Source organism: Nicotiana attenuata, unplaced genomic scaffold (genome assembly GCF_001879085.1).
Source record: "Nicotiana attenuata strain UT unplaced genomic scaffold, NIATTr2, whole genome shotgun sequence".
Lineage (NCBI taxonomy): Eukaryota > Viridiplantae > Streptophyta > Magnoliopsida > Solanales > Solanaceae > Nicotiana > Nicotiana attenuata.
In genome coordinates, this window is record NW_017672036.1 from 84,164 (window position 1) to 156,252 (window position 72,089).

Consider the following 72,089-nt stretch of genomic DNA (forward strand, 5'->3'; position numbering starts at 1 on the left):
ACTCTGGTGTATACAGATACTAGTTTCCTTAGTGGTTGTGACTCTTGATGTTCCGGGTTTTGGGAAAAACTATGTATTTTTGTGGAGTTGGTTAGTGTATGGTTAGTGTACATGCCGAGCGACATCGTTATCAGTTATGTTATTATTTTTTGCAGTTAGTAGTGAGTTTTTACTTCTATTCTTGTTACCTCCGTACCTTTTTAGGGATACCTAGTCGTAGAGACTAGGTGCCGTCACGACATCTTACGAGGGGAAATTGGGTCGTGACATAGATCTTTTTCTAGGAGCAGGGATCACAATGAACCCATGTGTGAGCCTACAATTTTTGAGATTGTTCCTCAAGAGTTTTCCTTTGTATCAGATCATGAAGCTATGAGAAATCAAGTTTCTTCTATAGCTTCTCTTAACCCTACTGAACACTACCAAGTCTGATCACTCTCGGTCTTCTCTCTTTAGTTCGACGTGAATGTCATTGGAAATCAGATTTTCCAGTTTTAATCCTTGGTGCCAACCAAAGAATCACTTCTTACCATGTTGGCTTCTCTTTCGTTTATACTTACCCTTTCACTTTAGGGTTTAAACCTCCCATGACCCAGTGATCATTGAGTTCTATTGCTATTTTAATGTTGTGTGGAGGGCAGTGGCATGCCTTCGTTATTTGTCAGATTTGGTTTACGCTCCTTTTACCTTCTGTCACTTACTTCATCTTTATTCTCCTAAACTGTTTTGTGAATGTGTCTTTTCTCTCGTGGCTAGAAGTAAAAGAGTTTTGGTCAGCCCCGAGGATGACCGTGACCATGGCTGGTACGCTCGATTTGTTGCTGCCCCCACCAGTGGATTAGTGGGTAAAGAAAATGTGCCTTTTCCAGAAAAATGGAACTTTACACGTAAGCTTTTTCCCTTTTTCTTTCTTTAACATCTTGTCCGTTGTATAAGAACAAATGCGATATCCAGAGCTGTAACAACTATAGGGGTATCAAACTACTAAGTCATACTATGAAAGTCTGGGAAAGAGTGGTAGAAATGAGAGTGCGATGGACGGTGTCTATTTCAGATAACCAGTTCGGGTTCATGCCGGGGCGATCTACCACAGAAGCTATCCACCTTATTAGGAGGATGGTGGAACAATGCAGGGATAAGAAGAAGGATCTCCACATGGTGTTTATCGATCTAGAGAAAGCGTACGACAGGGTTCCTAGGGAGGTCTTATGGAGCTGCTTAGAGGCTACAGGGGTCCCGGTTGCCTACATTAGGGTGATTAAAGAGATGTATGATGGAGCTAAGACGAGGGTGAGGACAGTAGGAGGCGACTCCGAGCATTTTCCGATTGTTACGGGGTTGCACCAAGGGTCTGCGTTCAGCCCTTTCCTATTTGCCCTGGTGATGGATGCCATAACGCATCATATTCAAGGGGAGGTGCCATGGTGCATGCTATTTGCTGATGACATAGTCCTAATTGACAAGACACGACGCGGCATCAACGAGAGGCTAGAGGTTTGGAGACATGCCATTGAGTCAAAAGGTTTCAGGTTGAGCAGGACGAAGACGGAATACCTCGAGTGCAAATTTGGGGCCGAGCCGACGGAAGCCGGAGTGGAAGTGAGGCTTGACTCTCAAGTCATCCCTAAGAGGGGTAGTTTGAAGTACCTTGGGTCAGTTATTCAGGGGACCGTGGAGATCGACGAGGATGTCACACACCGTATAGGGGTGGGGTGGATGAAGTGGAGGTTAGCGACGGGAGTCCTGTGTGACAAGAAAGTGCCAACGTTACTGAAAGGTAAGTTTTATAGAGCAGTGGTTAGGCCTGCCATGTTGTATGGGACCGAGTGTTGGCCGGTTAAGAACTCACACATCCAGAAGATGAAAGTTGCAGAGATGAGTATGTTGAGGTGGATGTGTGGGCATACAAGGATGGATAAGATTAGGAATGAAGATATTCGAGAGAAGGTGGGTGTGGCCCCCATGGAGGACAAGATGCGGGAAGCAAGACTCAGATGGTTTGGGCACATTCAGAGGAGGAGCACTGATGCACCGGTGAGAAGGTGTGAGCGACTGGCTGTGGTGGGCACGAGGAGAGGTAGAGGGAGACCTAAGAAGTATTGGGGAGAGGTGATTAGGCAGGACATGGCGCGACTTAGGATTACTGAGGACATGGCCCTTAACAGGGAATTGTGGAGGTCGAGCATTAAGGTTGTAGGTTAGGGGGAAGTTGTGAATATTTCTACAGCGCACTAGAGTGAGACTAGCCAGTTAGGAGTTAGTCGTAGGATGCTTCTGATCAGCTACTGATGCTGGGCTTTATCTGTTGGTTATTAGTATACTTTCCATCCTTTTCATATTTCCTATATTTCTTATACTGCTGTTATTTTGTTATTTTATGTTATTTTATGTATTCTATGTTATTTTATGTTATTTTATTATGAGTCTATTGATAGTACTAATATATCGTCTCTTGTTGCATTCTTGAGCCGAGGGTCTCCTGGAAACAGCCTCTCTGCCCCTCGAGGTAGGGGTAAGGTCTGCGTACATATTACCCTCACCAGACCCCACTTGTGGGATTATACTGGGTTGTTGTTGTTGTTGTTGTTGCTTTCTTTAACATCTTGAATTTATTTACATAATCGTGTATTTTTTTGTTCAGCAACCATGGAAGTTTTCGAAGAAATCCCTGACTTCCATGCTTGGGTAGAAAAAATGTTGACTGCTGCTCCTATGGACAAAAGATCGTCGAAATTTCTTTCACAAAAATTTGGTTGGAAAGTGAAGACTCACGATACTTTTTTATTCTCGTGGTTTCTTCCTTCTTTACTTGTTTATATATAACTTTTTTCATCACTACCCCTTTCATTATTAGGGTTTTCCATTCCCGGCATCAGCCCCGCATCTGTTCCCACAGCCAGGCTTTCTGTATGTTCCACACAAGAGCGGATTTTGAGTGCTTCTTCTTCCAAGAGAAAAACTACAGAAGCTCGTGGGTTTGATGATGAGGAGGATACTGAAAAAGGTTCCTTGGTGAGAAGACCGCATGTCAGAAGACGCGTGGTTTCATATCATGAAACGTCTATCACTTAAGATCCCTTTAGACTTGTGGATGAGCCAGAGAGTGTCCCTTTGGAAATTTCTGATGAAGACGTTGGTAACTTAGATGTTCCCCCCTCAAGGCCTGTTGAAAGGTTATTCACCCATGGATCTGATGATGAAGGACTCGGATCGGTTTCTATGCCACTTGCTTCCCTTCTGGTGTTGTCAGTTGCACCCACTATTAACCCCCATGTTTCTTTGCCTAGAGTTGCCCCAACGGTTGCCCCCGCTGCTGTTCCGCGTGTCGAAGCTAAGCCTTCTAGCAGCAGGCGGGGTACGAAAAGAGTTGTGAAGCCTCCGATGGTGAGAATTTGCTGAAGAAATCTGGACAAACTTATGTGTGGCTAAAGCCGTTACTAGGACCCATGGAAAAGAAGAAGTTGGAGGGTCATAGTTCTTTGACTCTGATGAATGACATCATTCACTCTTCCCTTAAGGTATATTTTTACCTATCTTCCTTTCCTTTCTTTTTTCTCGTTTGTAACTCTTCTCTTTTTTGTCTTTTTGTAGATTAATTTGACAGGTACATAGCTCATGAAGAGGATTTCATGGACCGACCAGCAGGTAATTGAGTTACGCACTGAGGCTGACAACTAGAAAGAACAATTTGAAGGCCTTCAATTGGAGAAAGACATTCTTGCAGTGGAGAAAGAAGCTTTGGAGCGACAACTGGGGATAGTCTCCACTGAGTAAGCACTTTCAAAAGCTTCTTCCAGTCAAGTTGAGAAGGATAAGGACAGACTGGAATCTTCCTTTGCTGAACAACACTCCAAGGCTACTGAAGAGATAAGGAGTTTGAAAGAACTCCTTAATCAAAAAGAGGTTTACGCAGGTGATATGGTGCAGACTCTTACCCAAGCTCAAGAAGATCTTTGTGCCTCTACAAGTAAGATTCAGCTCCTTGAAAGTTCTCTTGCTCCTTTGAAGACAGCTTATGAAGCCCCGGAGGCAGAAAAAGAAGAATTGAAAGCTGAAATTGAGCAGTGGGGGAAGGATTATAAAGCCTCGAAGATAAGTCGTCACTTGATATTAGCTGGGATTTTTTTAACACTCACCTCGAGACTTTAGCTGAAGCTAGTCAGGAAGGTTTTGACCTCAATGCTGAGATTGCAAAGGCCAGAGAAACAATTGAACAGACTCAGCAGCGTCAAAGCTTCTCTACACCTGAGGATGAAGGTTCTAAGGGTGATGGAGATGGACTTGCTCCTGGTAAAGCTGATGTTCAACCCTCTTCTCCTCAAGTTGATCCTTCTTCTCCCGTAGATGATTCTGCTAAGTTCAGCCTTTTCCCAACTTTTGTTGAAAGTGTTTGTTTGTTAATTTTTGGTTGGAATTCCCTTGTGTTTTTTGGACGAGTTTTGGAAGGTTTTACCGCCCTACTTTTTCAGGGGTGATGATATAAATATTTTTATTGCTTTTGCCGCATATTATGTTTTCTGCTCTTTAATTTCTGAACTTATTTTTGCACTTAAAATGCTTTAATAGACTGTGACCTGAATATGCACGGGTTTTCATAAAAGAGGGCCCTTTTATTTAACGACACTGATGAAGATAATGTCTCATCTTCATATTGGTGCAAAGATATGAAACATGAAGTAGATATGAAATGAGAAGTAATTTGAGGAAGTTCTATTTTTTGAAGTTTGTACATTATTTTCATAACTATTTGTGCAACATTTTCATAACTGCTTTCATTATAGAAGGTTTATAAATTCAGGTATATCTTCCCGCGACTAAATTTATTGCCTTAACCTAGAAGCTTGTGGGAATATCTTTGCAAGTTTGAACGCCTTTGAAAAATCTTCAACGATTTCTTCAAGGTTTTAATTCAGGCTGAACTATGCCTCTGGTATACATCTTCCTTCCCTGTTAACCTTCTATATGCATAGTCCCCCGAGTGTTGGAGCATTGAAGTATAAAATCTCGAACACTGGATCAACTCCTTTCTTTTGGTCCTTTCCCTGAAAAGGAAAATACAAACGGGACTCAGAGATAATTTTTTAGATGATGACTGCATAACCCTTTTTCCATCAAAAAAATTATAACCTAGACCGGGAATAATTCAGTATTTCGCGTGTCTTTCTGGTCTAATATCATTATTTGGTACAGGCCAGCTTTTTGCCTATCATCTAAAATGTTAGTAAAATTCAATTGAACAAAATAAAACCGAACTTGCATGATACCTGAACGTAGGTATTATCCTCGTTTAGAAGCAATACTTCTTCAGATGGACTACATTCCAATTTGACGGTAACACCTTGCCATCCATGATTTCCAACTCGTACGCACCTTTTCCAACAATGCCTCTAACCCTATATGGGCCTTCCCAATTTGGACTCAACTTTCCTGCGTTTGCCGCGTTTGTTGACAGGAACACTTTTTTGAGGATGAAGTCCCCAATCTTGAAGTACCTCAAGTTGGCTTTCCTGTTATAATATTGTTCAATCATATGCTTTTGAGCCGCCATTCAAATTAGTGTTGCTTCTCTACTTTCTTCTGTCAAATCCAAATTTATCCATAACTCTTCCTCATTTGTTGCTTTAGTGGTATGCGTATACCTCGTGCTAGGTTTGCCTATCTCCACCGAAATCAAAGCTTCTATTCCGTACACAAGTTAAAATGGAGTCTCGCCCGTACTAGTTTTTGTCGTTGTTCGGTAAGCCCATAGCAACCCTGGTAGTACTTCTGGCCATTTGCCTTATGATTCTTTTAGTTGCTTTTTTAAGTTATTGATGATAACCTTATTTGTCAATTCAGCTTGTGCATTGGCCACTGGGTGATAAGTGCGGAAGTAATTCGTTTAATCTGCCAACTTTAGAAAAATTCGGTGACTTTCGCGCCTATGAATTATGGGCCATTGTCATAGACGATCTCCTTTGGAACTCCAAATCGACATATAATATTCCTCCAAATGAAATGCGTAACTTCCTTTTCTCACACCTGTTTAAAGGCACATGCTTCTACCCATTTTGAGAAATAAAATCTATTAAAGTTAACAGAAACCATACCTTTCCTTTAGCTTGAGGCAAAGGCCCTACGATGTTCATCCCCCATTTCATGAAGGGCCATGGTGATATAACTGAATGCAACAGTTCTGTTGGTCGATGCATGTTATTGGCATATCGTTGACATTTATCACACCTGGTTACAAAGATTTCTGCCTCTTCTTCCATTTTTGGCTAATAATATCATGCCCTTATTAATGTCTTCACCAACGATCTTCCCACGACGTGATTGCCAAAATTCCCCTCATGTACTTCTCTCATTACATATTCCGTTTGTGATGGTCCGAGGCAGCGTGCTATAGGTCGACCAAACATTTTGCGATATAAATTTTCGCGAATTAAGCAGCACTGGGCAGGTTTCAACCGTAACAATGATTTATTCTTATCCTCGGGCAAGATACCATATTGCAAAAAGTTCATAAATTCATTTCTCCAATCCCAAGTTAAATTATTGAAATTTACCTCTCTTGGTTTGATCGAGTGTTGAATGAAACAAATGTACCACAACAGCATTTTCTGCATTTGTTGCATCTGCAACAGACGCGAGATTTGCCAACGCGTATGCTTCTGCATTTACCTCCCTGGTATTTGCACCACTTTCTATGTCTAAAACTGTCAAAGCAATTCTCGTACCTTTTCGAGGTATGCATTCGTGTATCTCTCGATACGTAAGTCCCCTGCATTGATTAACTACCAGCTGCGAGTCACTTTTGATCATAATTTGCTCGATACCAAGTTCTCATGCCAGTTCCAAGCCTGCAATCACAACTTTATACTCTGCCTCATTATTAGTGATTGGATAACATTTTATCGCTTGTCTTATGACTTTGCCCGAAGGTGGAATTAAAACAATACCCAAACCTGCTCCTTTAACATTTGAGGAACCGTCAGTAAATAGGGTCCAAGTCCCCGTATTAGCTCCGGTAAACACTTGTAGTTCTTTTTCTGCTTCAGGAACTAGATTCGCACTAAAATCCGCTACAAAATTTGCTAACACGTGATTTTATTGCAGTTCTAGGCTGATATATAATATCATATTCACAGAGTTCTATTGCCCATTTAGCTAATCTACCTGATAATTCCTGTTTATGCAGTATGTTTCTTAGTGGAAAAGCAGTTATAACAGAAATAGGATGACATTGAAAGTAAGACAGTAACTTTCTTGAAGCCATAATTAAGCTAAAGCAAGTTTTTCTAGGTGAGATACCGTGTCTCAGCATCTAATAAAGACTTACTAACATAATAAATTGGAGATTGTTTACCTTTATCTTCACGTACCAATACCGCGCTTACCGCTGCTTCTGACACAACAAGGTAAATGAGCAATCTCTCTCCATCTTTTGGTTTTGCTAACAGAGGTGGATCTGATAGATATGTCTTTAAGTCCTTCAGAGCTTGTTGGCATTCGTCAGGCCATTCAAACTGATTTTTCTTTTTCAACACTGAAAAGAATCTAAAACTTTTTTTCGATGATTTTGATATAAATTTTCCCAGAGTTGCTATCCTACCTGTTAATCTTTGCACTTCTTTCTTACTCGTGAGTATATCTGGCATTTACTCAACTACTTTGATCTGTGGGGGATTTACTTCAATACCTCTGTTACAAACAAGAAAACATAAAAACATACCTGAAGTCGCTCCAAAAGCGCACTTTTCAGGGTTCAACTTTATGTTGTACTTGCGGAGAACCTCAAAGGTCTCAAAAAAGTGTTGAAAATGATCCCCCGCCTGTGTTGACTTGATCAACATATCGTCTATGTAGACTTCCATAGTTTTTCCAGGTGTTCTTGAAACATTTTAATCACCAGTCTCTGATATGTGGCTCCAGCATTTTTCAAGCTGAATGGCATGACTTTATAACAGTAAGTCCCCCTGTCTGTGATAAACAAAGTTTTTTCCTCATGTAGAGGGTCCATTTTTATCTGATTATAACCTGAATATGCATCTAATAAGTTTAAAAGTTCATGACCTGCAGTAGAATCAATTAATTGATCTATATGTGGCAAAGGAAATGAATCTATAGGAAAAGCCTTATTTAAATCAGTATAATCTACAGAAACTCACCATTTTCCATTTTTTTTGGAACAACAACAGTATTAGCTAACCAATCAGGGTACTTTACCTCTCATATTGAACCAATTTTCAAAAGCTTTTGTACCTCATCCTGGATTACTTGATTTTTTAAGGACCTTAGCTTCCTTTTCTTTTGCTTGACAGGTGGGTTTAATGGATCCTCATTTAGTTTATAAGTCATCACCTCTAGTGATATACCTATCATATCTGAATGCGACCAAGCAAAGCAATCTACGTTAGCACGTAAATATTCAATTAACTTACCTTTCATCTCTGGGCTTAAATTTGCTCCGATGTAAACATTTCTGTCTGGCCAGTGGACAAATAGTATTACAACTTCGAGCTCCTCCCTAGTTGTTCTCATTTTCCTCTGGCTCTTGAATCAAATCATGCCTTGAGTCAACTTCAGTCTGCCCTTGTGTGTTTTCAATTGAGGTACGGACAACAGTGTCCTCAACTAAATTCTGTAATTGCTATTTTGCATCTGCATCATTGGCTACTGTGTTTGCAATCACCACCGAGTTAATACTTTGTGAAGCTTGTTGATCCTCGCGGATATATCGGATTCCCCACTGTGAAGGGAATTTGATAACTTGATGCAACGTGGATAGGACAACATCCATATCATGAATCCATGGTCTTCCCAAGATTATATTATAGGCCATTTCCGCTTCTATCACCTGGAACTTCATATCTTTGATGACCCCTTCTACAAATGCGGCAAGTACAACTTTCCCTTTCGTAACAATGCTTGAATTATCAAACCCAGACAAAGACTGTGCCTTTGGTATGATCTTATTATTGGCTTGCATTTCATTTACTACCCTCAGTAAAATAATGTTCACTGATCTACCTGGATCGATAGAAACTTGTTTTACATTAGTATCATGTACAAGTAGAGATATTACCAGTGCATCGTTGTGAGGAATCATTAAGCTGTCCGCATCTTCATCGTCAAATGTTATACTGTCGCTATCCAAGACTTGGCAGACTCGCTTTCCGTGAGTGACAGTAACCTTTGATGTCTTTTCGCGGCTGCGTATGTTACTCCATTAACCTCATCTCCTCCGGATATGACGTTGACTGTTCTCTTTGGTGATGGAGGTTTTGGGATTCTTGTTTGTTCTTCATGTATGATTGTCTCCCTTTCTCACTGAACAGATCGGTAAGATAGCCTTACATTAATAAGTGTTCGACCTCTCCTTGCAAAAGCCTGCAATCTGCTGTTTTATGACCATGATCATTATGAAGCTCGCACCAAAATTCTGGATTTCTTTTGTTTGGATCTGATCTCATTTATTTTGGCCATCGCACCTTATCTCCCATACTTCTTAAAACAACCACCAGTTGGGAGGTGCTAATGTTAAAGCTATAATCCCCTATTCTTGCTTGTATACTGGAGTCATTGCTTTGGGCATCCCGCTCCTTTTTGAACCTGGCAGAAGGACTCGCATCTTTTTGTCTTGATCTTGAATCAAATCGTGCATTGTATGGCTCACCCGCCAGGTACCATGTATGGCTCGTACCTATTTTTACCAGACCTTCTTTCAGATTCTGAGTGTCTCGGACCTGGTTTTTCTTCAGCCCTTGGATGCGTAACCGTATCTTCTTCTATCCGCAGCTTCATACTGTATCTATTTTACACATCATTGCAAGTTATTGCAGGAAATTCTAGAAAAATTTCTTTCAACCTCCTCGTGGCTTCTGAACTTTTCTCGTTCAAGTTGCTCGCGAATGACATACCCACCCATTTATCAGGTGCTCGTGGTAACATCATCTTCTCTCGTTGGAATCTATCGATGAATTTCCCGATAAATTCTGTACTCCCTTGTTTATCCTTGAAGATGTCTTCCATACTTTTTTCAACTTTTTGAGCCCCCGAAAGTGCTTTTATAAATGAATCTGCAAGCTCAGCAAAAGAATAAATGGAATTTTCAGGTAAGAAAGAATACCATGTTAACCTTCCTTTTGTGAGTGTTTCGCCAAACTTTTTAAACAAAACTGATTCGATCTCCTGCTTGGTTAAATCATTGCCTTCACGGCGGTAGTGAATGCGGTTATGTGATCACGAGGGTCAAACGTTCCAGCGTATTTGGGAATATGAAACTTTTTAAACTTTTTGGGAATTAGCAAAGGTGTTGCACTTGGCTTACAATATTGTTGTGTATACTTGTCAATATCCACGCCTTTTGTCGACGCCCCCTTTTTCTAAAGCGAAATCGGGTTTACGACATTTGGGAAGACAACTCTATTCCCGTTTGGGAATTGGATTTTGGAATTGAAGAGTCGCCACCTAATGATTAAGTGCATTAGGACACTAAGGGTTTTGAATTGGAAAACCAGAGTTCGGGTAAGGGCTAGAAATTATCTCGAGGGGAAGGTGTTAGGCACCCCTCAAGATCCACTAGTGTGGTTCCCGGCCATGCTATGTTGTGACTTTAATGTAAACAAGTATACAAATAAATTTACACATAAGGGTTGCAAACAAGCATGTTGGAATCTATAATTTGTTTGAGGGAGGGTCTAAGTGCAAGAATTAGCCAAGACATTGAATAAACAAAGAAGAAAAAGTTAGAAGGAAAAGGAATAATGCAGCGAAAAAATTAAAGGGGAGTTTTGGGTAATTGAAAAGACAGAATTTATTGATACTAAACAAAGTAACATAAGGAAAGGGGTCCTAGGTTTATAAATCACATGGATCGTCGACACAACACCGGTAACCAATCGTACGCATAGTGTTATCGTGTGATCATCATCTCCATGTCTACCCTTCCCACCCCGTTAAGGTATTAATCGCGGAATGGTATCGCTACCTACAGCGTGCTATTACCCGTCCCACCAATCAGTCCTGGAGGCTTTTAGGACTACTAATCCTAAAGGGAGGAAGCTTGGCTTTTCAGAGGTTTAAAAGGATACAATTCTAAGGCGACAATCAAAAACACATAATACACTTAATGGGGAGATAAAGCAATTAAAGGCTCAAGTAGGCCTCCTCATTTAGAGAAACGAATTGCTTAGCACGTCTTACACATACTGTTTAGGTCCTTGATTAAAATTAGCATAGGAAGAATTGATCTACCACATATTTTCCAGATAGGCATTCCGAATTAGTCCTGCTTAGATGTAGTTGCAGAAAAACTGACGATTGATTAATTATCTAACTATCTATCAGCGTTAAACAGGGTCTATACGCATGATATCTATTAGTTCAAAGACGGGGGAAGAACGAACTGATTGCAAAAATATTTAAGTTACAGTATCGTAAGTTCTGCGAGCACTTTAAACAAGTTACTACTGATTTTAAAGATGAGTGGGCAATTTCAGATTTTAATCGATTACTCTTATAGGCATGCTTTCTAGGTGTTATGAATATTGTTATGCAGAGATCTTCTAAGCAGGTCATTGATATGATTGGTTAATTTTAGGCCCTATAAGTGGAATTGCCTAATGACAGATGCACGTGCAAAAAATGCAGGAAAAATCCTATAGGCATATTATCTACGTGATGTGCAGAATTTTAGCAGTGCTTTATTGACATGGTATATATTGCGAAGTGCAGAAAACCTATGAGCATGGTATCTATGTGAAGAATGCAGCATTTTATAGTATTAATCCTATAGACATGTTTTCTATGTGAAAATGCAGAATTGAGAGAATATACACCCTATAGGCATGGTATCTACGTGAAAATGCAGAATTGAGAAAGTATACACCCTATAGGCATGGTATCTACATGAAAATGCAGAATTGAGAAAATATACACCCTATAGGCATGGTGTCTACGTGAAAATGCAGAATTGAAAAAGTATACACCCTATAGGCATGGTGTCTACGTGAAAATGCACAATTGAGAAAATATACACCCTATAGGCATGGTATCTACCCCTTTGGCATGCTAACTATCCCATCCATTTTCACTATACCCCAGTAGTTATTACAAGGTTCATTACAAAGCTTATGACAGACCAAGTGAATCAAAAGAATAAATGAAAATACATCAGTGATTACATCTACATCTAATCAGCGTAATCCAGACTCAAAGTCTAATAATATGAGATAAATCAACTTCCAGGATCGGATTTTTCAAAGCCTTTCTCTTATTTAGGATGTGTCAAAGTTCCGAGGAACTTCAAGAGTTCCAGGCAGTGCTTACACCCCAAATATTATTGCAGAACAGATTATAGTGCAGTAGAAGGACCAGCCCTCAAGTGTCCAATTTCAAAGGGAACTCAAGGTCCCAAGGCAAGGCTCACAGGAGAGGGGCAGGACTTAAGGGCTTAGGAGTAAGTGTAAGTGCAATGAAAAGGAATTAGGGGGGGAAGCCAGGGCAGGCTGGTGGTCATGCCTAGCACCTGGGCTGCTGGCACACCCCTGACCAGCTTGTCAGCTTAAAAATTAGAGAGTTAGGACCCTTTGAGGGTCAGGTTCAGCCATGGACAGCAATTTAGAGGCTGCCAGGCTATACCTTAACTCTATACACATAAGGGAATGGGGGTATGGGAGATTGAAAGAGGCTGGGATCCAAAGGACCCAATCTTAATCCATGACAACAACTTTGTATGTTGCCATGTCTTAAACTACAGCCCAAGCACATAAAGGGGAATGGGGATAGGGATTCATTGCAGTAACAGATAGACAAACATAAGTAATCATTTTAAAACTGAACTCTATAAAGCAGTAAATTAGGCATGGGCATAAAAGCTTATAAGTAAACACATTGGATTTTGATGCTCGAATAAAAAGTAGGACATACCAGTTCAAAAGAGCAAGTAGGAAGAAACAATAGATTTAGGAAAGCCAAATTGCAATCAAGAAGCAAGAGTATAAGTTTTAGAAGAGAGTTGTGATGTTTAAAATCGTGTGTGTGTTAATGAAAGAGCAGGGTATTTATAATTGCAAACAGGTGTAGCAAATAAGGCAAGAATCATAGTTTAGTAATAAAAGGAACTATGTACCAATTAAAATCAATTAGTCTATAGACTTCCTTTAATTAAGGAGTCCAAATTCAAACGGTAATGGGCAGAAGTTATTTAAGGAAGGAAATCAAGTAAATACCTCGTGCAAGGTAGACAAATAAGGGTAAATACATGGTGGTACTTGATTTATAAAACAAGGAAAGGGAACCAGTAAAATAACCAGTAAAGAATCCCATTGAAAGCCTTGCTCGAGTCAGAAAAGAGGTAAAAGGAAAGTTTTAATTTAGGGAAAAATCAGTAACAATCAAATAAGCAACATTAAAGGAATTCAGAATCAATTAACAGTTGGCAAGACCTTTGAAAGAGAAGCTCTCGTATAAAACACATAGACATGTCAAGCAAGAGGGTTTCAAAATCACAAACGCGGAAAAGGTTCGAATTCAATTCATAAACTCGAAGTGAGTCTGAGAGTTCAAGGTTTCAAAGTAGAACCCTTGTCCAAACATAAAACCAAATTTAGCCAAAGAAAACCCTCAAATCCTAGGGTTTTTAAACTCGAATTTGATATAGAGATGAAGAGGCAAACTATCGAGGTGAGCTCAGAGACCTTTTCAGAGTCTCATGAGAAGCATACAAGCACAATAGCAAGTAGAACATATGAACTAGTACAGGAAACAAGTTTCAAGAAAGCATGAAAATTAAATGAGTTCAGGTAGTGTAAACTTAAAAAACAGTAGATGAAACACATCTAGAAAGAATCCAGGCGAAGTCCGGTAAAGGCAAACAAAGGATCAAAACTCAGTAGGAAAATACAGTAGAGGAACACATAAGATAGACATGAGAGAGCATGGTGAAAAACCAGTATGAGATAGAACGAAGCATAATAAAATAAATTTCATAACAAGGCAAATATAAGAACACACGAAAGGCATGTGAGTCAGAAAAGAGCCAGTAAGAACATAGCAGGGATCGATTCACACCAAGAAAAGAGAAGAAGAAGAGTCAGAAACATTTTAAGGACTTTCCAGAAACCCTAATCGAAAAGAAGTGCTTTTTTGAAAGAAAATTGAAAAAAAGGTTTAAGAAACTTAAGCAACAGTGCAAACATGTAACAGATCTAAAATAATCGGAGAGAACCTCGATATTCAGGGTTCCAGATGAACCCTAGAGATGAGAAAGGCTTCGAAAATACCCGATCTAAGTCGGATAATGTCATAAACAGGCTCAAAAGACCAAGAGCCACCGGAGCAAGGCCGGAGATGGCCGGAATCTTCGAATCAGTGAAGGCCTGGGTGAAGACCCTCGAGGTCTGGCCTTGATCCTTCGAACAACAGGCATGCAGGAGCCATAGGAGGTGGGTATAGGCTGTCCATGGCCTGAGAAGCCATGGACGCCGGTGAAAACATGGTGGAACAAGGTAGGGGAGGCTAGGGTTCCGGGGAGCCTTGAGAGAATTTGGGAGTTCAAGGGCGGCTGAAGGAGGAAAATGAATTAGGGTTAGGGGTCGTCTGTGAATTAAAAAGGAAATAATCAATCTGAGCCATTGATCTTCTAGATCAACGGCTGAGATTTAAAAGGGGGATCCGGTCGGTTTTTTACGGATTGGGTCGGTTTAAAATTTGTGCTGGTTGCGATTGGGATCAATTGTGGTTAAAATTGAAATTGCAAAGGGGTTATAATTGAAATGGACGAGGCTAAATGTTAAACAGCCATTTCTTCCCTTTTTATTTTAAAAATAGTTAAAATAATTTCCAAAATCAGTTAAAAGCACTAAATTGATTAATAATCATGTAAATATTAATTAAAAGTACTGGGAGCAATTTTGTAATTGCGAAATAATGTTAATCGGAAAATAGGCTATAATCGCAATTATAGCAATTTAGCCTTTAAAATACCAAATAAATTTTATGAAAATGTGCAAACAATCACATTAATTATATCTTGGTGTAAATATGAAATAAAAATAAACTATTCATCAAAAAATGATAGTCCGGAAATAATTATTGAATTTTGTACTATTAAAATAGACAACAAATTAATTTTAAAAACCTTTAAAATAAGGGAAAGATACCAAAACTCTTGGGCATGCTTATATATGCATGTACATACTATTTGAGAACATCTTGAATATATAAAATACATAGGGAAATATTGGGTATCAACACCTGTCATATCGAGATGGGACCAGGAAAAACAATCCAAATGTTAGCTTTAAGAAATTGAATAATTTTTTTCCTGAGCTCGGGGGTTAACCCCGTGCCCAAGTATACCTTTCGATCGGGCAGATGCTCGATCAATATGATTTATTCCAGCTCTTTAACCGTTGATTTTGTGGCGTCAGAATCATCGGGGATTATGAAGGATCGAGGTATCATATAGTCATCATCCTCGTAAGTTCCCTGCTCCACCGATTGGGTCGAGGCTGGTGAATGTGGTTGCTATTTGGCCTCCTATTTTCCCTTCGAATCCGATCCCTTTGCTGATGAAAGTGCCGATATCGGTATCACTTCATCGATTGAGAACATCTCTTTGGTAGCGGGTTGTTCCCCGTACACTATTTTGACTCCCTCCGATGTCGGGAACTTCAGAACTTGGTGAAGGGTCGAGGGTACTGCCCTCATGTTATGGATCCAAGGCCTTCCGAGTAGTGCGTTGTACCTCATGTCACCCTCGATCACATGGAACTTTGTTTCTTGGATGGTCCCGGCCACGTTTACTAGCAAAATAATTTCACCTTTGGTGGTTTCGCTTGCCATGTTGAAGCCGTTAAGTACTCGGGCTACGGGCACAATTTTGTCTTGTAGGCCAAGCTGTTCTACGACCCTTGACCGAATGATGTTGGCCGAGATACCTGGATCAATCAAAACACGTTTAACTTGAATTTACTCATAAGGACATATATTACCAGTGCATCGTTGTAGGGTTGTTCGATCCCTTCTGTATCCTCGTCATTTAAAGACAAGGTCTCTTCCAGTAAGTAGTCCCGAGTTCGCTTCTCCCTTGTGATCGTCACTTTGGTACGTTTAAATACCGGTCCTTGAGGAAAATCGACCCATCCAATGATCATGTGAATCATATGTTGTGGCTCTTCTTGCTCTTTTCGTCTGTTTGAATCTCTATTTTTGAAGTGATTCTTGGCATGATGGCTTAAGAATTCTCGAAGGTGCCCCTCGTTGAACAATCGGGCTACTTCCTCCCTTAGATGTCTACAATTTTCTATTTTATGACCATGGGTGCCATGATACTTGCATATTTGGTTGGTGTTTCTCTGGGCCGCATCGGTCTGCAGAGGTCGAGGCCATCTAGTATCCTTGATACGTCCGATGGCTGATGCATCTACACTGAAGTTATATTCCGATAATCGTGGAGCTTCTTTGGGCCCGGCATCCTTGTCAAAACCACCCTTTCTCACGAGTCCTCGTGAACTTTGACCTCGATCATTTCTCCTCTCATTTCGTGCAAAGTTTCATCCAGACCCGCTGCCTCTACGGTCTCATTCTATCCACGGGCCTGTTAGGATAAACAGACCCATAAGGAGTCCCTAGTTGATCATCCTCGACCCTGATCTTCGACTGATATCGATTATGTACATCGGCCCAAGTGACAACTAGATACTCGATCAAATTTTGCTTCAATTGCTGTGAAGCTATAGAACTCCGAACGTTGAGACCTTTAGTAAAAGCTTGAGCAGCCCAATCGTCGGTGACCAGTGGCAGATTCATTCTCTCCATTTGGAACCGAGATACAAATTCCCTGAGCATCTCGTTATCTTTCCGCCTTACCTTGAAAAGGTCTGACTTTCTTGTTGCAACCTTAATGGCGCCGGCGTGCACCTTTATAAAAGAATCTGCAAGCATAGCAAATGAATCAATAGAATTGGGCGGTAAACTATGATACCATATCATGGCACCCTTCGATAGAGTCTCCCCAAATTTCTTCAGCAATACAGATTCAATTTCGTCATCTTCCAAGTCATTTCCTTTGATGGCGCACGTATACGAGGTGACATGTTTATTTGGATCAGTCGTCCTGTTATACTTAGGAATCTTGGGCATGCGGAACTTCTTGGGGATTGGCTTCGGAGCCGCACTTGGGGGGAAGGGTTTTTGCACAAACTTTTTAGAATATAGTCCTTTCAATATCGGAGATGTACCCAGGATTTGGTCGACCCTGGAGTTATTGGTTTCCACCTTCTTATCATTTTCCTCGATCTTTTTTTCTCCTGTATCGATCCATTTCGTCAACTTTTCGAGCATTTTTAGGATAGCGAGATTTGTCTCCGATTCCTTCTCATTCGATTTTCTTGAAGTCGATTCGACCCTGTGCACAATTTCTTGGGACGACTCGAGTTCGACCCTGCTCGGCATGTGGTTTTGATTTTGGAGCTGAGCTATTGCTGCCTGCTGGGCCTGCAACATTTCGAAGATTACCCGCAGGCTAATCCCTCCATCTTCACCGCCATGCACATTCTGAGTAGCTGATCGGGGTACCCCCACGAACGCTGATTTCGGGATCGACGGCCACATTTCCATTGATGGCTACATGTGAACTAACATCGATTGGGTCTGCAACCGGAACTCCATCGAGGCCAGCAGGGGGTGCAACGTTTCCTAGCGCAATATTCTCATTCTCGGCATGGTGGCTGTGATCATTGTCAATGTGTTGAGGTGCTGACTGAGAGTTTAACATCTTTCAATCTTGTAATCAAAGACAATTCAAAGAACAAGTGTAAAATGGTGTGTGTTAGGAAAATTTGTACCAGGCAATCACTATTATCCTTAGCCCCACGGTGGGCGCCAAACTGTTTACCCTTAAAATTGGACAATAATTAAACTTATAAGTGGTTTTAAGAATATGCGATTTCACTTGGCACAAACTGAGAAATATAAAAAGTAATGTTAGAAATTAACTGTAAAATAAAGCAAACCAATATAATGAGCGGTTATGACCTTTGAGCTAGATCGCCCTCGAACTAACAGAGTATGCTAACAAAGAGTATGAACTGAACAATAGGGCTTAAGAGAGAAAATATAATGTATTGCTTTGTTATGCGTGAATATCACCATTACAAAATGATTAGAACCCCCTTTATATAGTAGAGGAATTCTACTTATGGTACAATTCTAAATACAGAAGAAAATCCCATGATTGGCTAGATGTCCGGCCTTGACTTGATACGTGCCGAGATTCCCGCCACGATCCTTGCCCGATCACGGATATCTCGGCTTTCTGTTATTCGGTTTAGCAGGCTTTCCTCGATCTCGCTCGGTCTCTATCTCGCTTCGATCTCGATCACGGCTGGTGTTGATCTCGATCGATCATCGAATCATGAGCTTAGCAATCCATCTTTGTACCATGGTTCGATACAATACGAGGCCGATCCTTGGTCTGCCACCCCGGTTCCGGTTAGCCATACAAAAATTAGGAAAACCCGATTCTGACCGTATGCATACCACTATGTAGAAATGACACTAGATACCATTTTAAAGAGTTGGTATTTAGGAATTAGTCTAAAGTATTCTGAGTTTTAATTTTGCAATTAAATTTTTAGGGACACAAATGTCGTGAACCTGAAATTAAATTTTTAGTTTAAAATTTCAGGATAAAAAAGTACTGGCTAATCCCTAAACAATAGCCCTAAAAATGGTTGTTTGTGCATTTCCCCCTCTCTCTATAGACAGATTCTCCAGCATTTCCATCATGGCTATTTATGTAAAGATCCCAAACTGATGGTTATTCAGCCCAACATTCAACAAATCAGAGAGCTCATGTTGAGTAAAAATGGCGTGGGATAGCCACTTTTTAACATGATATTAAATTTTTGTCCAGTATTTTTAATGTTGGGCAAAAATAGCCACTACTCTATTAAAATTAATACAAAAAGATCTTTTTACCCTTTCTTCGTAAGTGCTGTGTAAATATTAAGGACATGGTGTCCTTAACATTTACACTGTACACATGAAGTTGAGGACGCCATGTCTTTAATATTTACACTACATATATGAAGTTAAGGACATGATGTCCTAAAGTTTAACAACGGAAGGTGCAAATACAGGACAGTTTGTCCTAAATATTTATACAACATTCATGAAGTTAAGGATACTATGTCCTTAATATTTACACATCACTTATATAGTTAAGGGCACTATGTCCTTAACATTTACACTGCATACATGCAGTTAAGGATACCATGTTCCTAACATTTACACTGCACATATGAAGTTAAGGACATGAGGTCCCTAAAGTTTAACAACATAAGGTGCAAATACAAGTTAAGGACATTATGTCCTTAACATTTATACTGCACACATAAAGTTAAGGATGTTATGTCCTTAATATTTACAGTGCACATATAAGTTAAGGACATGATGTCCTAAAGTTAATAATGGAAGGTGCAAATATAGGATATTTTGTCCTTAATATTTGCACGGCATTCATAAAGTTAAGGACACCATGTCCTTAATATTTACACATCACCCATGTCTAGTACAAGGGTATTTTCGTCCGGATGGATAAAAATTTATTAAGCACGGGCTAAAGAGTAAATAGAGTTTAAACAGTGGCTAAAGAGTAAAACACGTCTAATTAGTGGCTAAATGTCCCCTTCCCTCTCACGTTGACTCTTTTTCTTTTTCCTTTTTTGTTTTGTTTCGTCTCTCATAAACAACCTCGATTAGTTGATGTGAATTTATAACTGATAACTTGTCGAATTCGTACCGGTTAAAAGTTAGCTAAAACCCAATTTCCAATTCTGGGTGTTCCTCAGTTCATCACATGGCTGCCAATTTCTGGACTTCATCTCAATAGTATGTCTAAAATTTGCCATATTTCCTCTTCAATCATTCTTATTTCTTTGTTTTTTTTAATTAATAAATAGTTTTTTCGTCGTTTGCAGCAAAGAACTTCTGGATCCTGAAGAAGTAGACGTTGTACATCAGCTGGATAAAGATAGAGGAATCACTCTCGATGATTTCAAGCTCATCAAGTTGCATATGTCCAATTGTAATTCCCACAATCTTTTGTGTGGGTGTGTGCGCGCGCGCGCGTGGCGTGTGTGTGTTGTGTGTGTGTGTGTGTGTGTGTGTGTGTGTGTGTGTGTGTGTGGAGTTATTTAAATTAGATTTTACTGATGCAAATTGACATAAAGTATACAGCTTTTCTGATTAATTACTAATGTAAATTGACATAAAGTATACAGCTTTTCTAATTAATTTGAATTTGCAAGGGTTCCAATATGCAGAATTGCAGATACTGTATTATTATATCTGCTGAAGGAGACTGTCTGGTGGCCGTGGGATTGGAAATTTTAGGCAACAGAAATGTAAAAGTTCTGATTCATCTTAACTATTGTGATATCACAATGAAACATTTGTAACAAAAATCCAATAGAACAAAAATATTTGTCCCAAGTATGTAATACTGGTCTTTTAGCACTCAGTTCCTATATCAATCTTGTACTAAAAATATGCATCTTTCTACATGACATGGCAAATTTGTTGATGTACACACTGGTACTTGCAGTTAAATTCAATTGTCTGGCATATCTACACATTACAGAAATAATTGAAAGTTTGAAACCTTCTGTATACCACTTGAGTGCCACTTATCCTTTCCTCATCATATTTGCAACAACAACAACAACAACAACCCAGTGAAATCCCACTAATGGACCTCATCATATTTGCATGACTTCAAATTTCTCAGAATTCTGCTTTACTTGTTTCTCTTTTATGTATATATGTCTGGTATCTTTTGCTGACTTGCAGTTTCTTGTTATCAATCATAAACTTGCACTTGACAACTTAAATAACTTTTTCCTTCTTGTTAATTTCTCTGCTCCCTTGCAGATGTTGCAAGATTGGCTCAAAATGTGAAAGTGCGACAAAGGTCTGTTTTCTATGCTCATCTGCTTATAAAACTTTCTATTATAAGTAATAAACATTTCTTATGTTCTCTCTCATCATCATAGTTGTCTCTTTACGAGCATACTTTTCTCTGTTAGCTGAAAAATTGCAGTGCTATTTGGTTTGAGCAAAACATGTTTATTTGATGTTGTTACCATAGACATGATCAATATTTGTTTAGACATCTAATTTTCCTGAAGGAAGACATATACTGCTCTATTTTTATGTGTAAATTTATCTATCCCATTGGTTGGATGTGAATAAGGTGGAGAATTTCACCTGAGTGTTCTTTCTCAAAAAAAAGAAAAAAGAAAAAAGCACCTGAGTGTTTGTTATGTGTATCTGCTTAACTTTCACATAAGGGTACTGAGAGATATTTTATCCTAAATGTTTCATCAAGGAGAAATTTTAGCGACAGCTCAAAATAAGCATGAAACTGAATAATGCAAAACACCCTTGTTGCTGCTTCCAGCAATCTAGATATCTAATATGTGGTTAATTTACAGGGTTGTTGCTACCGCAGTTACGTACATGAGACGCGTATATGTCAGGTATATCGTGCTATCCCTGATATTAGGAGGACATTACGCTATTCATTGTAAATCATTTACCTAATCAGGAAAGTACACTATTCATTGTACCTTCAGGGTGTCCCTGTGAAGGTAAGCTACATATATGTTTTAACTCAACAAGCCACCAACATGCCACAAATCCATATTGCTTTAAACCAATGAAATTTTGATCAGCTAATGGTTCTTAAAGATACCGCGCATTCTTTGGCTTGCTTAAATGGATCATAAAAGAGGAAAAGCGAATTAGTCCTGCGAACAAAATGTAGAACTTAATGGAAAAACTCAGTGCTGAACTGGCGGAGGAAACTCAGTGCGGTCAGTGAGAGAGCGTCTGAAGAGTCACTTCTCCTAAGCATTTCCTCACAGATATACGCAATCACCAGCTGCAGCCACTCAAATCGTGATTCATTATATTCTGGCAGAAACACATTATCGAAAATGACTTTATATCCTGAAGCAAATTAAGTAAACTAAATAAATAAGCTGATTCAGAAAGGTTATTGGATGGACCACTTTAGCTATTCTTACAGAAAATGGAGATATGTGTACGATATATCACTTATGCACATGAATGACAAACCGTGAAGAAGTGATATACTTTCCTATGTTACAAAAAGTTATCTTAAAAAAGTTGGACCAATTGTTTATTTGTATTTTGAATCCATGTGTTAACTGTTTCTTGCAATAGCAATCCAGGACCAAGTCATTCTAATTGGAAGGAGAATTCTCTAATTTGGCCTCTATATCCTTTCCATTTCAAAATTGAAACCTTTAAAGTCGCACTTATATTCTAGGGGCCTACTATTGCTTCACCTTGAACCATTCTCTCTAATCATCTGTTTTCTTGTCCGTAGGAGAAGTATGACCGAGTATGATCCTCGTCTGGTTGCTCCAACTTGCTTGTATTTGGCATCAAAAGCAGAAGAAAGCACTGTGCAGGCCCGACTTCTTGTATTTTACATCAAGAAATTATGTAAGTACCACTGTGATTACAATAACCAAGTACTTATTATGGTATCCTATTGTTACTACACGGAATACTGAATTTAGTTAATTTGTAATACAAGATGTTGATTTTACTGATTTGCTTATGCAGATTCGGATGAGAAGTATAAGTATGAAATAAAAGACATACTTGACATGGAGATGAAAGTTTTGGAAGCCCTAAACTATTATTTAGTTGTATATCATCCATATCGTTCATTATCACAGTAAGTATCTTGTAGATTATCTTAACATTCAAAACAAGAAAAAATTATATTGCTTGGGAGCTTAATCTATCACCATCCGTGTCACGGCCCAAATCCCAAACCCGGCCGTGATGGCGCCTCTTGTGAAGACAAGGCCAGCCAGAACAACGGAAACACTTCTTTTAACAATTTCTCAACATTAATAAATCCAAAACGCGTATAAAATAGTTATAAAAGCGAAAACAGCGATAATAGCAAAGGGTACCATCCCGACACAGCCCAAACCGGGGTGTCACAAGTCATGAGCTACTACAGAGTTGCTATAAGTCTAAGAAATAGAATATCTGAAATAGTAGTCTGAAGGAACTGAAATAACATAAAATAGGGGAGTCAAGGGGCTGCGGACGTCAACAGCTACCTCGGAGCTCCAACTCGCTGCCTGGTCCGTGAAGAATATCAGTGCTCAGGTGCGGACTCTGCTATGCCTGAATCTGCACGCATGGTGCAGGGAGTAATGTGAGTACTCCGACCCAATGAGCAATAATAATAAATAATAACTGAAGGTAAGAAAACACATAACAGCACAAGGCAATTCTATATCAGGCAGTAAATCATTAACGCAGTAAAAATCCGTAAAGAGTCGAATGAAATCTCATTTTTTTAAAGAGAGGTAAAACAGGTAAAACAACCAGTAAATAGTGAGTAGAAATCTGCCCCTCGGGCCCAGTATCAATCGCTCAGAACAGTATCAGCCCCTCGGGCTCACTCTCATATCACATGGGTACCCGCGCTCACTGTGGGTGTGCAGACTCCGGAGGGGCCCCTTACAGCCCAAGCGCTATATCAACATAAGGCCTAAAAGCCTTCTCATATCACACCCGAGGCCTGAAAGCCTCCTCACATAACACTCGAGGCCTGAAAGCCTCCTCACATAACACTCGAGGCCTGAAAGCCTCACTCGGTCCAGAAACATCATAAGCCCCTCGGGCATCAATAAAATAATAGTTCTCAGCCCAAACGACAGTGAAATATCATTAAAGTCTCAAAAATTCAGCTAAAGCGGCTGAGTTTGTAAAACAGTATAATCATTAGGACTGAGTTCAAGTATTATATCAAAACAGTGAGGAAACAGTGATAACAATCCCCGAAGGATTCAAGTAGTCGGCATTAAGCCCAAAGTATGGCAATAAGCCCAAATCATGATGATAAACAAAACAGCTCAGTCAAATACGCGGTAATATATCAAACGGGACGGACCAAGTCACGATCCCCAGTAGTAAACAATCCCGCGCTCGCCAGTAAGCGCTTGTTTCACCTCAATATAGCACTACGTTGTGCAAATTCGGGGTTTCAAACCCCTCAGGATATCATTTACTATCATTACTCACCTCAAGCCGGCCAAAATCCTAGCTCGCTATGCCCTTGCCTCGCAAATCGACCTCCTCGCGCGTCGAATTTGATCAAAACCACAACGAATACGTTACAATAGGCTAAGGGAACATAACCCAATCGAAAAGACTCGAAAAATATCGAAATTCACGAAATTTGCAAAACCCGAGCTCCGGGCCCACTTCTCGAAAATCAGAAAATTTAACATCATCAGATTCCTTATCTCGCCACGAGTCTATACATACCAAAAACTCCCAAATCCGAGCTCAAATGACCCATCAAAACCCACTTTGAAATATCAAATTCCAAGCCCTAGCTTTTCCCCCTTTTGATGAATTTTCATGTATTTCATTCTACCATTAAATCATGTATTTAGGTCATAGAACTCACCTCCAATCACACTCAGTCGAAATCACCTTCAATTTCCGTCCAAAAGCTCTTAAGGTTGCTCAAAAATGGTGGAAAAATACCTTAGCTCGCGGATGAAATATTAATTTTAAACCCTTCTGCCCAGACCTTATTTTCGCTTCTGCGATCCGATTACCGCATTTGCGGTTCCCGCTTCTGCGGAATTATTCCGCTTCTGTGGTTCTTTACTTAACCGCCTGGACCGCTTCTGCGGTCTATATCCGCTTCTGCGGACGCCGCTTATGCGGACCATCATCCGCTTCTGCGGAAGTTCCTTCAGATACGCGGATCGCTTCTGCGGTCATTATCCGCATCTGCGGACTCCGCACCTGCGGAAATCGTCCAAATGGCCAAAATCCGCACCTACGTTCCTGTCTCCGCATCTGCGGCCCCTTTTCCGCAGATGCGGAAATACCAGATACCAGCAACTATCAGCAGTGCTACAAGTCCAAATTCATCCCGATGATCATCCGAAATCACCCCGAGGCCCCCGGGACCTCAACCAAAAGTGTCAATCCATCCTAAAACACCATTCAAACGTGCTCCAATCATCAAACACCACAAACAACACCAAAACCATCAAATTACATCGGATTCAAGCCTAAGTTCTTCTAAAACTTTCGAAATACGCATTCGATCAAAAACCCGACCAAAACACCTCCGAATAACCTGAAATTTTGCGCACACATCTCAAGTCACCTAACGAAGCTACAGCAACTCTCGGAGTTCCATTCCGACCCTCGGATCAAAATCTCACCTATCAACCGGAATTCGCCAAAATACTAACTTCGCCAATTCAAGCCTAATTCTACACCGGACCTCCAAAATCACTTCCGATCACGCTCCTAAGTCACAAATCATCCCCCGAAGCTAACCGAATCACCGGAAATCATATCTGAGGCTTCTAACTCATAAGTCAACATCCGGTTGACTTTTCCAAGACAAACCTTCCTTAAAGAGACTAAGTATCTCATTTCCTTCTAAAACCAAATCCAAATCAACTCGTTCACACAAGACTCTTATAATGAAGCATGAAGAAGCAGAAAATGGGGGAAACGGGGCGGTAACTCACGTGACGACGGGCCGGGTCGTCACAATCCGTTTGCCAAATGATTCCCGATAACCCTCTTTCCCCCTCCTCTTGAGAAGAAGAATTTTATTCCTCTCCCCATGCCTAAAGCAAATTATTGCTGAAGGTTTCCGTACTTCCGTAATAGTAATTGGTCTCCGCATTTAAGTATGCTTTCTCAGGCCACAGTTTGCACCCCTAACATGCAGCAGAAAAATAGAATCTTAAACTTGGTTCATGTATTTTCACTATTTCACTAATGAAGGAGTTCTGGATATGAATGATAAGACTAGAGTAGATAGTTGTGTGTTAGGTGTTTTTTGCAGTCTCCAAGCAATCAAATTATAATCTTCCTTGTGTAGATGATCAATTTTTCTCAGTATAACTTGATTTTTAACTCAATTGGCAGGTTCCTTCAGGATGCCGGCATGAGCGATACAACTCAATTGACTTGGTAAGAAACTTTCAGGGGCCTTCATATCTTTGATTTCCAGTTGTGAAATTCACCAGATTATGCAAAATATGACGTCCCATAATAGATATTTCCAAAAATCTACCTTCTTGTTTTGTTTTGATAAGTCTGGAATTCTACTTAAATTCCAGGGGACTTGTAAATGACACCTATAAGATGGACCTAATTCTCATACATCCGCCACATTTGATTGCTTTAGCCTGCATATATATTGCAAGTGTGCTGAAAGATAAAGAAACTACTGCCTGGTTTGAGGAACTTCGAGTTGATATGAATGTGGTATGTATGCAAACTCAAATCTGCGCCTGTGTTTTGAAATATAACCAGGAAAGACCATCGTAGACTATCTCTTAAAAATCAGATTCCTATATTACAAAGTTGATACGGATAACCTTTAGCTTGACATGACATTATCTTATTTTATTTTTTCTTGATACGTGAATTGACATTGTTTTCTACCCAAGTTTTCATAATTTACTTGTCATGTAGAGATGTATTTTTGTCACCATAAGGAAGATAGAGAGGATTGATTTAGTTCTATATTGTTTTAGGATTTTCTCAACTCCTAGAACTTGCTTCATGTCATATGTACTTCGTTATGTCAAATGTGGGTGGTGAAACAGGTTGATAAGATAGTCTATGGTTAAATAAAACTTGATCTGTCACACTTTTGGTCAAAATGATTTACATCTGGTGTTTAGGTGAATGTGATGCAAAATGTCTCAAAGGCATTGATACATGATATGATAATCAGATTGTTGCCCAAACAACCTGCCATGTTCCGACGAGTTTTAAACCGCTTGGAGATTGACTATCCTAGATGAAGTTTCGTCCTAGCATCATTGTTTAACCAGTTTCTCAACGTTGACAGGTGAAAAATATAGCAATGGAGATACTAGATTTTTATGACAGCCATAAATCGATCTCAGATGAGAGGGTAAATGCTGCAATGAGCAAGCTAGCTGGAAGGTAATTGATACTGTGGCAGTGACCTAGCCTCCCGTTATCTCACCATTTTTGTCTCCAGGTCCCTTATGTAAAACTTGTTTTCTTTTTTCGACCCAGGTGTTAAACAATTGCACAATGGCCAACAGCTTTCAATGCAACTTCCAATTAAGAGATTCAAGAGTGGGACGTCAAGCATCGTCATTGTTAAATGACAAGCTTGATTATAGAGGCAAATTCAGTGGGTTCAAAATAAGTGTGATCTTATTATATGTATCCTTTTTTTTTTTTTTTTTTTTTGCATATGTATACATAGTTGAGGTGGAGGCAATGGGTTAAGTGGAACTCACAAAATCCGCCCAAAACTCACCCCTGCATGATTGCTCGAGGAAACGAAAAGGAAATAAGGTGTGGCAGCTTTGGACCAGCAACCGCATGTAATAGGAATAAGTCGGATTTTATGTAACGCCACCTTAAGGTAAAAGGCATGAAAATATTAAACTCAGTAATGTGTGTTACTTGACCTGTATGACATCTTTAAGTTCCTTTGCATTTACTAGTTAACAAAGAATAGACGACATTTCCAGTGTAAAGTTTGGCACCTTTTCGAAGACACAAGCACTCAACTATTCATAGTTTTGTCATGATTTAAAGTTAAAAAATACTTGGAAGAAAAGGTGGCTTCCTTGCTCTGTTGTTTTAGTGTTGTGGATAACCAAAAACTAAGCAAAAATTTGAAAATAGCTCTGGGATGAAAGCAACTGCAACTAACAAGAAATATGAAAAGGTGCCTCAATCAAGCAAGTCATGATAATATTCCTTAAAATGCACAATTACAAGGAATAACAATCGAGAAGTGCATATTACATCAGCTTCGGGCTGCCTCTCCAGGTGATAGTTGAGATTTAGAATCAAAAATATTTTGACATTTACTCTCAAAACTACAAAAAGGCTTATCCCTGTTGTATGTAATGTGCATCATCATGGAAGGACTTTTTCATTACTCATTCTCGGACTTGACCTCCGGACATGTAGCAGATTCAATCTTCGCGTTACAATCAGCCGCTGGTGCTGGTGTATTCCCATCAGCGTTCTTACTCTTCGCTTTCTTCTTAGCTTGTTTTTTGGCTGCATATCAATCAAATACATTAGTCAACTATTTACCTCTCGCGAACAGGGGCGGATTCATAGGGTAAATGCGGGGCACGTGAATCCATGGTCTCTTCACTAAATTAAATATTTTATGTACATATTTTTTAAAATTGGTATAATTTAACTGTTGGCACCCATGCTCCAAGAAGGTTGAATGGTGCACTTGGTTGAAAGTTGAGTTATTTACCAAGAGGAAGAGGGATCAATTCCCACTTGATATATTTTTTTCTCTTTTTATTAGTAGTGCACCCATGTACTAGAAATCCTAGATCCGCCTCTGCTCGCGAAAGTAGTACAGCTAAATGGGAAGGAGTATAATTATCACCTAGTCTCCTTTTAGCTTCAGATTTAGCAAAGAAATCCCTCCATTCATCTGTAAGGAAAAACATAGGCTCCTCCTCTTCATCTTCTAAGTCCTGATCTTCGTCTTGCATCATTCTTCAGATGAAAAACAACAGAATTAGTTTTCTATAAGGAAAAGCAACAGAATTAGTTAAAATCTACAGGGTAAAAGTAAAAGCCTTGAAATAGACTGCTCTAACACAACATTAACATCTCATGATCTCAAAAGCACTGTTTCAAATGGATACAAGAAAGGGATCATGCCACTGATGCCAGTGAGGTTTAGGCTCATTGTCTACAACACCTACTTGATTCCAAAAACCTTCACCTCTTTTTCAAGAATAAAACTGAAGACACAGAAAAGTTGGATCAGGTAGTACTTCTCAGTGTTTAGGATGGACAAACTCCCCTTTCTTTCCAATTTTCTTAATATAACGGAAGTTGAAGAGATATCACTATTCGGCAGCATAGTTTGTACATGCACCTATTCCTTGATAGCCAATCACCATATTCAGCCCAAACCAACTCAAGATTAACATATGCAGCCACCCCGAGCATGTGCAATTCTGAAGTTGAGAGGACTTTTTGAAACGTGGAATGGACTTTAAGATGTTCTATTAAGGGGAGGAGAAAATTAGGTTCGCTTGGAGATGGCTGCATTCAGTAAGAGGATGTAGGACTCCCAGAGAGTTTATAGATAAAGAAGAATGATTTAGCGGGTGATAGAGTGGATGAGGGCCTGACCAAGAAATTGGGTATGGAAGTGGAAAAGAACAGGTGTAAAGACTCTTCAGGACAATGGAAGAGGAACGGAAGGAAGCCAGAGGGGACTCCTACATATCTCTACTTTTTCATCTGAGATCTCTACAAACTGTTTGTTATATCTAACTGCTCTCTAACTGACATTAGCTACTGAGGTTAAAAAAAGAAGAAGATAAACGTACAAAATAGTGCACCATCAAAAGGCAACATTCTGCACCCTAGGGTGGCAGAGGTTCTCTGTCAGTGGGTAAGCAAACATAAGCTTATGATAACATTAACTAACAGAAGATTATAGTTCTTTTCTTGCTTACTAGGAAAAACAAGAATCAGAAAGAGTGAGTACTTATGTTAGATGATCAAATTTGCACATCGACGAACATTTAAGTTACCTACATGTATTGTCACAATACCATCACTATCACTGAAGCGCCACTTAATTACAGCTGCAACAAAATTGGTTCTTCCCATACACAAGTAGAAAAATTCCTTGTTTGGAGAAAAATGTATCCAACACTTTTAGACTCTTCCTACTAAAGGTAGCCATGAAACATCTCAACTTCTAGTCTCTAAACAACATTGCATATACAGTAGTACTCATGTTAAAACTTGTGGTATAAATAAACTCGTGATTAAATGAGGTAAAAACACTACCAATTAGCAGAGGCGAAGCCAAGACTTCAAGCTCATGGGTTCGGGAGTCTAATCATTTTAAGTTGCTGGGTTCTAAATTAATAGTTTATACATAATGAATGGACTTTTAAGACATAAACAAGGTTCGAATTCAAAGCTACTGGGTTCGGCAGAACCCATTCCGACACTCTAGCTCCGCCCCTGCCAATTAGTAAACTTATAATCAGTATAATACTAATAGCATTACTAAGATAATCACAATCAAGTACAATGTGTAGCAACTACTACTTCACTAGCACCACCAGAAACACAGACAACTTAATTTCCTGCCGTGCAAAAAAAAAAAAACTCAATCTTCAGATAGGCTCAATTTCAATCAGAGAACAACGAAGCATTAAATTCATCATTGAAGAACAAAAGGACATAGGGGAAAAGTTACCTCGAGTCAGTAAAATTTCCATTAGGCTCAGAAATCTGCGGCTTCAAATCGTCCGGCAATATAGCAAGTGGAATCTGTTCAGGGTTTTGCGGAAAAGGAGTGAAAAGTGGGCATGTTGGAATATGATTGTTCCGCTGCAACATGTGGCTGTGTAATGGACAACTATGTAATATCTGAAAGTGATGATGATGATGATGATGAGGCGGATGATGACTCCATGGATTGGCACCGGCTGAAGAATTTTTCTCCATTGATGGCTTGGTGCTGTACTCCGCTATGCTTCTTCCTTATTTCGGGTCAAGGTATTGGGCCCCGTGGCTGGGCTACACAATCAAAGCCCAAATATACTGGTAGAAATGACACCAGGTAGCCACTCTAAAGGCTGCTATTTAAGAATTTGCCAGTGTGTGGTGTGTCGTGATTTTCAGTTTTCAATTTAAATTTGCAAGATAAAAATGTCCTGAATTATCCTCAAGTTAAGATTTTTAGTTTAAAATTTCAGGACAAATAAGTATTGTTAATCTCCAAATAGCATCCTAAGATGATTGTCTGGGTACATGCCCCACTATACTGAGGTCTTACTCTAGACTGGACTAGCTCTTCAGCGGGTTGGCCCGCATGAGAAATGCCCTACCCCATTCGTCTTAGTAAAAATTGTATGGCGGTATAGGCTTGCCACTTTTTGAACTGATTTTTGAGAAGTAATGTTTGAAAGTTCGTGAAAAAGTAGCCATAGTCTCTCGTCAATCCATGCTGATGCTAGAAGAGCTATTCTCGTCGCCCACTTTTCTAGTCAAGGCAACGATTACGGTTTAAGCGGTTTCAATACCAAGACGCCCAGAATCCTCTTTTTTATATGCTACTTATAAATGAAAAAGATGTTGAGTTTTTGTGGTCTCTGAATTCGAAGATTCCCCAATGATCGGGAGGATTGTTGGTATTACTGCGTTCAAAATCAGAAAATAAGAGAAGCAAAAATGTTAGTTCAATAAACAAATCGTAAAATAATTCCGAGCTCACTGAATTCGCACTGTGCCCTTAAGGAATTTAATCCCCTCACAGTTGCCCAAGGTATACGGATTAATTCCTCCCAGGATAGAACGGAATAGCTATTCTGTGATAGCGGCATTACAAATCATAGAAGTTCAGCGAACTCAACAAACAGAGCAAATCACACTTGACACTTATATTTATTTGGAAAATAATGCAACAATATAGAAAGGAGGGGAGAAGTTTTCAGATTTTCCATGTTTGAAAAATGAGGCCAAGCCTCTAAATTTATAGACAAATGGGTGATATGGAGAGGTGCAATAAAAAAGGTGCCTCTTCCATTTTCCATTCACACCCTTTTAATAAAAGTGCAACAATACCCCACATGAATGGGGAATGGACATATGTGAAAAAACATGCATGAAAATACTGTGTGATTCGCAAGTAAGGATTAATCGCATCTGAATAAGTAGGTTTCCCTTTGAACTTTCTGTAGCGAACTTATGTCGGATATACTCGGTCAATTGGTAGATTTGATATCTTTGAACCGTCGAGTTTTGGTGTAACCATAAGTCACACAATCAATCCTTAACCGTCTTTGGTTCTCACGGTTGTGTTCGTTTCAGCCATGAACACCGCCTCGTTTTATGAGTGCTTAGAGAAGAGGCCTTTACTTTCATTCCCCTTAAAGCGGCTTACACTTCACACTCACATAGGTGATTTTTAAATGTATAATCTTATAGACACACTATCTGGTCATATCCTGCCAGACTTAGAAAATTATTAAAAAGCTTTAAGCTTTATTGACTCATCAAAAAGCCTTAATGTTTTACCTTGATTTCTGAACATTGTCTTCATCACGAGAATGGGTTGAGTTATTTGACAATGTTGAATCGTCATTCATAACTTTGTTTGATCTCTTTGAACCTAGCTCTTGGGATCTCCAGTCTGCTAGGTAGATGTCACGACCCAAACCGAAGGCCGCGACAGGCACCCGGTGCCTTACTCAACTGAGTACCAACGTAGCGTATCTTTCTTATCATACTATCATGGGTAAATGAGCCAGAAAACCCGTCATGAGATAACAAGAATAAAACATAAGGGAATACTCCACATATGAAGACCCAACATGATATAAAAACTTATACATGTGACATACGGGCCTATAAGGCCGACATGACCATTTGTAAACTCAAAACATAGGCCGACAAGGCCATACAAGTATCCATACACCTGACATCTGTCTACAACCTCTAAGAGTACATAAAATCATAAAGGTCGGGACAGGGCCCCGCCATACCAATCAATACCTATCCAAAGCATATTGACCAAATAGGCAACTCCGGAGCAAGTGGAGTGCACCAACACTTCCGCTGAGCTGATAGCCTACTTGGAGGACTGTCAACCTATCAATCGGGACCTGCGCGCATGAAACGCAGTGTCCCCAGGCAAAAAGGACGTCAGTACGAATAAAGTACCGAGTATGTAAGACAGGAAAGCATAAACAAGAACAATAATGTAAAGAGAGATAGAGGAGATACAACCTGTAACATTTGAGTGCCTCTGGGTCTACTGATATGAAATGCATAATACATATATATACATAAACTTTTAAAAACATTCGCCTCTGTGGGCATCATTATCGTCATATCGTACCGGCCTCAAAGAGGACTCGGTAAAAATGTACCCGGCCACTCATAAGGCTCGGTAGAATCGTACCCGGCCACGTGGAGCTTGGTAAATCCAACTGATCAGTGGTTGTACAATAGGTGCCGTACCCGGCCTACTATAGCGCGGCTCGGTAGAGTAAGATACATATATATAATGCATGTAGGACTCATTGGAATCATATTTTGAACCTTTCGGAGTGACGTAAGGTCGATATTCTCCGTACACGTTATTAGGAATAACTCTTCATCAAGAATCTTATAAGAATCAGGAAGTACCAACAACATTGATAACATAAGAATAAGAGAAGCAACCTCAACATCAATTGTTCCATAAGAAGGGAAACAATGTAAGTACTGCTAGCTTCTAAGAGTAAAGTACCTTTGGAAGCTCGTTCATTGCATTATGTACAATCGAATTCATGCAAAAGAAGGAAAGGGATAGCCTCACATACCTTGTATATGTACTGCCTAACCTCAAGCTATGCAAATGCCACGACTCTTTAGTCTACAATAAGAGAAATGACACTATCATTATCGTTTAAGCGTCGTAACTATTATGTATCGACCACAACCTATTTTACGATGAAACGGACAGCACCTCCCCTATATATGACTTCACACAAGTCAAAACAATCACCAAACAGCCCAACATACCCCTATCACTTCATACACAACACGACAACCATAATAGTGTCAAACAATCCGAAAATATTACGACGAACGACCAGCAAACAACCCTACCATTATGTGGTGTTTCTCCACACCCTTCCTCCTCTCAACTCCATAAAAATAGTATCAAAAGAGACAACCCAATAGCAATACGAAACAGCCCACAAAACAGTCCCACAAGTTCAGCAACTCAACATTAATTTTTCAGTTTACTTAAACACATTTCGACTTGTCTTTTTTTTTCAAATTGAGAAACACAATCAAAAGTACATAATTATACCTCTTATCCAATAAACCAACTATGAATTCAACTTAAAAATAGGTTCACAACCAGCCAACCATGACACAAGAACAAACAAAATACCACTCTTTCGAAACTCGCTAGGTCTATTCTTTACGATCGAGTTACAACTCGCAAACGCATAGATAATGGAAGGAGAAGCATAACCTTACCTTGAACTGAGTATAAACCACGAAACGTGGTCCTTCTTCATCAAAAATCAGTTCCTCAACGCGGCTACAAGAAGGAGAAAGAGAAACTAGCAAGCTGTCCGGACTTTTCAGCACTAGAATCACGTCGTAACACCCGAAATACCCTAGGGTTTGTATGGAATTTTTGGGGAGGAGTTGCAGGGGTTCAATTTGGTTTTCAAGGTCTGAAAGATGGTTGAAATAAATTAGTCGATAATCCATTAAAAGTACCCTCTTAGCCTACTTGTCACCTACTAATCTGCGCAGTCTCGCAAAAATGCGAATATCTCTATACTCCGAGATCGTATTGAAAAACGGTTTAATGAGTTAGAAACTAGACTCATAGATATTCAATTTGATATGTATATCATCCCTTGATTCCAATTATATTGGGATAAAAGTGCAGTACATTTGACCTAAATTTCAGCACATTATGAATGCAACTTGTGATGACCTTTGCCAACTTTTTGTTCCACAACTTGCTTGACTTAAAAACATAACACACGACTATCATACGACTAAAATAACTGATAACTTAACCTCCTCATCATGTTAATTACCCTAGTCTCACCCTAAAAGTATATGTTATAACATTCCAAACTTGTTGACTTTCGACAAAATTTATTTTATTCAATTCGTTTAGCGTCTAAGCTTTCCAACCCTTTTGGTACTTGTTATTCATGATCTTAAAGATTTATAACCTCCAAGATTACATGATGAACTTACTTTATGTACTTTAAAAAATGATCTCATTTCCGAGCTTACATCAATTGGCTTACGACGTACTCTCACGTACGAAAACATGGGATGTAACAGTAGAGTTACCGCCATGATGACTTCTCCTAGGCCTTAGCTCCATTCCCTTCGATGATCTTTCAATTGTCTCTCTAGATAGGCCTTTTGTAAGTGGATCCGACACGTTATCTCTTTATTTTACATAGTCAATCGTGATAACACCACTAGAGAGTAGTTGTCTAACGGTATTGTATCTCCGTCGAATGTGACGAGATTTTCCGTTTTACATAACGCTCCCTACCCTGCGTATTGCCGCTTGAATAACACAATTTATACATATAGGTGCCAATGGTTTGGGCCAAAATGGAATATCTTCCAAGAAATTTCGGAGTCATTCAGCTTCTTCACCGGGCATGTCTGAGGTTATAAACTCAGCCTCCACTGTAGAGTGGTCAATGCACATTTGTTTGGGCGATTTCCAAGACATCGCTCCTCCACCGACTGTTTAGAATCGATTGAACCGGTGATCTAATTTGCATCACTATACCCCTCTATTATCGTGGGATACTTATTATAGTGCAAAACATCATTTGGAGTATATTTCAAATACTTCAAAACTCGTTTCATAATCATGAAATTTCAATGCAACCTTTCTTATGTCGTAGACTAATACTTCTCGACTTTCGATTGCATATCAGATCAACGGCTGGAAAGATTGGCATCAGTTATGGCCACAACCTTTTACTATATAACATATTTCACAATTATTCTGCCATTTTCAAGCATTTGTATGCTATTTATTCATACGTCTACATGATATGCAAATTATAGCACCTTCATTCATGAAATAAATCCAACATGGAATGGATTTTGGTCATGTTCATCGGTTGGTTCACCTCATTATAGACCAACGTATTAATACATTTGTTCATGAACGGTCATGTTTATACAAAATATATAAACACACTTTTCATGAAAAATCACAGCCTTCCAGATGATGCCCTTTCATAAAAGAGCTAAACATTATAAATGTTCAAGAAAGAACAAACCATTTCTGGAACGGCACGTAAATAATTTTTGAATTTTTAATTTCATCACTAGTCATCACTAAGACTGAACAAGTAATGAATTCACTAACTATCATATCAATATCCACTAAGAATTGGTGGGGTTCAAAAATTATATCATTTAGACATTACGTCTAACATTCACTTGTGTCATGCATAAGCTAAACGCCCCCACATTTCAAATATTTCATGTGCCTTTTCTACTATTCATTAATCTTTAAAACCATTTGATACCATTGTGTGATCAAATTTCATATGTCATTATTTGGGTGCTTGTTTTAGTCCAAAAAAAGACTAACAAATCTGCACACCTTCGTTTCTTTTCCAGGAACCACAAACCCTTTAGGTTGTTCCATATAAAGTTCTTCCTCCAAATCTTCATTTAAGAAGGATGTTTTCTCATTCATTTGATGGATTTCAAGATCATACATGGTGGCTAACGCTATTACCATCCGTATAGATGTAATTCTCGTTACCAGTGAGTATGTGTCAAAGTAATCAAAACCTTCTCGTTGTCTTAATCCTTTGGAAATCAATCTTGCCTTATATTTGTCAATAGTACCATCAACTTTCATTTTTCTTTTGAAAATCCACTTAGAATCCAAAGGTTTATTTCCTGGAGGAAGATCAACCATTTCCCAAGTATGATTACTTAATATGTGTTCTATCTCACTATTGACTACGTCTTTCTAACATTGTGCTTTCGAGCAAGACATTGCTTCATTAAATGTTTGAGGCTCACTTTCCAACAAGAATGTCAGAAAATCTAGTCCAAAGGAAGTAGTTGTCCTTTGACGTTTACTACGTCTTGGATTCACCTCAATAGGTGTACTTTCTATTTCTTCTTCCCGAGTTCGCTTAGATTTTCACTAGACGACTCACATTCCTTTTTATACGGATAAATATTCTCAAAGAATTCAACATTATCTGATTCGATTACCGTATTAATATGAATGTCGGAATTTTCTGATTTATGAATCAGAAAACGATATGCCTTACTATTTGTTGCATATCTTATGAAAACGGAATCAACGATTTTCGATCCGGTTTTTATCCTTTAAGAACTTGAACTTTACCCAAATACCCCACACACTTGGAAATATTTCAAGTTGGGTTTTCTTCCTTTTCATTTTTCATACGGAATGGATTGTGTCTTGCTATGGGGAACGCGAATGAGTATTCGGTTAGCTGTAAGCATAGCTTCCACCACAGGTTTTGGGTAACCAGAACTTATCAACTAGGCATTCTTCGTCTCCTTTGACGTTCTATTCTTTCTTTCCGCAATTCCATTAGATTGCGATGACTAAGGGGCGATCGTTTGGTGACTACTTTCATATTCCAAACATATTTCTTCAAAAGGAGATTCATATTCGACGATCCTATTACATTGTTGAGCCAACCATAAAAATTGTTGTTTGTGTCACGACAGAGCCAGAATTTATAAATGGTGAAGTTTTTAATCTTCAAACCAATCTAACACATTCAGAATTAATAAACGGTGAAGTGTTTAATCTTCAAACCGAGTAATATCTGATACAACTAGATCTAATAAACGGTGAAGTTTTTAATCTTCAAACCGAATAATATGTGACACAATCAAATTTAATAAACGATGAAGTTTTTAATCTTCAAACCGAATAATAAATTGGAGTAGAAAATCACTAAGATTTTAATCTCCAAAAATGAGTATAAATCCACTTAGACTTTAATTTCTGACAAATGAATAGAAAGTCACAAAGACTTTAATCTCAACGAACGAGTAAAAATTACGCAAATTTTAACTCAAAGCAGGAGTAGAAAATCACGAAGATTTTAGTTTCCAACAATTGAGTAGAATGTCACAAAGACTTTTACTCTCCAAACTAGGGGTAGAAAATCACAAATATTTTAATTTTCTTGTTAAATTACGTTTCAACTTCGCTTTGCGGTCGAAAATAATGCACATGCCAATAAACATAACCCCTCATTCTATATGTCCATCTGATCATTGAACTCCAATTCACGTTATAAGAATATTTACCATATTCTATTGTAATACGAAATCCAATGACATCATATTTCTTGAACGCCTTCAACCTTTACTGAAAGCCAAAATGATGTCCAAAAATAGATATCATTTTCTTTCTCATGATCTCAGAAAATATGAACATTTTCAAGTATATATTTATGATTTTTCAAATAATATACTTTATATATTACAAAGTAAACTCCACATGATTTTATGTATATAGATATATGTATGCCAACTGAATTTCATCCAGTAATAAGCATAATCACGTCCTTAGCCATCATATCTATAGGCTAATTAAGGAGGCGATGAAATTGGAAGAATACCATTCTCCCTTGCGTTGGTTCTGCGATATTATGCCTATAATTTTCAGCATATATAGTAATAAGAAAAAATACCTTAACCAAAAATAAAGGAAAAGATAAATCTTCTCACATCCAACTTCTCGAAGACACAAATTCCGTGTCTCTATAATCTGCCTCATCCAATTGTTAGTGAATCTTGCGGGTTCGAACGGTTTTAATCCACCCTTTCGAAAAAGATGTCTTCTAGAGGAGACATCAGCATAATGTTCTTTTTGCTAATAAATTGCTTGCAATCATGACAAATTGCTCTTTGCATCTTTCGTCTCCCTTATACCATCAATAAAACAATCTCAAAAAATGGTTAGTAAAACCATAGTTACACATTTAACAATTGGTTAGAAACTTTTCCTAGTTAGATCAAACCATCTTCTTTAAACTGAAGGTCTGTAGTCTAATCCTACATATGGTACCATTATAAAAGCTTCATGTGATAAATAATTATCAGATGATAAACCTGAGAATAGAAAGACATAGTGCCAACTTTGATTAGTTTTGAGAGACAGAATTATAAAGCAGAATAAATTTCCTTTACCAAATTTTCGGAACCAATGTTAGGCAGAGGACACTTTACAAGTGCGTGAAACAAATTATTTGAACCGTCGCGGAGTCTGCTCTACAAAAATCAATTAGTCATTTCATAACTCGTTGTAATAAAGTGAATGTACACATAAATTCCTTAAGATTGTTGGTATTACTGTGTTCAAAATCAGAAAATCAGAGTAGCAAACAAATGTTAGTTCAATAAACAAATCGTAAAATAATTCCGAGCCCACTGAATTTACAATGTGTCCTTAAGGAATTTAATCCCCTCACAGTTGCTCAAGGTATACAGATTAATTCCTCCCAGGATAGAACGGAATAACTATTCTGTGATAGCGGCACTACAAATCACAGAACTTCAGCGAACTCAACAAACGGAGCAAATCACACTTGACATTTATATTTATTTGGAAAACAATGCAACAATATAGAAAAGAGGGGAGAAGTTTTCAGATTTTCCATGTTTGAAAAATGAGGCCAAGCCTCTAAATTTATAGACAAAGGGGTGATATGGAGAGGTGCAATCCAAAAGGTGCCTCTTCCATTTCCCATTCACACCCCTTTAATAAAAATACAACAAGGATTTTCTTTACCTTCCACAACGATCTACCCCCAACAAGAGAATTAGGGTGCTAAAATAGAAGCCAAAACCTGCTTGTTTAAATAATCAAACTGTTCATATCTGCTTTTTCTTTTTTTATTTTATGATCGAGTGTTAGGACGAGAATGGAGTTCTTCTTATTATCGGTGAGCCGTTGCCCCTCATACTCTTCTTTCCGTTTTTGGCTCCGGAACCGACTAGTAATGAACCTACTTACCTCGATTCGAAATTCCATTTTAATGTGTAAAGTTGTTCCTTTCTGTTGTTGCCCGCGCTTTCCCGGGCCACAGTTCAGGGTTGCTGCCATAGCATGATTGTGTCATGCATTTGAAAAATGTAGGATAACGTACTATTTGTTATAAATAATGTAAATGGATCCATCCACTTGCAGCGATGGATGTCTCTCATTAACAGGTTTTGAATTGGTTATGTATCCATAACAGGTTTTAGATTGGTTATGTATCCGTAACAGGTTTTAGATTGGCTATGTATCCATAACAGATTTTAGATTGGTTTTGTAATAACGAAATGTTTCTATAAATAGGTTCACTGATAAACCTATTCCACACTCTCAAACGAAGAAATAAATCCTCTATTCTAATGTTATCATTCTCTTCTATTATTAGTCCTAGTTAATTACATAGTTCTTGCTATATTGCTTTTATTTCATAACACGTTATCAACACGAATCTCTAACCAAATGATTCAATCAGCTCATCTAATCTTTTTCCTAAAGGAGCTAGTCTTCTTTCCGATTCAAGTATACATCAATTTGTTTATACAGTTTTATGAACTTTCTCAAGTTTCTGACCTACAACTCAATGTTATAAGTCACCACATGCATGACCTGGAGTGAATATGAAACTGAAAGAAAAGCAAATTTATGGTACATATGCATTTTCTATAGTCTCAAGTGCAAAAGAGAAGTAGGAGTATTTCAGATCTATACGTGATGATTTGTTGCAAAATTCTTGAAAATAAAATAAATTATTACTATTGATGTTAAGCAAGAAAAAAATGAGTGTCAAATTCATGTATTGCAAAACATACTACAGTTTACTGGCACATCTATTACATGCATATATAATAAAGATAACATCCTACAGTGATCAATTCCAAGGGTATTCTTCAATTTTGCATAACGAGTATGCCATCAAAATTGGTACTACTCCTAAAGATATACTACTTCTTTAATCTCACAAGCAGTAGCTATATTGTTAAAGAGATTTAAAAGATATGCTACTTCCTAATCAAGAGATACATGCATTTAGTTTTCTTTAAGCTCTATTATAAAGGATCAACCAAAATTTGCGAACATCATATTTGTGTACACTGCTTTATAAACTTTAGTTATACATCTCTATAAAATAGTTATACATTATAAGTCTTATTATGACAAAAATTGTTTATGTGTATGTCTATGATAAGTGGTACTTAATAATTTTAGAGACTCAAGAGCGAGTCCCGACGTATTATGGCATGATATACCTTTATATGGGTAAGACATTGATTTGAGTCCCAATGTACCATGTTGATGATGATTCTGAAAGAAGACAATATATTTACCGTGGCCATATGAATTGACACGGTCGTGGCAAGGAACGAAATAATAATCGTCATCATGGTAGTAATTATAAAAAGGAGAACAATAAGGGTTCTCAATATATACTTCAAAAGGTGAAGGCAATGTTTACCATCAAATTGGTATAAAAAAATAATAAAGTACGTCACAATGATTATACTCCATTCCTTGAAGAGAATGTGACTTGTGATAAACATTTGGAATGTAGAGTCATTCCTGAAGGTGAATGTAGCAATATGTGTGTAATGAATAAAGACGTGTTGGATACATACCACAACTCACCTTTAAGGGAGGTTTAAGATGAAGAAAGATAATAAATATTACTGTGTGGTTACATGAATATGTCATTAATCGCGTACATGTGGTACGTAAAGAACATTTTGACATGCCTTATAAAAGGTTATTAAAGGAAAAATTCAAGCAAGAAATAATTTTGCGTATGATGACTTTGACCATGATAATTTATTACAATATAACTTTCTTTGTGAAAGAGACATTCACCATATGAATGGTATGACAAAAGATCTTGTAGTACAAAATCAATTAAGAGCTCCGGAAGAACTAATTTATTATTATCCGGATGGATAAAATTATTCATGACATTGAAATTGTAGTAAGTCTCAAAAGAAACTTTTTGAGTTTCAAATGTATAAGCCAAAGTGGTTGGCATATTGAGACTATAAATGAAAGGAAGATTGAATATATTCATATTACTACAATCATACCGGATAAATATAAAAGGCTACCCGACTTTCCTTCTATTTGTACTACACAAGTATAAGTATGATGATGCAATCACATGCCACAAGTAAACTAGAGGTTTACTGAAACAAATATTAGTTGGCATGACTGGTAGGCCATCCCGGTTCAATTATGATGCGCAAATGATTGAGAATTCACATTGGCATATATTGAAGAAATAGAAGATTCTTCAAAAATTCTCTTGTGCTGCTTATTCTCATGATATACCAGCTAAGGTAGGGACTGAATCCCTTGATTTCTGGAACGAATAAAAGGTGATATACATATGGGCCCAATCACCTGCCATGTGAACTATTTACTATTATATGATTTTAATAGATGCATCTATTGTATAGTCACATGTGCGTTTGTTATCAACTTGCGGTTTGGCTTTTGCAAGGTTGCTTGCTCAAATTATTAGAGCACCAGAACGTAAATTATGATGATTTATCTTGATAATGTTGGTTTAAATCCAAGTTGGTTTAGCAGAAATTATATGCCTCCAACTATAGCTAACCAATTGGTTATGAGAAAAAAAGCTTCCAAAATTTTTTTTGGTATGAGATGTATTATTTAATATATAGTAGCACTTGTACGCATCTAGCCAACAAATTATTGATAAATTCTCCCTATCACAATTGGTTCAGGGTCAGGAGCCAAATAAATTCCATCTAGAAATATGGATGTGCTATATGATTTAATTGCTCCACCATAACGCATAAAGATGAGTCCCTAAAGAATGATGGGGATATGTCTTGGTGATCCAACATTAGGGGGAGAAAATGGGTAGCTGAAAAAATATTACGTAAAATGAATTATTATGAGTACATCTAGATCCTTACAGAAGAAAATATGAACTTGAAGTTCAAGTGATAATTCATTTGCAAAATATTGTTAGGCATATTTGTTGACCCAAAGCTAAATATCATATTTCAGCTGCTAGTGCTCCAAAAAAAAAGGATAAAGTCCATGAAGGACAGAGTCTATGGCACACATGAAGCATAATTGACTAATCGGATCCAAAAATAAAACTCCTTGAAGAAGGAGAGGAGCAAATGATCAAGATGGTCATAATAAGGAGGCAAGTGCTCTATAAGAGCACCGTGACATAACACTTTATAAGACCTCATAAAAGAGGCTCAGGTACCTGAAAATAATGAGATCTCGATAAGTTATGTCTTTATTAAGTGATGATAGAACCGATATAAAATGATCATCGACGATATTATTGATATAATGTAGCGCTCAATATTATTAATATTGACGAGGATCTTGAGCTCAAATCTGTCATAGAATGTGGACAGATGAATGATTGGCCAAAATAAAAAATACGCAATCAAGATTGACTTCACCTGAAAAATGTGAGTTTGGACGTATAGTCCCAACACCTGAAAGTATAAAGCTCAGTAGAGGTAAACATATATTTTTGTGCAAAAGTAAAATGCAAAATCAAGTCTATAGATATAAAGACAACTTGTGGCACAAGATTTTTCGTAAACATCCTGGCATTGATTATATGGAGACATATTCTCCTATGGTGGATGCAATCACATTCAGGTATCTTATCAGTCTAGCAATTCATGAAAAACTTGATATGCATCTTATGGATGTTGTCACGGCCTATTTATATGGCTCACTGGACAACGAAATTTTTATGAAAATCCCTGAAGGATTCAAAGTACCTAAATATACAAAGATTCCCGGGAAACTTGTTCGATAAAGCTTCAGAAATCCTTGTATGGATTGAAGCAATCAGGGTGCATGTGGTATAATCGCCTCAGCGAATACCTATTGAAAGAAGGGTACAAGAATGACCCAATTTGTCCTTGTGTCTTTATAAAAGGATCTGGATCTGAATTTATCATAATAGCTGTGTATGTTGATGACTTGAATATCATTGGAACTCCTGAAGAGCTTCCAAAGGCAGTAGAATGCTTGAAGAAAGAATTTGAAATGAAAGATATTGGAAAGGCAAAAAAATTTCTTGGCTTACAAATTGAACATTTGTAAAATGGAATATATGTCCATCAATCAACGTACACCGAAAATATTTTGAAGCGCTTTTATATGGATAAAACACATCCATTGAGTACCTCGATGGTTGTGAGATCGCTTGATATAAATAAAGATCCATTTCGTCCTCATGAAAATAATGAAGAGCTTTTAGGTACCGAAATACCATATCTTAGTGCAATTGGGGCATTAATGTACCTTGCTAATAATTCTAGACCAGATATAGCTTTTTCTGTAAGCTTGTTAGCAAGATTTAGTTCTTCTCCAACGCAAAGACACTGGAATGGTATTAAGCATCTATTCAGATATCTGCGAGCGACCATTGATATGGGATTATTTTATTCAAATGAATCTATGTCACAACTGATAGGTTATGCAGATGCAGGATATTTGTCTAACCCACATAAAGGTCGATCTCAAACATGCTATTTATCTACATGTGGAGGTACTGCCATATCATGCGTTCAACAAAACAAACTATGGTTGCTACTTCTTCAAATCATGCAGAGATAATAGCCATTCATGAAGCGAGTCGAGAATGCGTTTGGTTAAGATCAATAACTCAACATATCCAGGAGCTATGTGGTCTTTTATGGGGAAAGGATATCCCAATAACATTATATGAAGACAATGTTGCATGTATAGCTCAACTAAAAGGGGGATATATTAAAGGAGACAGAACAAAGCATATTTCACCAAAATTCTTTTTCACGCATGATCTTTAAAAGAATGGTGAATTAGATGTTCAACAAATTCGTTCAAGTGATAATTTGGAAGATTTGTTCACTAAGGCACTGCCGACATCAACATTTGAGAAGTTAAGATACAAGATTGGAATGCGTCGTCTCCGAGATATCAAATAAGGTTTTTTATCAGGGGGAGAAATACGCGTTGTACTCTTTTTCCCTTAACCAAGGTTTTGTCCCATTTTGGTTTTCCTGCTAAGATTTTTAATACTCTTAATGCGTATTACAAGATATGTGTACTATTTTTCCTTCACTAAGATTTTTCTCACTGAGTTTTTCTTAGTAAGGTTTTAATGAGGCACATTATTAGTTAGTGGACATCCAAGGGGGAGTGTTATAAATCCTGCAAATGGATCCATCCACTTGCAACGATGGATGTCTCCCATAACATGTTTTGGATTGGTTATGTATCCATAACAGGTTTTAGATTGGTTATATATCCATAACTGGTTATGTATCCATAACAGATTTTAGATTGGTTTTGTAATAACGAAATGTTTCTATAAATAGGTTCACTGATGAACTTATTCCACACTCTCAAACGAAGAAATAAATCATCTCTTCTAATGTTATCATTCTCTTCTATTATTAGTCCTAGTTAATTACATAGTTCTTGCTATATTGCTTTTATTTCATACCACTATTTTTGAAATTCATGATAGTGTCACGAATTTCAAACTTAAAAAACTCCTTGACAATATCTTGAATATCATCCAAAATAGGAAAACTACCAGTTATGTCCATTTATAAGTAGCTCATTACAAAAATTGGCAATTTATAAAATATTACTAATATTAGTCAAATCTTACTAATATTAGCCAATTAGTTATCTGTAACAAAAAAAGGTCAAATTTTTGCTTTTTTTTGAGTGGGTATTATTAGAATAGATTGGGTACATCTAAGGAATTTGAATCTCAGTTTTGGGATGATTTGGTGAAGTTTTGAGGTGGTTTGAATTGAAAAATCGAAGTAAAAACTGAACATGAAAAAAATGATATGTTTATACACTGTGTATCATATCTGTATCATATCTGTATCAATTGTGTATCACATATATATCCATGTATACCTATGTGTGAGATACATGTGTCGCAGAAGAATTTTTTGAACTCAATTTAATTACGAATTTTGATACAAAACCAGTCCAAATCACCTTCAATCTTCCTCAAATTTTGTATATTAACTTATCTATATGTTTTCAATTAATTTCAACTATACCCACTGAAAAGACTTCTTTTTTGCTTAGATTTTTGGAATATTGTATTTTTTTTTTTTTTTTGTATTTCATCACCTTATTTGCTACGTCATCCATGAAATTTCCTTTCCGTCTTGCATCTAATGTTGCTAATCACGCTTAAAAATATGGAAGGAGGTTTTTGCATGTGATTCTTTGAGAGAAAGAGCCTTATTTATTTGGTTTTTTAATTTTTAATGTGTTTAGCTAGTTTTAGTAAGTTTATGACTAATGGCTAGAGATCGGTAAGTTGAGACTTATTTGGGATATTTGTGTAAGTTTTCCTCCAAAATGTTGTCGTGGAGTTTCACCTTTAAAGTCCGAAATACATAATTATCATGGATTCTAAAATATGCAATGGCGAAAGTTTATTGAATGTATTCTTTATTAATCCTAAATGCTTAGTTAATAATCTTACGCCAATTTTATTTTAATTGCGTCATTTCTCGTAGATTTGTTTTTTTTTTCTTCTTTTCTTATTTTAGTCATTTCCCTTTCATAATCAGCTAGCATCATGCCATCTCTGCCAAACTCTTTGGAGTTTGGTGAAGCGTTGGGTTGGTGAAAAATCTCCTTTTCTAGTTCTACTTGCACCAACATAAGCAACATTAATTTTAAACAACATGGACAGCACATACTTTGTCTTTACTCTTTAATTTGATATTCAATTGACGGTAATAATTATTAAAAGAAAGTACGAAGAAAATTATAATCATTTTGGCTGACATTTCATTGGTAAAACTTATTGTAATAGTTAATCATGTTAAACTATAAATTAGTTAAGATCTTCAGAGAGTCCATTTGAATCCCATTGACGAAGCTTAAAATAAATACAAGCTGGCCATATTTGGTTTTGAAACCAAATCGAATGAAATATGGAAATTAAAACCAAGACTAATATTATTGTTTACGAGCTCAAGATACATGTTTGGTATTATTATGTTCATAATCCACCAAACCCCACTGAAGGTTGACAATTTCTGTTTTCTGATGGATTTGTTAACTTCTTATACTATCAATTTATCTAAATCAGTTGTAGCATGTAATTTATATTTTTAGGTTACTGATTTCACTTGTTATATACGAAAGAGTTTAATTTATCTAATTTCACTTGTTTATTATTACATGAAAGAGTTTAATTTATCTACTTATGCTTTGAGAGATGCCATATTAGGTCCCACTTGGTTGAAATTGAATGGCAGTGGAGCAATTTTCCAAGTATAAGCAAAAGGCAGAGTTATAGGTTCGAGCCGTGAAAATATTCTCTTGCAGCAATGTCATATAAGACTACATACAATAAACTTTTGTGATATGTCTGGCCTTTCCCCAAATCTCGCAGAGCTTAATGCATTGAGTTGCCCTTTCAAGCAAAAGGCAAAAATAATGAGTTAGTTAGTGGTCACTTGCTAGTGGCTAGTGGCATCTCAATTCCCCACCAACTTTTTTCTGATACATAACAAAGAGGTCCTACCAATACCAAATTCAACTGTGACTAATGCACCACCAACCGCCAGGTCGTCTCGCCACTCCTCGAAAAGCCGCACAGTAAAACAAAAACGAACTTACAAGTTTCATCGGTGCCGCCGTGGCGTTTATGAATTCTGAATTTATATTTGTATTTATAACTCGTTTTAGTTATTAAATTCATTTTATAAACTTGTATTTGAATATATAGTTTGTTTTAATTATTAGGTTAGTAATAAAATATTTTATGAATTTTCTAATATAAATATAAACCCGTATATAATACTATAGTTCCGCCCACGACCCATCTATGGTTTGACGGCGCATTGACTATATCCATGTTTTTGTGTCCACCAACCAACTAGGGCTCGAAAAAAAAATCCAAGAATTAAGATATAAACATAAAGCAATCAGTGGAGTAGCACATGCTCGTTATTTTATTTTATATTTGCTGTGTTTGAAATATATTGTGCGTATCTCGTTAAGTATTTGTTTAGCTAACTGGAACAACCTACCAAAGTGATTCTGCACACTAGCTTGGAGTAGATGTAGTCACATTTTTTGTTTGATAATTATGGTGTTCGGGTCAATTTTTGCACGCTTTAGTTAATTTTACGAAATACCTACAATTTGACACAAGCAAGGAGTTCATTACTCACATAGTCACTCAACTATCCCAAATTATCTCCTAAAATTACTTTTCTTTCGTTTGTAACAACAAAATCACTGAACTATGCCTATTGCACTCAGAAGGTCACTCAACTAAATTTTTTTCAAATTTTGGATTGCCAAGTACCTATTTTACCCTCTAAATCATAAACATTTATCTTCTTTTTATTTATTTTTAAACTTTTGGAGATAATTTGGGATAGTTGAGTGGCCATTTGACAAGTAATCCTATATGTATAGGTCAAAATCTGCCCCAACAGAATTTAGCATGAAGTGGTGTTATGGAAATGATATGGCCGAAGTCGACTAGTTAACAGTGGAGCTCGTAGCCGGGCGGTCAATAATGGTCGAGGTCAAGTATCAAGAACAAAGCTCTAACGACTAGTTTTTGTAATAGGATATTTAAGAGAATATTCCGTTGAATATTCTCTATATTTGTACTTTTAGGATTGATTGGGGATATGTCCCATATAAATATAAAGAGAGATAAGGAGAGAGGGCATGTAATATTCATTTGATAAAAAAACTTTTTGAGAAGAAGACTCTCTCTCTAGAAAAGATACAAACACTACCTTTTTACTAAGATTCTACCATCCATTATTCTATACTTTTCCGTCAGATCTGATAATAGTTCCAATTCTAGGATTTGTCTGTCATTCATCACTGTCAGAAAGAAGAATCATCCACCTCATTGAATATTGGGTGAATCATTCTCCTTATTTACACTAATATCATTTATTGCTCGATGTTCCCCCATTATTGCTCAAGTCTTTTGGAATATTAAAAACGCACTATATTTAATTCCCTACCAGCACTATCTTACGTTACATGTGTCAACTAGTTCTAAATCTAGAGATATTATCATTAACTAGGTTTAACCCCTCATTACACAAAATTAATTAGATTAGCCGAAGGTTTACACTTTTTGGTCAAACAGTTTGGCGCCGTCTGTGGGAATTTTCTAGTTAAATTTTTAGTTTCTTCTAGATCTATAACTAGCACGGTTTACAAAAAAAAAAAAGCAAAACTCCTTTTTCTTGTACACACAGATCTGACATGGCAGGTAATGGAGAAGAAAGAATGAAGGTAGTGGCTGACTTCACCACCAACCTCTTGAACACCATCAATGAGGTTTCTGAACTAGAAGGCGAGGACATAACACCTAACGCCTCCCCCGACGAGGTGGGTCGCCCCTCCCTCACGGCAGTATCGCAACATAACTGCGGTAAAGGAGCTTCCACGTCCACGCCGGAAGAGGTGCCACCAGCAGTGAAAAAGCTACTTGAGACTTGGCTAACTAACACGCTAACCAGCATCCTCGACAAGCCCGCCCAGGAGACAGCCAGAGAAAATGCAAGGACTTGCATTTCACCGACAACGGCCGAGCAGCACGGCCCTTTCCTCTAGTGGCAAGTATCACTCACAATATTAATAATGCAGGTAACGATACCCTCACATCCATTCTGAAAAAGATGGAAGAAATGGAAAATGAGAACAAAGTGCTTTGGGACCAAATGAGATAGCACCAAGAAAGAGTCGACAAAATACCGGGTGCCCCAAAACTCTTTCCAAAAAGAGATGCTGGTCGGTTTATCGAGCAACCATACAATGATGAAGCCGCCCCGCATGCCATACCCAAGACCTTCAAGATGCCGTCCTATCTGAAAATATATGATGGTACGACCGATCTCGAAGATTATGTGACTCACTATGTCACCGCTGTAAAAGGCAATGATCTCGCCAAAGAACAAGTATCCTCCATGTTGTTGAAAAAGTTTGGCGAGAGCCTCACCGGAGGAGCATTAACTTGGTATTCACAACTGCCCGCTCGTTCCATCGAAACATTCGAAGAGATGGCCGACAAGTTCGTAACGGCCAATGCTGGGGCCAAAAAGGGGGAGGCAAAAGTGAACGATATATTTGCCATCAAACAATCGCCCGGAGAGGGATTGAGGGACTTCCTCGCTCGATTCAACCGAGTAAGGATGACCTTACCAAATATATCAGAAGGAATGGCCGTAGCAGCCTTCCAAAACGGGCTGAGCAGGAATGGCTCAAGGGCGACCAGAAAGTTATTTAGTTGGCTTATGAAATATCCTCCAACCACTTGCGATGAAATACATAACGCCTACTGTGTCGAGGTCCATGCAGACGAGGATGACCTAAATGGGCTAACTCATCGGTTGACCTTAGTACAGGCAGATTCCAGGAAGGATCGAAGAAACGATGTCAGGAGGGATCTCGCAGCCCCACGATCTAATCGAGAACAACATAAGCCATATACCTGAAGCGCCATTATGCCCCCTACCGCCACAAAGAGGGTCCACCAAGACCAAGGACAGGGACTCACCGGAACGAGAGAGGTATGCCCCTTTTGTTATCCGCTCATAATTTTTGTGTTTCACCCTCAGAAATAGTCTACGCATTGGAGAAGCTCCGACGAAAAGTAAAGTGGCCACAAAAGATGAGGACAGATCCAAGCACCAGAACGTCATACGCTCTCTACGAGTTCCACCAAGAGCGAGGTCACAAAATCGAGGACTGCATCGCCCTAAGGTAGGAGGTCGTGAACATGCTTCACCAAGGACACCTCAAAGAATTGCTGAGCTACCGGGGGAGGACCAACTTTTCCCGAGGACGTGAACAACACCAGGGAACACCGAAACCACCCTCACCGACCCGTACCATTCAAATGATCATCGGGTACTGTCTAGAAACTCGTATTTTAGCCATAGTATTACATTCCAATTACTGCATTTCTACGTGTGCTTAAGCTCAAATGATAGTGAATTACACTTAGTACGTGTTTTATGCCTTGCAGGAAGTGATCCCGAGTTCAAAAGTAATTTGGAGCTAAATCGATCAATTTGGAGCTTTGAAGTCTGAGTAAAAGCCCAATGCATTAAGTCGGGATCGTGTTCGGAGGTCGTGTACCAAGTTTGGATGTCAAAAGAAGAGAAAAAATTTCACTCTGAGAGATTTGCACTACTGCACCGCAGTGTGCGCCGCAATAGTGCAAATTCACAACAAGCGTCAGAAATCAACTCTCTGAAGTTTCCCACTACCGCGCCGCATTGTGCGACGCAGCGTGCGGCGCGGCTGTACAAAATTCGCAGATCTAAGTTCTAATTCGCGCAGGAAAGGGTGTTTCGTCTGGACCCGACCCTACTTGGTATAAATACATGTAAAAACGCTATTTGGAGGACTTTTGACACACCGGAGACCCAGGGATACTATTTTGGAAGGAGATTATCATTGAATTCTACATTTGTTCATCTTTAATTTGTAATTTGATTATGCAAACTATTTGTGGAATTGTTACTATGAGCATGAGTAGCTAAATACCTAATCTAGGGTTTTGATGGAACATGTTGAAGGATGATTTTCTCGTCATGTTAATATAGATTTGCCATCGTATTATCTCTATTTGTTCAACTATATGCTCATTGTTGTTGATTGAAGAAACCTCAATTAGTTGTTCCTATTTAGTGTGCATTACTCGGGAGAGAGTGTATATTTAGGTTGTTGTTGAACATCATCACTCCTAACGTATATGAGGGATCAATACGAAGGGTTTAAAGGTGGTGTTAGGGATAACGAAACCTTGGGTGCGATCTAAGTGAGCTATACTTAAAAGCTAGCTAGCGTAATTCGGGAGAATATGTCTAGTATATTGTTGAAATTACTCGGGAGAGAGATACGAAAGTCAGATTGCTCATGATCGATAGAGAAGACTTAGGCAAATTTATAGCAAACATAGAGGAAAGGATTCCGACAACAGGGGAAATCAGAACCTTAGACCCTTCTCATTCTTGCTTACAACCAATTTATAGCTAGTTCTTAATTATTGCATTTTTATTACGTAATATTTAGTTAATAAATATCCATTTTGTTACTCAAACATCTCTGAAGATTGAATACGTGAATTTCTGTGAGTCCAATAGTTGTGATCGATAGATTAATTCCTTGTGGGATTCGACTCCAAACTTGTTAACCGGAATATATTTGTAGCGACCGCTTTGTCCTTTTTATAAGGCATAGTTGGGCGTGATCAAATTTTAGCGCTGTTGCCGGGGAGTTAACGGTGTTATTGATTGCAGTTAAAAAGATGTGTAAAAATTCTTAGTGTAGTCAATTTTCTTCAATCTAAACTGACCATTGAAATTCTAACGTTTGTAGTCGTGGTTGTTACAGGTGCATGACTAGAAACTCCTCAAGAACTGGTGAATTGCTCGAAGCATTATCAGATCCTGAGAAAGTCTTCAAGGTATTGAATCGTGCAAATAGGAAAAGCAAACAACAACAGAACTCAACCGGAAACATTGAATCAGACATGGAAGACGACAACCTAAAAAACAGAAACAACGTGAATGACCCAAATGATCAGGGTGTGGCACCTCTTGTGCCAGAAGCAGCACTATATGAATGGGCACAACCCACAGCTGATAACTTAGCAACTGCTATTGTAGTCCCGCAAATACAAGAAGATTCATTCCAGATCACAAATAATATGCTACATCTGTTGCAGAACAAGGGACTATTCTCTGGGTCATACATTGAAGATCCTCAGCAGCATCTCAAGAATTTCCTATCAATTTGTGCCACGCAGAGGCAACACAACGTTACACCGGAAGCAATACGTTTGTTGTTGTTTCCATTCTCAATGACAGGAGCAGCTTAGACTTGGCTTAATTCACTCCCCATCAACTCCATCACTACTTGGTAGGAATTAGTCAAGCAATATGTGAGCAAATTTCATCCACCCAATAAGACTGCTCAGCAAATTGATGAGATATTGAGCTTCAAACAGAAACCAACTGAGATACTACACGAAATATGGGAGAGATTCAAGGGTCTGCTGGTTACGTGTCCACATCATGGTATTCCGGAGCAGATGTTGGGGCAGAGATTCTACATGGGTTTGGCAGATAGTTTGAAAGCCAATGTTGATGCTTCAGCAGGTGGAGCATTTTTTAGCAAAACATTCAGAGAGAGCAAGATTCTACTTGACAAGATGGCGCAAAACTCAGGATGGACAACAAGAAACGCTCCAATCACTCCTGCGGTTCACTCAGTGGCTCTAGACCCGGCTAACTCCATAGCTGAATATATGGCCACTCTGATGACACAAATGAGCATTCTCACCAAAAAGATTGAAGAATCAATCCAAAAGAAGCAGGACATAGTTGATGCAACCAATGGGGGTCTATGTACATTATACATTAATCAATCGTATGTCTGCTCATGGAGTGCTGAAGGTGATAATCAACAATATCAAGAGAACATGAATTATGTGGCCAACTACGGGGGACCGAGACTAGGTGGTCAGAATTGGGGTCAGCAGAATCAACAACACAGACCAGCTCAGCAGCAGTACAATAACAACAATAATCATGGGGCTATGCGACCATAGGGGAAAATGGTGCCTTACCAAAGGCAACAAGGGTACAACCAGCAAAATCAGCAACATGCTTATCAACAACCTCCACACCAACAGATTGGGAGACATGAAGATGGGTTTGCTAAACTCGAGGGTATGATGCAACAAGTGATTGGGTCCACTGGAAAGCTAGCTGACAGAGTAGACTCACATGAGTCAGCGATCAAAAATATTGAGATCCAGTTAGGACAGATTTCCATGGCCCTAAATAATTGTCCTCATGGGACGTTACCTGCAGACACTCAAATCAATCCAAAAGAGCAGGGCCCGAAGCAGCTGATGGTAGTGAGTCTCCGAAATGGTAGGGACTTAGATCTGGAGCAAGAAATTTCTCGTGAAAGCAGGCCGACCGAGACACTGGTGCCAGTACCCGTTGAGATAGATGATTCAGCACGTTTAATTGAGGTGACGGTACAGAATGCGCAAGAAAACACCAACAAGGAAGATGTGGTTGAGAAAGAGACTGAAGCTGCAGCGGAACCGACAGTAGAAGCAGTGCCTGAACAAGAGAAAAGCCAAATTACAGGGAAGAAGCGACCTCCAGCACCATTCCCACAGAGATTGGCTAAGTATCAAAAAGATGAGCAGTACAAGAAATTCTTGGAGATGTTGAAACAGATTCAGGTAAACATTCCATTGATCGATGCTTTAAAGGAAATGCCTGGGTATGCAAAGATGATGAAGGACTTGATGTCCCGCAAGTTCGACTTTCAAGACTTGGCCACGGTTACACTGACTCAGACTTATAGTGCTGTTGTGACGAGACCCATAGCTGAGAAGCTGTCTGACCTAGGGAGTTTCTCAATCCCTTGCACAATAGGAAACTTTGAATTTGCTAAGGCACTGTATGATCTGGGAGCAAGCATAAACCTTATGCCCCTAACTATCTACAAAAGGCTAGGCATTGGAAGAGCTAGACCCACGTCTATGCTACTACAGCTAGCTGACCGAACTGTGAAAAGGCCCTTCGGGATTCTAAATGATGTATTGGTACAGGTTTGGAAGTTTGTGTTTCCAACAGATTTTATCATCCTTGACTATCGGGGTGACAAGGAAATTCCCATAATTTTGGGAAGACCATTCTTGGCCACTGGGAGAGCTCGAATTGATTGTGAAACCGGAAAGCTCAAAATGCGATTAAACGATGAAGAGATAACATTCAACGTGCAGGAATCTATGTGCAGACCCAATGAATTTGCCAATTGCTCTCTAATAGATGCGGTGGATGTAGTGTTGGAGGAAGACGATGCAGCATTGAACCTTAAAGACCCTCTAGCAGCTTGTCTCATGAATTTAGACGAAGCTAATGGTGAAGACTTGGCAGAGTGGGTACTTGCTCTTGAAGGCCAAGGTTTCTAGAAAAGGGAGCTGGAGTTTGAGCCTTTGCACTTGGAGGAAAGAAAAACTCCTCTAGCTAAGCCGTCAATAGAAGAGCCACCAAAGCTGGAACTGAAGCCACTGCCATCTCATCTCAGGTATGCATTCTTAGGACCTAACTCAACTCTACCTGTTATTATCTCATCCAGTTTGTTAGATGTGCAGGTAGAACAGCTTTTGTCGGTACTAACTGAGTGCAAGACTGCAATTGGGTGGACCATTGCAGACATTAAGGGGATCAGCCCGGCCTTCTGTATGCATAAGATTCTACTAGAAGATGGGCACAAACCTTCCAGAGAACATCAAAGAAGGTTGAACCCCAACATGAAAGAAGTGGTGAAAAAGGAAGTGATTAAATGGTTAGATGCGGGAATCATATTCCCCATCTCTGACAGCAACTGGGTTAGCCCAGTGCAGTGTGTACCGAAAAAGGGAGGGATGACGGTAGTGAAAATGAGAAGAATGAGTTGATCTCTACACGAACAGCCACATGATGGCAAATCTGTATGGACTACACGAAGTTGAACTTGGCCACCAGGAAGGACCACTTCCCACTGCCATTCATTGATCAGATGCTAGATAGATTGGCAGGGAGGTCTCACTTTTGCTTCCTAGATGGGTAATAGGGGTATAATCAGATTTCCATTGCCCTAGAGGATAGAGAGAAAACGTCGTTCACCTGCCCTTATGGAATCTATGCTTTTCGGCGAATGCCGTTTGGCCTATGCAATACACCCGTCACATTCCAGAGGGCATGATGGCCATCTTCACAAATATGGTAGAGGAGATAATGGAGGTTTTCATGGATGACTTCTCGGTGGTGGGGAATTCATTCGATGATTGCCTTGTGAACTTGAGGCGAGTTTTGAAAAGGTGTATAGAGACTAATCTGGTACTAAATTGGGAAAAGTGCCATTTCATGGTACAGGAAGGTATAGTCTTAGGGCACCTAGTGTCAAGTAAAGGTATTGAGGTGGATCGAGCAAAAGTTGATATGATAGAAAAGCTTCCACCACCCACCTCAGGCAAAGCAATCAGAAGTTTTCTTGGGCACGCCGGTTTCTATAAGAGATTTATAAAAGACTTTTCCAAAATTGCTAACCCCTTGTGTAAATTGCTTGAAAAAGATCACCCTTTTGTGTTTTCTGATGACTGCAGGGTAGCTTTTGAGGAATTAAAGAAGAGACTGGTGACAACACCTATCATAGTTGCCCCCAACTGGGAGCAACCGTTTGAGCTGATGTGTGATGCTAGTGACTACACTGTGGGAGCAGTGCTTGGGCAACGAAAAGATAAAATCATGCATCCAATATACTACGCAAGTAGGACATTGAGTGGAGCCCAGCTAAATTACATTGTGACCAAAAAGGAGATACTGGTAGTGGTGTTCGCATTTGACAAGTTCAAGTCTTACCTGATAGGCTCAAAGGTAATTGTTTATACTGACCATGCTGCTCTCAGGTAGTTAATCGAAAAAAAAAGGAGTCAAAACCGCGCCTGATTCGATGGGTGCTACTGCTGCAAGAATTTGATTTAGAGATCCGTGACCGAAAGGGAACAGAGAACCAACTCAAAAGAGCACAACTATTTCTCTACCAAAGCCGCTTATGAGGCAATCTCAGACAATAGGAGTGAAAACACCAAGGACTACTCCTAGCTCTGGAAAATTAATTCCATAAACAAATTAAAATACTTCCTATGGACAGTCATATGGAATAGGCTACCCACAAAACATATGCTAGACAAAAGAGGAATATGTCATGACGACATCTGTAGCATATGCAATAGGGAGACAGAAGATTCTGAACACATCTTCTTCCGCTGCAACTACGCAAGATCCATCTGGGCACAAACGAGAACTGACCACCTCTTCCCTCTAAACTCTTTGGATAAAGACTCCTGGTTTAATTGGCTTAAAAAACAGCTTGCATCTAAGAAGTCTTTTAATACTCACCTTCCTTGGGCAGTCCATCTTCCTTTCCTACTTTGGTATATCTGGAACTTTAGGAATGGAATACTCTTCCAAGAAAACAAACCCCCCCCCCCCCCCGTTCATAGACCATCCCATTAGCTAAGCTGTTAAATTCATATACATGGCAAAAAATCTAGGTATAAAACTTCCCAAGAAAACGATCCTTGTAAAATGGGAACCCCCCGCCACAAATTTCTATAAACTTAATATAGATGGATCCTGCGAAGGGAATCCAGGGGTGGGAGGGGTGGGAGGGGTATTTAGGGATAGCAGGGGCCAGTGGACCTTGGGCTTTAACATGAGAATTTGTCACGACCCGAATTTCCAACCGTCGGGACCGTGATGGTGCCTAACATTGAACCCGCTAGGCAACCCAACGTTACTGATTATTTTACCTTTTTACTTCTATCTTTCAGCAATTTACAAGATAACATAACGTAAACAACGGAATAAAATGCGGAAGAATATAATTTAACAGTTTAATATAATACTAGTACGAAATCCAAAATAGAAATCCACCCAGAACTGGTGTCACAATATCACGAACTATCTAGGAATACTACAAGTAGTGGTCTGAACAAGAAAAATACAAGTCTGTCTCAGAAATAGATAAAAACAGAATGGGAATATGATAGAAGGGGACGCCAAGGCCTGCGGACGCCTGTAGGACTAACTCGGGTCTCCACTGGACTGAAGGCAGCAACCTCAATCTATGGTCCGTAGGGTCCAATACCGGGATCTGCACAAAAGAGTGCAGAGTGTAGTATCAGTACTACCGACCCCATGCACTGGTAAGTGTCGAGCCTAACCTCGGCGAAGTAGTGACGAGGCTAGGACACAACGACCAAATAACCTGTGCAATTAAATCATATACCGGAAACAATAATAACAAGAATTAAACAAAACAAGAGGGTAAAAGGGGAAACATGCCAAGAAGGGTATCAAGTTATAACAGATATAAAGCAAGGCGACAAAGTAAATATCAAACTTAAAGCGAAGGAATTAATAACACAAAAACAAGTGCACGGCATCACCCTTCGTGCTTTTAGTATTATTAATATGGCACGGCATCACCCTTCGTGCATTAATCCTCACAATATCGGCACGGCATCACCGTTCGTGCATTAACACTCTCTCACAATCTCACGCACGGCATCACCCTTCGTGCTTTACACTCTTCCTCACCCAAACAAATACAGTGATAACATCCCGGCAAGGGAATCCACAATAGAAACATCAAATAGAAACAATACCGTCCCGGAAAGGGAGTCAACAACAGAAACAATATCATCCCGGCAAGGGAATCAGCTATAACCAAATTAGTTTCCACAATTACTTCACAAATAAACCTCAACTTGAACCAATACTCGACAATGGTCGACTACCAAGAATCTATCATAAACCTTGTTCCACAGTGCTAGTCATCAATTTCAACATGAACAATACATAATAAAAATCGCAACAATCTTAACATAATAGACTCACGGGCATGCTTGACACCAACGTATAGATACTCGTCACCTCACCTATACGTCGTGCTTGACACTAACACATAGCAAATAAGATACAACACCCATTCCCTCAAGCTAAGGTTAGACCAAACACTTACCTCGAATTCCACGGCCAAACTCAAGCCTTAAGTACCGCTTTCCCTTTTGATTTCACTTTCAATTCACTTGTATCTAACCCATATTAATTTAACAACAGCAATAAATGCTAAAGAATTCAACTCCAATGTTTAATTATAGGTTTTCTATCATTTTCCCCAAAAAGTCAAAAATCAACCCCGGGCCCGCTTGGTCAAAACTCGAGGTTCGGATCAAAACCCGATTACCCATTCGCCCACGAGCCCGAATATGCAATTAGTTTCGAAATCCGACCCTAAAATGAGGTCTAAATTCTAATTATTCAAAAAGCCCTAATTGTACCCAAATTACCAATTAATACCATAAAAACCCTAGATTTTTTGATGAAGATTGATGAAATGCAAAGGGAAATTGAAAGAAAAAGGTTTAGAATCATATACCAATACTTTGGGGAAGAACTTGCCTCTTAAAAATCGCCTCAATGCTCTCTAGTTTTGAAAATATGAAAATTTGGGCTAATTCCCTATTCTGCTACTGTTTTAAAAAGCTGGGCGACAGTGTTCATCGCGATCGCGTGAACACTGTCGCGATCGCGAAGAGCAGCATCCTAAGGACTTACGCGATCGCGAGATCCTCCACGCGTTCACGAAGGGTAAGCCCCTCCTGGCCTTCGTGTTCGCGGACCGCTGTACGCGTTCGCGTAGAAGAAAGGGTTGATTCCCAGCCCACCCCCATTTTACTATACGCGTTCGCGTAGAGCAGCCCCCCAGTGCTCCATGTTCGCGACCCTGTCTATGCGTTCGCGTAGAACAAACCCATCCCCAGCCCAGTTTCCCTTCCGCGATCGCGAGAGTTACTACGCGATCGCGATGCATGGTGCAACAGACACCAAAAGCAGCAATCATACCAGATTTTCCTAAGTGTAAATCACCCTGTAGCCTATCCGGAACTCACCCGAGCCCTTAGGGCTCCAAACCAAACATGTAACCCAATCTAAAAACATCATACGGACTTACTCGTGCGATCAAATCGATAGAAATACGAGTTTAGCATCAAAATCAAAGAAAAATATCAAGAACTCTTAAAGTTTCCATTCCACAACAGAGGGTCCGATTCACGTCATATGAATTCCGTTTCTTACCAAATTTCACAGGCACAACTTAAATACCATAATAAACCTATACTGGGCTCCAGAACTAAAATACGGGCTCGATACCATCAAATTCAAACATCTTTAAATTTCCATAAACTCTTATATTTTCAGTTAAACAATTTCTTTCAAAAATTCATTACTCGGGCTAGGGACCTCGGAATTCAATTCCGGGCACACGCACAAGTCCCATATTTTTCTACGGACCCTCCGGGACCGTCAAATCATGGGTCCGGGTCCGTTTACCCAAAATGTTGACCGAAGTCAACTTAAATTCAATTTTAAAGGCAAAATTAGCATTTTTATCAAATTTTTCACATAAGAGCTTTTCGGATACACGCCCGGACTGCGCACGCAAATCGAGGTGGAACGAAGGGAGGTTTTTAAGACCTCAGGACACGGATTTGACTTTCAAAACAAGAGATGACCTTTTGGATCATCACAGAATTGAACACGCTACTAACATATACATGGAAATCCTGGCCTTGCTACATGGTGTTAAATTAACTCTTATGGAAAACCTCCTCCCAATAGTAATTGAGACTGATTGTCTAAAACTAATAAGCTTCCTTAAATCTAACAACTGTCCCTTCCAAAATTTTCTAGACGATTGCAGGTACCTATTGGGGAAGGCGAATGATTCACCTTTGAAGCACGTCTTTAGAGAGGCTAATGGAGTAGCGGACCTATTAGCTAAGAATGTATGTAACTTGTGTAACTTGGGCACTTTTTGCTTTTTGCATACTTATGTATCCCCTCTCGCTTTTGTTTCACATGTACTAGAAAGAGACAGTCTAGGCACTTTGTTACCTAGACTGACCTCTTGTTAATAGCTCTTAGTTTTTGTTGTATCAATAAAATCGTTCATTACCAAAAAAAAAAAAAAAAAAGGTTCTACATGCCTTTTCCGTAGGTATTTAGCATAGTTAAAATCAATTAAGATTTTAATTACTTTATACAAATGATTTTATTATTTGTATAATTTAACATAATTGTAAATCTTGTCATGTTATAATTGAACTATATAATGAAGTTTATTACATTCTCATCTATTTAAACTACTTTCCTACTCAAAGAATTTTTTTCGATTCATCAATTGTTTGTATATATTAGAAAGCTACACTAAATAATTTGAACCAACTAAAAAGAATATTGAAGAATATAAACTAGAAAAAACAAAAATAGTTAGCATGAGTTAAGAACATTAATGATTTTCTGCAAATACCAAAATTTAATAGTCAAAGTTGATATCAATTTTTAACCTTTAAAATAGAATGCTTGGAGGATCAAATTATTTGTTTATATATGGGTGAGTATTGGCAGTGAAACAAATCAAATAAATAAATCAAAATAAGTTATAATATAATGTTAAGAGTCAAATTCATAAAAATATAATATAAACTTGAAACAATAAGGATACAATAGTATAAGACAACATATATTCGAAATGAGTTGTAACTAACTAGGATTTTTTTCTTCGCATTCATTTCAACAATTGATAGCTCCTTATGTTCTTTTATATATTAAGTTATTTGTTGCAAAATACTAACTTAACGTTAGTCATTTTTAGACTAAAATGTTGTCAGTTATCAATTTATTTTCTATGAGAAATAGGGTCAACATCTTCGTTCTCAAATCTTTAACAGAACAAAAGATTTAATTTTTCAGTTTGTTTTTTTTTTGATAAATCATTGAAAAATTATAATAAATGTCCTTTTCTGATAGTTATTTATTTTTAATAGTAGGTGTCACGACTCGGAATTCCCACCATCGAAACTGTGATGGCGCCTAACATTTCACTTGCTACGCAAGCCAATGTTAGAATAATATTAGGCATTTTAAACAATTTTAATTTAGTTAATACAAGAATACAAATGCGGTAGCAACTTCTGAAATAAAGTGATTAATCCATATTGAAAACGGTGTCTAAAAACCATCCCAGAACTGCTATCACAAGTGCAGGAGCTACTAGAATAATACAAATAAAGGTCTGAAGGAAAATAAAGTTGGCTGAAAGAAATACACTACTATGATAAAGTGGAAGAGACTTCAGAACTACGAACGCCATGCAGCTATACCTCAAGTCTCCTGTGTAAAGCTGAATCCGAGCAAGTCTAATGTGCGCCGCTAGGATCAACTCCAGTATCTGCACAATAAAGTGCAGTGTGTAGTATTAGTAAAACCGACCCCATGTACTGGTAAGTGTCGAGCCTAACCTCGACGAAGTAGTGACGAGGCTAAGGCGGGTCACTTATATTTAACATGTACGCAGTAATAATAATAATAATAATAATAATAATAATAATAATAATAATAATAATAATAATAATAATAATAATAATAATAGTAATAATAATAATAATAATAATAATAATAATAACAATAACAATAATAATAACAATAATGGAAAGACAGGAAAGAAATAAGACAGTTACTCATCAACAATCAAAGCCAACTCGGGAGTCATATACAATTATTACTTCAAGCAATTTCCGTTGCGGCGTAAAACCCGATCCCATAATATATTCATATTCAATTCCGTTGCGGCGTGCAACCCGATCTCATAATATATTCATTTTCATTTTTGATGCGGCGTGCAATCCGCTTGACTGGTATATTATATCAATCAATTTAAATCAATTCTGTTGTGGCGTGCAACCCGATCTCATAATATATTCATTTTCATTTTTGTTGCGGCGTGCAATCCGCTTGACTGATATATTATATCAATCAATTTAAATGAATTCTGTTGCGGCGTGCAACCCGCTCCTCCAATATATTCACTTTCAGTTCTGTTACGGCGTGCAACCCGCTCCTCAAACAATATAATTTAACAATTCTTCCAAATGAAATTACTCCAATAAATGCAACAATTAACATGGAATTATCTGGAAAGTAAGCATACAATAATCATGATTTATTTAAGAAATAAGTAATGACAAGTAGCAATTAATTGTGGAAATTAAGCAGAAAATAGGCAATTTATTATTTAGTATGCTAAATGTCAAGTAGCAATTAAGTCACATAATCATGTAGCAATTATAGCATGAATTCAAGGCATAATATTGAGCAAGGAATATGAGAGAGATATTTAGTATAACAATTAATTCATGATTTAAAATAATTTATGATTTTCAGAAAAATTATACAAGAAATTAATTTGACGACGTATACGCACTCGTAGCCTTGCCTATACGTTGTAAATATGAAATTTACTTAACAATTAATTCAAGGGTTCAATTCCCTCAAGTCAAGGTTAACCACGACACTTACCTTGCTTTGCAATTTCGATCAATTACTCGACCACAGCTTCTCCTTTTGAATTTGTCTCTAAAATCTTCAAATCTATTCACAAACAATTCGAAATACTCAACACGAATCGTAGGAATTAATTTCATATGAATTTACTAATTTTTCGGATAAAAATCCGAAATTCATTTTAATATTCGGCAGTGGGACCCATATTTCGAATCCCCAAAAAACTTACGTAATTCGAACACTCGTTCCGATACGAGTTCAACCATACAAAAATCATCGAATTCGATGGCAAATGGACCTTCAAATCCTAAATTTTCATCTTTGAAAATTTTACAAAAACCCCAATTTCTTTAATCCAAATCAGAAATAAACGATGAATATTGACATAGATTTATGAAATATAATCACTTTCGGATATAGAACACTTACCGAAGTCGAAATCGTGAAAAAACCCTTTGAAATCGCCCAAATCCATGCTTGAAATGACTAAAAATGAGAAAAATATCGGACTCTTCGATTTATACACTGCCCTGGGATTTTCGCTTCTGCGGTGGCTTTGACCGCTCCTGCGGTCTCGCATTTGCGGAGCTAAATGCGCATCTGCGCTGCCTTCCGCTTCTGCGGTCACTGAGTCCGCTTCTGCGGACGCGCGGGTGCGTCCAAGGTTCTGCACCTACGGCTTTTTGCCCAGCTCGCCCAGGCCGTTTCTGCGAGAATTTTCTCACTTCTGCGGCCAAGGCTTCGTAGAAGCGAAGACACCAGCATCAGAAAATTTCAGAGTTTGCTTAAGTCCAATTCTTGATTCGATTTCGATCTGAATCAACCTCGGGCTACTCGGGACCCCGTCAAAATATACCAACAAGTTCCAAAACATCATACGGACTTACCCGGGGTTCAAATCACGCAAAACAACATCAAAATCTCAATTCACACCCCGATTCGGACTTATGAGTTTTAAACTTTTCAATTTACAAACCTCATACCGAAACCTATTAAATGAATCCGGAATGACTTCAAATTTGGCGCACAAGTCCTAAATGACATAATGGAGCTATTTCAATTTTCGAAATCTCGATCCGAGCCCGATATCAATAAAGTCAATTCCGTGGTCAAACTTTAGAAACCTTATGCCTTTAGATTCCTAGTTTCCGTTAAGTGGTGATAACTTGAGCTAGGGACCTCCGAATTCGATTCCGGGCATACGCCCAAGTCCCAAATCACTATACGGACCTAATCGAACTGTCAAAAGAACTGATCCGAGTCTGTTTGCTAAAAATTTTAACCGAAGTCAACTTAGTTGGGTTTTAAATCTCTAATTCACATTTTAATCCATTTTTCACATAGAAACTTTCCGGAAAATTATACGGACTGCGCACGCAAGTCGAGGAATAATTAATAGCACTATTCAAGGTCTTAAAACACAGAAATGATCATTTAATTTTAAGATGAAATTTTGGGTCATCAAATTCTCCACCTTTAAAACAAACGTTCGTCCTCGAACGGAGTTAGGAAAAGTACCTGAGCTGGTGAAAAGATGTGGATATTTGCTCCTCACGTCCGACTCGGATTCCCAGGTAGCTGTCTCAATCGGCTGACCTCTCCATTATACTCAAACTGAAGGATAATTCTTAGACCTCAACTGCCGAACCTGCCGGGCTAGAATAGCTACCGGCTCTTCCTTATAAGTCAAATCATTGTCCAACTGGACTGAGCTGAAATCTAATACATGAGACGGATCGCCATGATATTTCCGGAGCATAGATACATGGAATACCGTATGAACTGCTGATAAGCTAGGTGGTAGTGCGAGCTTGTAGGCAACTTCATCCACCCTCTCAAGAATCTCAAAGGGTCCGATATACGTAGGGCTCAACTTGCCCTTCTTCCCGAATCTCATTACACCTTTCATAGGTGAAACCCGGAGCAATACTCTTTCTCCTATCATGAATGCAACATCACGAACCTTACGGTCGGCATAACTTTTTTGCCTAGACTGAGCTGCACGAAGTCGATCCTGGATGAACTTGACTTTTATCTAAGTCATCCAGTACCAAATCAATACCCAACAACCGAGCCTTTCCCGGTTCAAATCATCCAACTGGCGAACGACATCGCCTCCCATATAATGCTTCATACAGAGCCATTTGAATACTGGATTGGTAGCTGTTATTATAGGAAAATCCCGCAAGTGGCAAAAACTGATCCCAAGAACCTCCAAAGTCTATAACACAAGCGCGCAACATATCTTCCAATATCTGAATAGTGCGCTCGGACTATCCGTCTGTCTGTGGATGAAATGTTGTACTCAATTCAACTCACGTGCCTAACTCACGTTGTACATCCTTCCAGAAATGTGAGATGAACTGCGTACCTCAATCTGAAATAATGGGAACTGGCACACCATGAAGGTGGACAATCTCACAGATATAAATCTCAGCTAACCGCTCTGAAGAATAGGTAACTGCACTGGAGTGAAATGTGAAGACTTAGTCAATCTATCTACAATGACCCATACTGCGTCGAACTTCTTCTGAGTCCGTGGAAGTCTAATAACAAAATCCATAGTGATACGCTCCCACTTCCATTCAGGAATTTATAACTTTTAAAGCAAACCACGAGGCCTCTAATGCTCGTACTTAACTTTCTAACAATTCAGACACCGAGCTACATACGTAATTATATCCTTTTTCATTCTCCTCCACCAATAATATTGTCGTAAATCTTGATACATTTTGGCGGTACCCGGATGAATAGAATACCGAGAACTGTGGACCTCTTCAAGAATTAACTCACGAAGCCCATCCACATTAGGAACACAAATACGACCCTGCATCCGTAGCACTCCATCATCTCCCACAGCAACCTGCTTGGAACTACCATGCCGCACCGTGTCCTTAAGGACAAGCAAATGAGGATCGTCATATTGTCGCTTTCTGATGCGCTCATATAAAGTAGACCGTGCGACAGTACATGCTAGAACCCAACTGGGTTCCGAAATATCTAGCCTCACGAACTGGTTGGCCAAAGTCTGAACATCTGCAGCTAGCGGTCTCTCACTAACTGGAATATATGCAAGGCTGCCCATGCTCATAGCTTTTCTACTCAAAGCATCTACCACCACATTGGCCTTTCCCGGGTGATACAGAATAGTGATATCATAGTCTTTCAACAGCTCCAACCATCTTCTCTGCCTCAAATTAAGAACTATCTGTTTGAATAGATATTGTAGACTACGATGATCTGTGAATACTTCATATGACACGCCATAAAGGTAGTATCTCCAAATCTTCAGTGCATGAACAATGGCTGCCAATTCTAAGTTAGGAACAGGATAATTCTTCTCATGGACTTTCAACTGTCGCGATGCATATTCAATCACCATGCCATTTTGCATTAATACTACACCAAGTCCAATACGAGATGCATCACAATACACCGTGTACGATCCTGAACCTGTGGGTAGCACCAATACTGGCGCCGTAATCAAAGCAGTCTTGAGCTTTTGGAAGCTCAACTCACACTCATCTGACCATCTGAATGGGATGCCTTTCTGAGTCAATTTGGTCAACGGGCTTGCTATAGATGAAAATCATTCCACGAACCGGCGATAATAACCTGCAAAACCCAGGAAACTCCGTATCTCTGTAACTGAAGTAGGTCTAGGCCAGTTCTGAACTACCTCAATCTTCTTAGGATCCACCTTTATGCCTTCTACCGATACAACATGCCCCAAAAAGGCAACTGAGTTTAACCAAAACTCGGATTTTAAAAATTTGGCATATAACTGATTTTTCTTCAAAGTCTAAAGCACAATCCGAAGATGTTGTTCATGTTCCTCTCGGCTGCTGGAGTAAATCAAGATGTCATCAATTAATACAACCACAAAAGAATCCAAATAGGGCTTGAACACCCGATTTATCAAATCCATAAATGCTGCTGGGGCATTAGTTAGCCCAAATGATATCACTAGGAATTCATAATGTCCATACCGGGTCCGAAAAGCTGTCTTAGGGACATCTGATGCCCTAATCTTCAACTGATGATAGCCAGACCTCAAGTCAATCTTCAAAAACACCTTGGCACCCTGTAGTTGATCAAATAAATCATCGATTCTTGGAAATGGATATTTGTTCTTGATGGTTACCTTGTTCAACTGCCGATAATCAATACACATCCGCATAGAGCCATCTTTCTTCTTGACAAATAATATTCGTGCACCCCACGGCGAGACACTAGGTCTAATGAATCCCTGACCAAGCAAGTCTTGTAGTTGCTCCTTCAGTTCTTTCAACTCCGGCAAGGCCATACAGTATGGTGGAATAGAAATAGGCTGAGTATCCGGAGCTAGATCAATACAGAAATCAATTTCTCTGTCGGGTGGCATCCCCGGCAAATCGGTAGGAAATACCTCTGGAAAGTCACGAACAACTAGAACTGAGTCCATAGAAGGAACATCCGCGTTGGGATCGCGAATATAAGCCAAGTAGGCTAGACACCCCTTCTCGACCATACGTCGAGCCTTTATATAAGAAACAACTTTGTTGATAGAATGACCAGGAGTTCCTTTCCACTCTAATCGAGGCAACCCCGGCATGGCTAAGGTCACCGTCTTGGCATGACAGTCTAATATAGCATGATAAGGTGATAGACAATCCATACCCAATATGACATCAAGATCTACCATGTCGAGAAGTAGAAGATCCACACTAGTCTCAAGACTCCCAATAGTAACCACACACGAACGATAAACATGATTTACCACAACAGAATCTCCCACCGGCGTGGACACATATACAAACGCACTCAGAAAATCACGAGGCACAACCAAATATGAAGCAAAGCTGGAGGACACATAAGAATACTTAGATCCTGGATCAAATAAAACTGAGGCATCTTTATGATAAACTGACAATACTTATGATCACGGTATCGAATGACTCGGCCTCAGGCCTAGCTGGAAAAGCATAGAATCGGGGCTGGGCCCCACCAGTCTGAACTACATCTCTAGGATAGGCCATAGCTGGCTGGCCTCCACCTCAAGCAGTCTGACCTCCACCTCTAACATTCTGACCCCTGCCGCTAGCTGGTCGGGCGGGAGGTGGAGCAACCGGTGCCGGTATGATGGCACGAGAATTCTGCTGGGATCTGCTACTCAACAATTTAGGGCAATGCTTCCTGATGTGACCAATGTTCCCACACTCATAACACCCATCAGCGGGAGTAGGGGGAGTTTGTGCTCCTCCCCCAGCTTGTGAGACGGCTGGTGCCATGGGAAATATACCATTTTAGGCCACACCTTCCATAATACTTACCAAACGGACTAGAGCGTCCTGAAGCACCGGAGTAGTTATGAATCCTTCCGGGACTTGAACTGGTTCAACCGGTACAGTCTGGGCTGGAACTTCCGCTTCCAAATTCACCTGAGGTTCTACAATAGGTGCTGCTACTCGAGCTCTAGATTGAACTCTGCGTCTGCCTCTATCTCGGTCTCTAGCACGACCTCGGCCTCTAGCACGAGTTGTAGCTGTCACTGGGGGCTCTGGCTCCTGTCCGGCAGTAGATGTAAAACGTGTTCTCGCCATCTGCGAGGTAACAAGAATAGAATGGTTCAATCGTTAATGATAGAATAAAATCGCACGACAAAGTAGAATAGAAGTGAAATAGTTCCTAAACTCCATAGCCTCTGGAAGATAAGTACAGACGTCTCCGTACCGATCCTTCAGACTCTACTAAGCATGCTCATGACTCGTGAGACCTAGGTGACCTAGTGCACTGATACCAACTATCACGACCCGAAATTCCCACCTTCGGAACCGTGATGGCGCCTAACATTTCACTTGCTAGGCAAGCCAACATTAGAATAATATTAGCCATTTTAAACAATTTTAATTTAGTTAATACAAAGAATACAAATGCGGAAGCAATTTCTGAAAGAAAGTGATTAATCCATATTGAAAACGGTGTCAAAAAACCATCCCAGAACTGGTGTCACAAGTGCACGAGCTACTAGAATAATACAAATAAAGGTCTGGAGGAAAATAAAGCTGGCTGAAAGAAATACACAGCTATGATAAAGTGGAAGGAGACTTCATAACTGCCAACTCCATGCAGCTATACCTCAAGTCTCCTGTGTAAAGTTGAATCCGAGCAAGTCTAATGTGCGCCGCTAGGATCAACTCCAGTATCTGCACAATAAAGTGCAGTGTGTAGTATCAGTACAACCGACCCCATGTACTGGTAAGTGTCGAGCCTAACCTCGACGAAGTAGTGACGAGGCTAAGGCGGGTCACTTACATTTAACCTGTAACGCAATAATAATAATAATAATAATAATAATAATAATAATAATAATAATAATATTAATAATAATAATAATAATAATAATAATAATAATAATAATAATAATAATAATAATAATAATAATGGAAAGACAGGAATAGAAATAAGACAGTTACTCATCAACAATCAAAGCCAACTCGGGAGACATATACAATTATTACTTCAAGCAATTTTCGTAGCGGCGTGCAACCCAATACGATAATATATTCATATTCAATTCCGTTGCGGCGTGCAACCCGATCCCATAATATATTCATTTTCATTTCTGCTGCGGCGTGCAATCCGCTTGACCGATATATTATATCAATCAATTTAAATCAATTCTGTTGCGGCATGCAACCCGAAACCTCAAACAATATAGTTTAACAATTCTTTCAAATGAAATTACTCCAATAAATGCAACAATTAACATGGAATTATCTGGAAAGTAAGCATACAATAATTGTGAATTATTTAAGAAACAAGTAATGACAAGTAGCAATTAATTGTGGAAATTAAGGAGAAAATACGTAATTTATTATCTAGTATGCTAAATGTCAAGTAGCAATTAAGTCACGTAAATCACATAAGCATGTAGCAATTATAGCATGGATTCAAGGCATAATATTGAGCAAGGAATATGAGAGAGATATTTAGTATAACAATTAATTCATGATTTAAAACAACTTATGATTTTCAGAAAAATTATACAAATAATTAATTTGACGATGTATAGGCACTCGTCACCTTGCCTATACGTTGTACACATGGAATTCACATAACAATTAATTCAAGGGTTCTATTCCCTCAAGTCAAGGTTAACCACGACACTTACCTTGCTTTGCAATTTCGATCAATTACTCGACCACAGCTTTTCCTTTTGAATTTGTCTCTAAAATCTTCAAATCTATTCACAAACAATTCGAAATACTCAACAAGAATCGTAGGAATCAATTCCATATGAGTTTACTAATTTTCCGGATAAAAGTCCGAAATTCAATTTAATATTCGGCAGTGGGACCCACATTTCGAATCCCAGAAAAACTTACGAAATCCGAACACCCGTTCAGATACGAGTTCAACCATACAAAAATCATCGAATTCTGATGTCAAATGGACCTTCAAATTCTAAATTTTCATCTTTGGAAAATTTTACAAAAACCCCAATTTCTTTCATCCAAATCTGAAATAAACAATGAATATTGACATAGATTTATGAAATATAATCACTTTCGGATATAGAATACTTACCCAAGTAGAAATCGTGAAAAACCCCTTTGAAATTGCCAAAATCCGTGCTTGAAATGACTAAAAATGAGAAAAATATCGGACTCTTCGATTTATACACTGCCCAGGGATTTTCGCTTCTGCGGTGGCTTTGATCGCACCTGCGGTCTCGCATTTGCAGAGCCAAATGCGCATCTGCGCTGCCTTCTGCTTCGCGGTCGCTGAGTCCGCTTCTGCGGACGCGCTGGTACCTCCAAGGTTCCGCACCTGCGGCTTTTTTCCCAGCTCGCCCAGGCCACTTCTGCGAGAATTTTCTCGCTTATGCGGAGCCGCTTCTGCGGCCAAAGCTTCGCAGAAGCGAAGACACCAGCAGCAACAAATTTTAGAATTTGCTTAAGTCTAATTCTTGATCCGATTTCAATCCGAATCAACTTCAGGGTACTCGGGACCTCGTCCAAATATACCAACATGTTCCAAAACACCATACGGACTTATTCAGGGTTTCAAATCATGCCAAACGACATCAAAATCTCAATTCACACCCCGATTCGGACTTATGAGTTTTAAACTTTTCAATTTACAAACCTCATGCCGAAACCAATTAAATGAATTCGAAATGACTTCAAATTTGGTGCACAAGTCCTAATGACATAACAGAGATATTCCAATTTTCGAAATCTCGATGCGAGCCCGATATCAATAAATTCAATTCCGTGGTCAAACTTTAGAAACCTTAAGCCTTTAGATTCCTAGTTTTTGTTAAATGGTGATAACTTGAGCTAGGGACCTCCGAATTCGATTCCGGGCATACGCCCAAGTCCCAAATCACGATACGGTCGTAGCGGAACTGTCAAAATACTGATCCGAGTCTGTTTGCTCAAAATGTTGACCGAAGTCAACTTAGTTGGGTTTTAAAGCTCTAATTCACATTTTAATCCATTTTTCACATAGAAACTTTCCAGAAAATTATACGGACTGCGCACGCAAGTCGAGAAATAATTAATAGCGCTTTTCAAAGTCTTAAAACACAGAAATGATCATTTAATTTTAAGATGACATTTTGGGTGATCACAGTAGGTCACAGGAATATCCACAATTTTTATAAAATATTCCCATAGAAATTCTTAGAAGTCACAATAAAGCATATGAGTATCTTTGTGGAGCATAATTTCTCCTTTTATTGAGTTAGTTAAAGGATCATTATTCATCATTTTCAAAACATTATACTTTTTAATTTTTTATTTTAACTCAAACACATTATTTAGTAATATCTAATTTTTCAAAAGTATATATTCATTGATATAGGGTACACGCGCAAAACGCATACTCTAAGACTAATATATATAAATAACTTGGTACATAAACATTTTACTCGTGGTGTGGATGATGAAATCATAAAAATATAGATAACAAAAATAATAAACAAAAGCAATCCTTATTTGTGTGAGGCAATAAAAATTTGGTGGATTTAATATTTAACCACCATAAACCAAATAAATACTTTTCTAGGATTGTGCTATCATTTACTTTTAATAAAGGAAAAAGAGAGGAAAATAGCGAGCAATGTATTAAATATATTGTAGCGCAACTAATTGCAAAATAACGTAAAACAAAATAAGCATTAACTTAGGAGCTAAAATGTTGCTTACTTCCTTATAAACTAGCCATCTTAGCTCAGATCTAACTAACCTTAGGATTGTTTGGTTACCTAGATCACAAAATTAACCCGATATAAAATCTGGAATTATATTTATTCGGCGTTTAATTGTTGAAATTAGTTAAAATCGATATAAATATTTACACCGAAATCTTGATATTATTTATCTCATATTAAATGTGAAATATAA

At 38.6% G+C, this 72,089-nt stretch overlaps 3 protein-coding genes across 5 annotated transcripts; 2 read left to right on the forward strand and 1 right to left on the reverse strand.

The window, feature by feature from the left end:
• Positions 1 to 19,717: 19,717 nt before the first annotated feature.
• LOC109211459 (cyclin-C1-2-like) lies at positions 19,718 to 27,655 on the forward strand. Of its 3 annotated transcripts, none has more exons than XM_019374989.1 (10): positions 19,718 to 19,881; positions 19,953 to 20,077; positions 20,923 to 20,962; positions 21,486 to 21,530; positions 22,406 to 22,524; positions 22,648 to 22,762; positions 26,017 to 26,061; positions 26,211 to 26,358; positions 26,951 to 27,048; positions 27,145 to 27,655. In XM_019374989.1, the coding sequence occupies exons 1-10, from the start codon at positions 19,850 to 19,852 to the stop codon at positions 27,149 to 27,151; spliced, it is 774 nt and encodes a 257-aa protein (XP_019230534.1). In that variant the 5' UTR covers positions 19,718 to 19,849; the 3' UTR covers positions 27,152 to 27,655. The 3 variants fall into 3 exon arrangements, with proteins under 3 accessions (XP_019230534.1, XP_019230535.1, XP_019230537.1); XM_019374990.1 differs by having other exon boundaries at positions 19,720 to 19,881; positions 19,971 to 20,077; XM_019374992.1 differs by lacking the exons at positions 19,718 to 19,881; positions 19,953 to 20,077 and adding an exon at positions 20,244 to 20,396.
• A 147-nt stretch (positions 27,656 to 27,802) lies between these two features.
• On the reverse strand, positions 27,803 to 30,702 carry LOC109211460 (SKI family transcriptional corepressor 2-like). The gene is made up of 3 exons (XM_019374993.1): positions 30,350 to 30,702; positions 28,502 to 28,614; positions 27,803 to 28,152 (listed from the first exon to the last, which is right to left on the reverse strand). The coding sequence occupies exons 1-3, from the start codon at positions 30,598 to 30,600 to the stop codon at positions 28,025 to 28,027; spliced, it is 492 nt and encodes a 163-aa protein (XP_019230538.1). The 5' UTR covers positions 30,601 to 30,702; the 3' UTR covers positions 27,803 to 28,024.
• Positions 30,703 to 53,333: 22,631 nt separating this feature from the next.
• LOC109211456 lies at positions 53,334 to 54,713 on the forward strand. Its single transcript, XM_019374987.1, has 3 exons — positions 53,334 to 53,962; positions 54,104 to 54,350; positions 54,525 to 54,713. Exons 1-3 carry the CDS (start codon positions 53,334 to 53,336, stop codon positions 54,711 to 54,713), a joined length of 1,065 nt encoding a protein of 354 aa, XP_019230532.1.
• The last annotated feature ends 17,376 nt before the right edge of the window (positions 54,714 to 72,089 follow it).

Coding starts and splice junctions, on each gene's coding strand:
- LOC109211459 (XM_019374989.1), top strand. CDS start 19,850: ATGGCTGCCAATTTCTGGACTTCATCTCAATA. Junction 20,963..21,485: donor AATGTGAAAGTGCGACAAAG/GTCTGTTTTCTA, acceptor GTTAATTTACAG/GGTTGTTGCTACCGCAGTTA. Junction 22,763..26,016: donor CCATATCGTTCATTATCACA/GTAAGTATCTTG, acceptor CTCAATTGGCAG/GTTCCTTCAGGATGCCGGCA.
- LOC109211460 (XM_019374993.1), bottom strand. CDS start 30,600: ATGGAGAAAAATTCTTCAGCCGGTGCCAATCCATGGAGTCATCATCCG. Junction 28,615..30,349: donor GGAAATTTTACTGACTCGAG/GTAACTTTTCCC, acceptor TTTCATCTGAAG/AATGATGCAAGACGAAGATC. Junction 28,153..28,501: donor TGAAGCTAAAAGGAGACTAG/GTGATAATTATA, acceptor ATTGATATGCAG/CCAAAAAACAAGCTAAGAAG.
- LOC109211456 (XM_019374987.1), top strand. CDS start 53,334: ATGGTGCCTTACCAAAGGCAACAAGGGTACAACCAGCAAAATCAGCAA. Junction 53,963..54,103: donor TACAAGAAATTCTTGGAGAT/GTTGAAACAGAT, acceptor TCAGACTTATAG/TGCTGTTGTGACGAGACCCA. Junction 54,351..54,524: donor TAAATGATGTATTGGTACAG/GTTTGGAAGTTT, acceptor TTCAACGTGCAG/GAATCTATGTGCAGACCCAA.